The sequence below is a fragment of the Prionailurus bengalensis genome, chromosome A3 (assembly GCF_016509475.1).
Source record: "Prionailurus bengalensis isolate Pbe53 chromosome A3, Fcat_Pben_1.1_paternal_pri, whole genome shotgun sequence".
Taxonomy (NCBI): domain Eukaryota; kingdom Metazoa; phylum Chordata; class Mammalia; order Carnivora; family Felidae; genus Prionailurus; species Prionailurus bengalensis.
Window position 1 is genome coordinate 28,218,759 of NC_057354.1, and position 70,875 is coordinate 28,289,633.

A 70,875-nucleotide genomic window follows, 5' to 3' on the forward strand; every position below is an offset into this window, starting at 1 on the left:
TCTTTTTTTTTTTTTACTTTTCAACATTTTTATTCATATTTGAGAGACAGAGCAAAAGCAGAGGAAGGGCAGAGAGAGAGAGGGAGACCCAGAATCGGAAGCAGGCTCCAGGCGCCGAGCTGTCAGCACGGAGCCCGACGTGGGGCTCGAACCCACAAACCGTGAGATCATGACCTGAGCCGAAGTCGGGTGCTTAACTGACAGAGCCACCCAGGCAACCCTACAGTTCATTCATTTTTGGTGGCTGAATAACATTCTCTCGTATGGGTATAACACATTTTGTTTATCCATTTATCGGTAGATATTTGGGTTGGTTCCGCTTCGGGGTTGTTATGAGTAATACCGTTATGAATAATACTGTATATTCATATACAAGTTGTAGTGTGAATATGTCTTCAGTTCCTTTGAGTAAATACCTAGGATTGAAATTCATGCATTATATGGTATCTCTACATTTAACTTTCTGGAGAATTGCCAAATCATTCTTTTGAGGGGCCACATCCTTTTGCATTTCTACCAGCACTGTATGAGAGTTTCAATTTCTCCACATTCTTGCCAACAATTGTTATTGTCTGCTTTTTTGTTTGACCCATCCTAGTGGGTGTGATGCTCTCTCATTACGGTTTTGATTTGCACTGCCCTAATGACTAATGGATGTTGAGCATCTTTTCATGTGCTTATTGGCCATTTGTATATGTTCTGTGGAAAAATGTCTATGCCAAGTCTTTTGCCCATTTTTTTAAAGTTTATTTATTTATTTTGAGAGAGAGAGACAGACAGAGAGAGAGAGAGAATGAGCAGGGGAGGGGCAGAGGCGGGGGGGGGGGGGGCAGAGGATCCAAAGCAGTCTCTATACTGACAGTGGAGAGCCCAATGTGGGGCTCAAACTCATGAACTGTGAGATCATGACCTGAGTCAAAGTTGGATGCTTAACTGGCTGAGCCATCCAGGCACCCTGTCCTTTGCCCATTTTTAAATGGAGATGTTTGAGTTTGTTTGTTTGTTTTTATTGTTGGGTTGTAAAACTCCAGTATAGGTTCTGGATACTACAACCATATCAGATAAATGGTTTGTGAATATTGCCTCCCATTTTTGTGAGTGGTCTTTTCACTTTCTTGGTAGTGTTCTTTGAATTACAGAATTTTTTTGGTTTGGCTGCTTGTGCTTTTGGTGTCACATCTAAGAAATCAACTTACTCCTAAATATTTTTCTAAGACCTTTATAAGTGCTGGCTCTTAGAGTTAAGCCTTTGATTGGTTTTTAGTTAATTTCTGTATATGGATCAAGATAGTGACCCATCTCCGTTCTACGTGGATGCTCCCTTCCACGTGGATATCCTTTTGTCTGGGTACCATTCGTTGAAAACAACTATTTTTTCCCCTGTTGAATTATCTTGGCATCTTTGTCAAAAATCAATTGCCCATAAATATATGAATTTATTTCTGGATTCTCAATTCTCCTGCAGTGATCTATGTGCCTATCTTCATACCAGTACCGCACAGATTTTATTGCTGTAGCACTGTAATATATTTTGAAATAGGGAAGCATGGACCCTCCAATATTGTCCTTCTTTTCAAGATTATTTCCACTATTCTGGGTCCCTTGCATTTCCATATCATTTCAGGATCAGCTTATCAATATCTTCAAAATCAACAGCTAAGGGGCGCCTGGGTGGCTCAGTTGGTTAAGCCTCCGACTTCGGCTCAGGTCATGATCTCGTGGTTTATGCATTTATGGGTTCGAGCCCCACGTCGGGCTCTGTGCTGATAGCTCAGAGCCTGGAGCCTGCTTTGGATTCTGTGTCTCCCTCTCTTTCTTCCCCTCCCCCCTCACGCTCTGTCTCTCCTTCAAAAATAAATAAACATCAAAAAAAATTTTTTTTAAATCAACAGCTGAGATTTCGATAAGGATTGTAATCAATCTGTAGATCAATTGGGGGAGTAGTGACAATATTATATTTTCTAATATACGAACATAGGATGTCTTTCCATTTATTTCAATCTTTAATTTCTTTCAGTGATGTCTTTCATCTTCAGCATGCAAGTATTTCTTTTTTTAAATTTTTTTTAACATTTACTTATTTTTTAGAGACAGAGCATGAGCAGGGGAGGGGCAGAGAGAGAGGGAGACACAGAATCCGAAGCAGGATCCAGGCTCTGAGGCATCAGCACAGAGCCTGATGCGGGCCTCGAACTCACGAACCACGAGAGCATGACCTGAGCTGAAGTCGGACACTTAACCGACTGAGCCACCCAGGTGCCCCTAAACGTGCAAGTATTTCTTAAAGCACAGTTTTGCTAGCAACAAAATACCTCAAGTTTTGTTTATCTTCTCTTTCATTTTTTTTAAATGGATTTCTTTCTGAATAAGGAGATATGATTTAAAAAAATGTTTCTAATGTTTATTTATTTTTGAGAGAGAGAGCGTGCACTTGAGCGCACATGCAGGGGAGAGGCAGAGAGAGAGAGGGAGACACAGAATCCAAAACGGCTCCAGGCTCTGAGCTGTCAGCACAGAGCCAGGTGGGGGGGGGTGGGGAAGGGACGGGACTTGAACTCACTAGTTATGAGATCATGATCTGAGCTGAAGTCATACGCTTAACGGACTGAGCCACCCAGGCGCCCCTCTTCTCTTTCAATTTTTAAGGATAGTTTTGCTGGATGTTGAATGCTTGATTGACAGTCTTTTTCTTTTAGTGTTTTCAATATCTTGTCTCACTGCCTTCTGACCTCAGTGGTTCCTAAGGAGAAATCAACTGTGAGCTTGTTGAGTATCCCTTGTACCTGAAGAGTACACTGAAGAGAATCACTTCTCTCTAGCTGTTTTCAAGATTCTTGCTTTGTCTTTGACATTCAGCAGTCTCATGATGATGTGTCTAGGTGTGGATCTCTGAGTTGATCCTACTCAGACAGTTCCCATTGATTGTTTTTCTCCTGTGTAGGGACCATGGTTCCTTATTTTGTTATGCCCAGAATTCGTGATCCCCAAAGACCACCAGGGAGCTGAGTCCGATGCAAAAGCAAAGAGCCTTTATTCGAGCTAGCTCGAGCTCAATCCCCTACCTGCACCGACGCAGCGGTGAGATACGGGAGAGAGAGAGCAAGTTTCAAAAGCACAAAGGTTTTATAGGGGTCTAGGGGCAGTTGGTGAGGTAATGGCTGTGGCCTCAGCCGATTGGCTGGGGATGGGTCAGAGTCCTGTTATGCAGGCAGGTCGCCGGGCGTGTTTTGATCGGGAAGTTTGAGCGGGTGAGCGGGTGAGCGAGAGGTTACTCAAGGGTCTGAGGTTTCTGCGATTTTCCCGGAAAGGGGCATGTCAGGGACATAGTCACTCAAGGTGGAGGACACAGAACGAGATGGAGTTGGCCGGCGTAGGTCCGCCCTTTCAATTTCTTTTCACGTCTCATAATTTTCTGGTGAAAAATGGGACACTTTCCGTACTATCACGTGGTGACTCTGCAAGTCAGTTTCTCTCTATCCCCACAGTTTGTCGTTGTGACTATTTGTTGCTACTATTTGTTTTAGTGACTTTTCTGAATTAATTCTCTGAAGTCTGTATTCTTTTGCAGGCGGGACTGAAATAAATCTCTGTTCAGTTACCTCAGTGATCATCAAATGGTTAAGCAGAGATTTCCTTAAGTGCCTGGAATGGGTAAGTCTCCCAGTCTTTGTTGGGGGCAGTCTGTGCTTGTGGGGGCACGCTCCTAGCCCTCCGGCCAAGCCCTGAATAACTCCGCCTTGGCCTTCACTACCTGCTTGTGCAGGGCCTGGAGGGTAGCCAGAGGTGAGAGTTTAGGACCTTCCCAGATATTGCCTATGCATCTGCACAGCCCTGGATGCATACACATCCATGGATACACATACACACGGCATTCCAGATTCCCAGGAATATATCATATTTTCACAGCCCTCTGTGGACAGTCCATTCTCCAGTTTGTCCTTTTGGTTAGCCCACGGAAGCCTATTGTTTTCTGCCAAATGTTATTTACCACCTCAAGCTGCCCCAAGGTTAAACAATTGCCTCTGAATGGTTTTGACAAATGGCCCCAGGGGAAAAACTTTTTGCACTGGGTGAGCTCCTGGTCAGGTCAAATAAAGATAGCCTTGCAAGTGAGGTATTCCAGGGAACCACCCGACAGGCCAAATAATGACAGTTCTCTGGGAATGAGGCTTTCAAGGAGCTACAACCCTATTTGTCACCTCTGGTGGCAAATCCAGGCTGCTGGATTCTAAGTCTGTCATGGAGTTGGTGAGGGGCTGGGGGGGTGGGAAGGGGATAACTCAAGTTAAAATGCCACAAAGGTCACTATTCCGAACAAGGTTAAGCCCTGTTCTTTAAATAAATGCTCCCTCGATTGATGCACGCTTTTGATTAATTCCAAGAATTCTGAAAACATTGATTCTGACCATTTTTGCCCATTTTGTCATTGCTTTTATAGAAGAAAGAATTTTCCGGGTGCCTGAGTGGCTCAGTTGGTTAAGCATCCAACTTCAGCTCGGGTCATGACCTCACGGTTCATGGGTTCGAGCCCCACATTGGGCTTTCTGCTGACAGCTCAGAGCCTGGAACCCGCTTCCGATTCTGGGTCTCCCTCTCTCTCTGCCCCTCCCCAGCTCGCACTCTGTCTCTCTCTGTCCCTTAAAAATAAATAAGCATTAACAAGGGGCGCCTGGGTGGCGCAGTCGGTTAAGCGTCCGACTTCAGCCAGGTCACCATCTTGCACTCCGTGAGTTCGAGCCCCGCGTGAGGCTCTGGGCTGATGGCTCAGAGCCTGGAGCCTGTTTCCGATTCTGTGTCTCCCTCTCTCTCTGCCCCTCCCCCGTTCATGCTCTGTCTCTCTCTGTCCCAAAAATAAATAAACGTTGAAAAAAAAATTAAAAAAAAAGCATTAACAAAAAAAAAATTTTTTTAATGAAAACATTTTTTCAAAAGAAAAGAATTTTTAGAAGGCTGACACTACCATTTTTACTTTTCTAAACCTTTTGCAGATATCGCCTAATATATTTTTGGCCACAACTACAAGGCAGGTATTGTTACCATCATTACTATTATCTGACAGATGAGGAATCTGAGGCGCAGAGGGGTGACGTGACTTGCTCAAGGTCACAGAGCCAAAAAACTGGAGAAGCCAGGATTCGTACGTAGAGACGAACTCCAGGGCTGGCATGCCCTCTAGGCTCTTTGGTCTCCCCAGGCTTGAAAAAGGAGCACTGGAATCAGAGAGTCTGAATCCAAGTCCCAGCTTTGCTGTTATCCCATTGTGTGACCCTGGGTGCACCAGTGCCTTGCCCTCTGCCTCAGTTTCCCCATATATAAAATTGAGCAGTTGGCTGTTATCTCCTATTCCTGCTCAAGATTTTGAATTTGTTCAGAACCTGGAGTGCCCACCAGACACTCCCCCATGAAGTTATGACCCTTGGATGGGGGCCAGGTCTGGGCACCACCCCCCCCCCCCGCCCCCCATAGAGACTGTTCCCTGCACCAGAGCTCATCCCTGGTGGGTCAGCTGTCACACACAGCTCTGGCCCAGCCCAGTTGCCCGGAGGCTTTAGGTGACTCCAGAGTAGGCTTTGTCTGCTGGGGCTGTCACTGATGATAGGACCCCTTATCAGCTGTATTGTGGAGCTAGGTCACTAATTCTCCTTCTGGCTCCTAGTCTGAGCCTCCCAAGGCCAAGGAGGGCCAGGCTTGGAAGGGGTGGCCCTTGCCTCACCCCACTATTCCCCTTCTTCTCCTCCCACCTCAACCACCATCCCCACCAAAGCCTGCAGGAACCAGACTCTGAGTTTCAGGCCACAGGATAAAGAGCTTTCTTTAAAAAGATTTTTTTTTTTTTTTTTTTTTGGTCCAAGACTTTTCCTAATATTTGGTATCAGGTGACCCTTCTGACCTCAACTCTCACTTCTCCCTTCCCTTCCAAAGCTCTGGACACACACATGGTAGGCACACCCCTACCCCAGGGCCTTTGCACCCGCTGTTCCACCTGTCCGGGACTTCCACCTGGCTCTCTTCCTCACCTCCTTCAGGTCTTGGCTCAAATGGCCCTTGTCAGTGAGACCTTCCACGTCCTCCCTAGGTAAAATATGCCTGCCTCACTCCTACCACCCCTTTCTCCTCCTCATTTCACTTGTTTCCTTAGGACAGACAATTTTGTTACATAAGCCAATAAATTGCTTTCTTTGCCCAAACCGGTTTGAGTTGCGTTTTCCTTCCTTTGCATACCAAGCATCCTAAGCATTGCATCCCCTCGGGAGACTTAACGGCCAAACCCTCTGAAGCCAGGGGCCCCTCCCTTAGCTCCCCCAAAGGACTTGACACAGAGCTGGGTGCATGGGAGGCCCTGACCCAAAGAAGGGCAACCTGCCTTGAACTGCAGTGCCACAGGGATTCTCCAAGATGACGGCTGTGTGCAGGACGACAGCTAGGCCGTGGGCAAAGGGAAAATATTGATTCAGATGAGCTGGCCTGGGCCTCATCCTTCCCATTCTTGCCAACCTGGGTTTGACCCAGCAATTGGGAAACATCTTTTTTTCTTTTCTTTTTTTTTTTTCCCTTTGTTCAAGTCCAGCCAGGGCCGGCCCTTTCTACCAGGCTTGTGAGCAAGGTGGAAACTATGGTGGTTCTGGACAGGCTGAGGTTTGCGTGCTGGAGGCTGGACTCCCTGGCAGTCAGTCTCCCCAACTGCCATACCCGTGACACCTGCTCACCAGGCCACTTACCACAGTTGTTCTGGCCTGGCCGGCTGGGCAGCCACGGAGTGCCCCACAGAGCAGAGGGACCAGGAGACGGCATTCAGAAGTCGGCTGACCCAACCCACCTGGGGAGATGGGCTGATGAGGCCAGAGAGGGAAGGAGACCTGCCTAAGGTCACACAGGCATTCGACAGAATCGCTGGGCTTGTGAGACCAGACCGACCTGGGTCTTAACCCAGTTTAGGCTCCCTGGGCAAGCGCCACCACCTTTGTGAGCCTTGGTCTCTCATCGGAGGTTATAATGGTCTCTCCCTCTCCTGTATCGAGTTGTGGGGCGGATGACAGGAAGAGACATGGGGCCTGGTCCACACCGGGTGGGGGGCCCTCATCTACACACTTGACTCCACCAGCTTGTGTCGTCTTCGCAACAACCCTGGGAGGCCAGACAGTTAGTGACCCCATTTTACAGATGAGGACACTGATCCCAGGAGAGCTGAGAAGCCCTGGACTTGCCAGGATGAGAATCTGGGCCTGGAATCTCTGGAATCAACATGGGCCGTAGAGAAAAGAACACCCTTCCGCTGTCTGATTCTGGCCCTGTTCATTGTCTTTGAGCTATTCTGTACCTCTTTGGTAAGTAACTGATAGGTATGCAAACTCCATCTTTTAGAATTCCCCCCCCCAACCCCCCACCCCTGCTTTTGTGGAGAAACTAGCTTTGTCTCCGTTTTTTCCAGATGAATTTGTGCCTTTTTCACTTTTTCTTCGAACCGGTCATAACATCTGTCTGATTCCCCTGTTTAACAAGGCAAATAAAATCTTTAACACGTGTTCGCGTCTAGATTTGTAAGAGAATCATGATTTTACCTTTTTGTATGAGAATCATGATTTTGCCTTGCTCTGAAAAATGACCCCTTAACAGGGTCGTAGAAATCAATGCCAGATCCTTGTGGCAGTGGTCCTGTAACTCAGCCTCCCCATCGCCCCTTGCTTACCTCTGGTGCTCAGGACTCAGCGATTCTATGTGTATTTTCTAGATGATCTTCATACGGGATGCCACGTATCACCGTTCAGTTTACACACGAGGAAACGAGGGTTTAGAGGCCGAGCAACTTAGCCCAGGTGACACAGCTAAAGCCAGCACTGTCTTCCTCTGAAGCTGTGCGTGGATGTGTGTGTCCTGCCTCCTTGACTAGTTTGTGAATCCAGCTGCAGGTGGCGTCCAAAGAATGCATTTGGAAATGGCCTAGTGGGGGAGGGGGGTCCAGGTGGTGCTGTGGTTAACGAGCAGGTTCCAGAGGCCCCGGTAGGTTGCTCAACCTCAACAGAGTGAAGCTACATTGTTAACAGTTGGTGGTGTCTTTGACCCTTCCAAATCCTGAAGAATGATCCAGGCCTATGGAGTGGCCCGCCCATTTCCACCCCTTCCCCTATCTCCCCACCGAGAAACGTGCCCAAAGCCAAACCACTTGTAAGTGATAGAAAGGCCTTGAACTTCAGAAGGCTGACATTGCAACGCTGCGGTCTTCAACACCTGGACATAAACCCAAGTTTGTGCTTCTCAGCCGTGTGACCCTGGGCGAGTTATTTAACCCCTGTGAGCTCCTCAACCTCTCACGAAGTCGTTCAGAAAATGGAACCCGGAGAACGTAAGCCCAGTGCCAGACACATGGTAAATCCTCCGTAAATAGAAGCTGCTTTCCAAGGCCCCATTACCTCCAATAAGGAGCCACTGCTTGGGAGCCCCTGCCATGTGCCAGGTGCTGTGGGAGGCACTTGAGCGACATCATCTCCAGGAATCTTCTGGACAACCCTGCCGGACACACCATTATAATCCTTATATAACAATTTGATAAGTCACCTGCCCCAAGTTGCACAGAGACTAAGCGCTGGACGGAGACGTAAACCCAGGTTGCCTGCCTCCAAGCCCTAGACGCTTTTCCACTCTAGGCGTGTGTTCATTTTTGAAATGTTTATTTGTTTTTGAGAGAGAGTGCGACGCCCGACTGAGTCCAAGCATGGGAGAGGCAGGGAGAGAGAGAGGGAGACCCCGAATCCAAAGCAGGCTCCAGGCTCTGAGCTGTCAGCACGGGGCCTGATGTGGGGCTCGAACTCACGAACCATGTGATCATGACCTGAGCTGAAGTCAGATGCTTAACTGACTGAGCCACCCAGGTGCCCCTTGTTCATTCATTCAATAATTCAACAAGTATTTATCAGGAACCTACAATATATGCCAAGCACTGTTGTAGTAGCTAGAGGGGCAGCAATGAACCGAACAGACACAATCCCAGTGCTCACGAAGCTGATGTCCTAGTTAGGGGAGCAACAGGCAAAACTTCTGGCTTTTCAAGGTGAGGCTGGTCACCCATGCCACCTGCCAGGCCAGGTGGGGCAAGTGTCTGATGCAATTTTGGGGCCAGGGCTAGACTTGGCTGAGGTGGGGGCAGGGGAAAGGATCAGGACTAAGTCATTGAAAAGATGGGTATATGAAGATGTCTGCTGAGGGAAGCGGAGGATTCTGGGAGGAGAATGGTCTCAGAAGGGGCAGAGCAGACCCTCTGGGACCACTGGGACTGGAGTTTCCTGAGGACTGTCTCCCCTTGGGGTCAACAACACACAGAGTTACAAGCAGGTATTTCCATAAGTGATGATTCTGACTGCACTGAGGACACAGCCTGCTGTGGGGTCCCCAGTCTAGGGCTCCCCTGAACCTTCCAGTACAGGACAAGGGAGATCTGCACCTCACCCTGCACGGCTGCCCTGGGTGGGCACTTGGGCGGGCCCGGGCGCCCTCTTGTGGCTTCTCTTGTCTCTGCAGGGACCCCTTGCGTCCTTGAGTTTGGAGGGGCTTCCCATGCTTAGACCATTTCTCTGTCCCCAGCCTATACCTTAATGGGGCACCTGGGTGGCTCAGTCGGTTGGGCGGCCAAGTTTGGCTCAGGGCGTGATCCCGCGGTGCTTGAGTTCGAGCCCCGCATCGAGTTCTGCGCTGACAGCTTGGAGCCTGGAGCCTGCTTCGGATTCTGTGTCTCCCTCTCCCTCTGCCCCTTCCCCGCTCATGCTCTGTCTCTCAAAAATGAATAAACGTTAAAAAAAAATTTTAACGAGACTAAATAAGACAATACTGGACAATTTGTCTGTTAAAGCCTCTCTCCTATCCCCATCCTGCCTGCCATTTTTCAGAATGACTTGCCAGCAACATTCCGGGTTAGATGCAGCCAATGGGAGGCAGCGGAAGCACCTTATTGCTTCTCCAGTAGCAGCGGATTCAGTTTCAGTTCAGTTTTGCAGCCACCTTTGCAGATTTTTCTCTGAATACTGCCTCAGGACAAGAGGCAGCTGTGATCATTGCTGGTGCTCTCCTGCACTTCCTGCAACTTCCAGACTCTCTGAAAGCTGGAGGCAACTTTCCCTAATCTTTATATTCCAACCCATCCAGCGGGTTCCAATACTGAATATTATTAACCTGGGAGGGCTTCTTGGAGGAGGTGAGGGTGTTGGAATGATGCTAGGCCACAAAAGCAGAAGGCTTCCAGTGTTGAATAATTCCACCGCAGTGCCCATTTGGGCCCTGCCCTTCAGCTCACCTCTTCACAGTTTCCAGGGAGACAGTTTCCAGGGAGCTTGGAATCCTCATATTGATGTCACTTGGTAACCAGGAGCTGGTGGCTGCAGCCACCTCTCACGTTCTTTCCATCATCCTGGGCCCTCATCTCTGGCATGGGCTCTGCACGGCCCAGGTAGGGGAGGCCCAGCTGGGGAAGCACCTTCTCCCTGCTTCCCTTCTCAGCCAATCACAGGCCTCACAGGGACCACCGAGACTCTTGTTGATGGTGGTAAGTCCACAGAAAGTGCCAGATGGACCAGGGGCGGGGCACCCTCAACCTCCAGACCCAGAGGATCCTCCCGTTTGTTCTCATCCATGGAGTACCCTGGGGTTCAGCGTGGATGGAACATAGTCCTGGCCCGAAGGGCTCCCAGCCTAGTGCAAGAGACAGAGCGTACCTCATTGTTGCAACACGCAGATATTAGCATCTGTTACATGCTGCCGGCTGGGCCGCAGACTAGCAAAGGTGTGGCTCATCCTTGGGTGGGGAGGATAGCAGATGCCGTGGTATCCAACTCACTCCTTAGCAGTCACCTCTAAGCACCAAAGGCTACTTCCTCTAAACTCTGCAGTTCTCTACCTGAAGGCTTTTCATGCCCCCAGAAGCGGCCCTCAACCACAGGGAGTGAGTGAAAAAAAATCAACTTAATTCTCTCACCCTCCTTTGGGACAAGTCTAGGATGTGTGTCTCCCAGAGAGGCTGGACGGGACGGAGCTCAGGTGCCCAGAGGTAAAGGGCTCCAACACCTAACACCTCCTGGCCACTTCCCAGTCTCTTATCCCCACCCTTTTGCTGCTATTTCCTGGAAGCAGCTCCCAAATAAGCCATTCAAATCCCTGTCTCAGGTTGGCTTCTGAGGGAACCCAGACTGGCACAGGAAGGATGATTTATTACAGGGAAACAAAGTTCTGCGAAACTCACGTTATACCTAATCGTATGCAAAGCAGTGGCTGACCCAAGGGATGGGTAGGGGAGCTGTCTGCCCGGGTACAAGCAATGAGGGGGGCTGTTGTCTGTAAAAAAGTTAAAAGCAGTAATTTAGGGGCGCCTGGGTGGCGCAGTCGGTTAAGCGTCCGACTTCAGCCAGGTCACGATCTCGCGGTCCGTGAGTTCGAGCCCCGCGTCAGGCTCTGGGCTGATGGCTCAGAGCCTGGAGCCTGTTTCCGATTCTGTGTCTCCCTCTCTCTCTGCCCCTCCCCCGTTCATGCTCTGTCTCTCTCTGTCCCAAAAATAAATAAACGTTGAAAAAAAAATTAAAAAAAAAAAAGCAGTAATTTAGCTGACCAAAGGCCCGTCTGCTTTTTATTATCACTATAAACCGGCCATTATAATAAGCTTCAATGATAAAATTCTCCTCCCCCGTGAGACTGATGGCTCTTGCTGTCCCATGTCCCCTCCTTGGCACCCCACTGATGCCAACTGCACTGAGGACAGAGAAATTGATTGTGGGCCGAGGAGATGGGGGAAGGCCTCAGGCAGGAGGCAGCATCGATGCCCTAAGCACACAGCACTACCTGCATTTCACACCTCCACGCTTTGCATATGCCATTCCCTTTTACTGGGACACCTTTTGTGCCTCAGTTCTCTCCCAATCGTCCATTATGATGCAGTGCAGTTGGGTATCTCCTCCTCCAAGAAGCCCTCCCTGACCCCCAGCCTGAATTAGATTGCCTCCTCTGGGCTTGCACAGACCTCCAAGTGCCCCTATGTCATGGCAGTCTTCACACTGGGTTACCTTTGTGAGGTTGTTTTTTTTTTTTTTTTTTTTTTTTTTAATCACCAGACTGTGGGCTCCAAAGTGTCAGGAACTACAGCCTGTTCATCTGGGGCCTGGCTCACAGTTGACACTTAGGAATGGGTCTGCCCCTGGGGTACCTCTGTGCAGTCCGCGGTCTGCATCCCCATCCATGGCAACACAGCCTATGGAGGTTTAGTGAACGAATGAATGGGTGCATGGGTGGAATTTTCAATAACCGGGGAAGACATTTATTTTTTTTTTATTTAAAAAAAAAATTTTTTTTTTAACATTTATTTATTTTTGAGACAGAGAGAGACACAGCATGAACGGGGGAGGGGCAGAGAGAGAGAGAGAGAGACACAGAATCGGAAGCAGGCTCCAGGCTCTGAGCCATCAGCGCAGAGCCTGACGTGGGGCTCGAACTCGCGGACTGCGAGATCGTGACCTGAGCTGAAGTCGGAGGCTCAACGGACTGAGCCACCCAGGTGCCCCTTTGTCAGCATGTTTAAATTTTTTTTTTTTCAACGTTTATTTATTTTTGGGACAGAGAGAGACAGAGCATGAACGGGGGAGGGGCAGAGAGAGAGGGAGACACAGAATCGGAAGCAGGCTTCAGACTCTGAGAAGTCAGCGCAGAGCCCGACGCGGGGCTCGAACTCGCGGACCGCGAGATCGTGACCTGAGCTGAAGTCAGACGCTTAACCGACTGAGCCACCCAGGCGCCCCCCGGAGAAGACATTTAAAGCAGAAGAGACAGAGCAAGTAAAAGCAGGGAGGCTTGAAAAGTGCAGAGCTTCTCAGTGGAAGGGGTGAATGGTCTTAGGCCACAAGCAACATAGCTCAGGACTCCATCACCTTCAGCACCACCCACGGTGCGGTCAACATACCTGCAATCTACCTCAGACACTTAGCTGGAATCCCTGCCGACGGGGTTCGAGAATCTGGGTGTCCCAGAGAAATCCTGGGAACAAAAACATGTGGAGTGGCATGGGGCCAGCTAACAAAGTGAGGGGTGAACTGCAAAAAGGTGAGACCGGCCCCATTAAGTTGAGCCCACACCAATAATTCATTCACGTAGCATTCATTCATCCATTCATTCATTCAATTAGTGTGTATTGAGCCAGGAAGGCACTCAGATATACCTGTGCACAAGACAGATATGATCTCTGCTCCCTTTTTCACAGTCTAGTGGGAAGAGAGTCATGAAATTAACAAGCAAGCAAATAAATACCTGATATAAGGTCAGGTTATGATTAACGCTTTGCAGGAAAGAAAGCAGGGTAAGGAAGGGATTAAAGAACAGAAGACATGGGGTGCCTGGGTGGTTCAGTCTGTGAAGTTTCTGACTCTAGATTTTGGCTCAGGTCATGATCTCATGGTTCGTGGGATTGAGCCCTGCGTGGGGCTCGGCACGGACAATGCGCAGCCTGCTTGGGGTTCTCTGTCTCCCTCTCTCTCTGCCCCTCCCTCACTCGCACGCACACGTGCACCCTCCTGCTGTCTCTCTCAAAATAAATAAACGTAAAAAAAATATATAGAAGAGGTTATCTTGGATGTAGCGTCAGGGAAGCCAGGGAAGTGAGAGAAAGAGTCACTTAAAATGAAGGAGCAAACCACGCAGATGTTTGAGGAAAGAACATTCCGGGCAGAGAGAGCAGCACATGCAAAGACCTGGAGAACAGAACATGTGGGAGAGGAAACCTGGTTAGGTAGCTACTGCAGTAGTCCAAGTATGGGATGCTAGAAGATCAGATCGGGGTGGAGACCGTGGAGGCAGTAGGAAGTGGTCAGATTCAGAATACATTTTGAGGGTAAAGTTGACTAGCTTTGCTTTTGAATCAGATGTGGGTGTGAGAGGATGGAAGTCAACGTTATTGCAGCCAAGAGTGCAGGGGATGAGAAGAGAGTTGGAGGGGATGATGTCAGAGAGAGGTAAGGGTGTGTGTGTGTGGGGGGGGCGCAGACCATATGCAGGTTTCCAGAGATCATAGGGAGGACATGACTCTCCCTGAGTGTGTTAGGAGCCCTGGGAGAGTTTTAAGCAGAGGAGGAATGTGACTTGGCGTGTGTCCTAACAGAATCTCCAGTTGCAGAGTGTAGAACAGACTTTGGGAGACAAGAGATGAACTCGGGCAGTTCAGAGGTTGGTGCAGACATCCAAGTCAGAGGTGATGGTGGCTTGCTATAGGGTGCTGACTAGAATCGGAAAACTGAATTTACTTGAGCAAAAACAGTAAGCGGATTTCGAGGGTGATGTAGAGGTTTGGGCACAGGATCCAGCACACAATAAACATTTAATAAACTTTATCCTGGGAGCCAGACTGCTGGGTCCCGGTACCATCTCTGCCCCCTCATTGTCTGGCTGAGTCATCTCGGGTCAAAATCACCCCTCTGTAAAACGGGGCTACCGTTAACGCTAACTGTATAGGGTTGGGTCGTGACGCTTAAATTAATGAATACACGTAAGGCATTTAGAATAATGGGGCACGTAGCAAGCATTGCATAAGTGCCAACTATTATTATTAATATATTTTAGTCATATTTCATAAACTCTTCCTCCACCAGCATATGCCCACCCTATTCTGAGGATGGGAAGTCGGTGGCTCAGAACAAGGTAGCCTCTCCTCGAGGACCTAACCTAGGATCCCGCGTGTGTGGCGATCTCTCCAACTCCCTGGAGAAAGGAGATTCCTGTTTTAAAGGACCGCGCCCCGCCCCTCCCCGCCCCGCCCCGCCCCTCCCCGCCCCGCCCCGCCCCGCCCCGCCCCTCCTGCGAGCTGCGTGGCGGAACGTTTAAGCGCTGCGCTCGGGTTTCCAGTCGGCGCGCTGGCGCAACGGGTCAGGCGCTTGGAGTTACTTCCGGCGGCCGTGTTCGGCCCTCGGGCGTCTCCATTTTGGCCGCAAGTGGGGCTAGGCCAGGGCGGGCGGAGCAGCGGAGCAGAGCCCTCCGCGCTCTCAGGGCCGAGTCGGCTTACGGCACTCCCTCCCTTCCTTCCTCCCTCCGCCTGCAGAAGCCGGGGGAGCGCATGGCGGGCTTGGAGGTACTGTTCGCGTCGGCGGCGCCGGCCATCACTTGCGCGCAGGACGCTCTCGTCTGTTTCTTGCACTGGGAGGTGGTGACGCAAGGCTACTACGGCTTGGGAGTCGGCGACCAGGTACTCCAGAGAGGCAGCCCGGGGTCAGGGTGGTGGTGGTATGGTGGTGGATCCAAGGTCCGGAGTTCTGGTCCAGAGCTCCTGGCCCTCCCCCCGCCGGAGTCCGGGCCTTGGGGCTCCTGGAACCTTCGGTATAGACAGCGGGTCGAGGAGCTCCTCTGCTATCCCAGCCCAGCGCCCCTCAACACAGCTGGGACAACATGATTTTGGAACCCAAGGACCAGAAGCTCGCTTCAGCATAGCCTGGCAGCCTCCCAGGCCAGGATCGTGTGGACCTGACGCCGAGACAGGGACGTAGCTCCCCTGAGCACTCCTCACCTGCCTGAACTCCGCCAAGCTCCTTCCCTCATAGCGGCGGGGGGGGGGGGGGGGGGTGCTGTTCCTAATATTGCACTCGAACCTCCACCAGATATCTGAGTCCGAGCACGTTTATGGGGGCCCAGAGAACATACACACCCTTACCGTTTTACTGAAGGGTCCCGTGCAGTCTCCTCACCGCTGTCATCCCCAGCTCAGGTTCTGGGAAACAGTCCCCCCCCCCCCCCCACAGGTACACACCTGCACCCTGCATGTGAGGGCCAGGTAAGGTTACCTCCTCAACAGCTGCCCTACAGGGTCAGCCCCTCCTGCTCGCAGGTCCTCTGACTGCCTCTCCGAACTGGGGGCCTTGCCCTCACACCCAAAGAGCCCCGGGATTGCTAGGCCCAAGCGCCTGCATAATTCTTTGCTGGAGCCTTTGTTCATCTTCTCTGCCCCTGCTTTGTGGCTTTCACCCTCCACATCAGCTTCCTGGTGAGAACTGGGCTTGGCCCCCTTCCTGCCCCTTCAGTTCGGCAGAGAAAATATCCTCCCAGCCTCACTCCCCACATACACGTAGGATTCCAAGCCTGCCCCTTCCTGTCACCGTTCTTCTCACCCTCGGAACCTGCATCAGCTCTGGGGAGCGGGGCACCTCACCCCTTGCATCTCTTATGGTGAGATTTTTAACCTTCTTCTCATTTTTCACTGCTTCAGTTCTCAAACTCCCTAATCCTGAGTGTCTCAGGTATACACTTAGCATCTCGGGTTTTCCTGTCCTGACACAGAGCTTCAGGGATCCCTCCTTAAATGCAGTTTGCACATCCTGAGCACCGAGAGGCAGGCACTCCCTTCCACTCCCTGCTGCCCCATTCCACCGTCCTGAGCAGTGAGCCAGACCGCTGCCCCATCTCACACTTCGCACCCACCACCGGGAGTCAGATTAGAAGTACAAAAACTGTCATGGATGTCTGGCTTTTCTTATCCTCCTAGACTTCAAGTATCCCATGGGGACCCCAGATACACACTTAGCAGCTCCATCCCTGCTCCCTTCCAGGCTCACACATACTTCGTCCCTCATGTGGCATCTAGGACTGGAGGTACGGCTGGAAAAGAAGGGGCAGCCTCACACACACACACACACACACACACACACACACTTGGAAGCAGAAACCATGTTTTCCTCCCAGATAGCTCAGTTCTGGGCCTTTCGGTCCATCTTGCACTTCACTTCCCTTGCCTTTCAGCATTCAGGCCTTGGGACCGGGTAGAGATGGCGCCCCGAAGTGTCAGTCTCCCCCCTTCTGGTGCATAGCGGCCCCAGGAGAAGCTGTTGCCTCACTTGCCTCACGTCACCTTTCTGATCTTGAATGGCTCTTCCACTTGCCCAGTCATGTCACCTCAGCGTGGCCTGGGAAGTCCAGGCAGCTGCTGTACAGGATGGTGCCGAATGCAGTGGGATTGGAGAGCAGAGGGGGAGGAACACTTATTTGGTCTGGTCCTGTCCTTGGGGCTCCTCGGTGGGCCTTCTGTTTCCCTGACCCCTCGCCCTGTCCTTCAGCTCTAACAGGTCTGCCCTACTCTCTGCCCCTCCTCATGGACCTCACCTGGTTTACTTCCAGCTAGCCACTTCTGGTCTGACAGTCAGAATCTGTCCCCCCAGAACAGGAACTTGTTACAGAGGGCCTGTGTGACTCCCTTCTCCCCATTTCACAGGGACGTATCAACACAGCAGATCAGCTCCCAGCATCGTCCCTTCACACACCCGTCCACAGCTCTGAATTGCTTTGACAGCTTAGGGACATCAGTTCCTATAGGTCATTGCCTCCTTCGGCATCCTCCCCTTGCCGAATTTTCAGGTGAACTGTGCAGAAAGAATGCGATCTCATTCTAATACTGGTTTAAAGAACAGAAAAGGTCCTTCACTGATTCCTAAAGGTCCATCTAATTCCACTGTGTTCATGGTGCCACGTGTTGAGTTCATACAGGCCAGAAAAAGCTGCCAGCCCCAGATATCTTACGGAAGGCCAGGGAGGGTGGGGAGGAAGGTTTGAAAGGCACTGCCCACTGTCCATGTGTCCCCCGCCCCAGTGCTAAGGCCTGCGTGCCTTCTGGGGATGGGTGTTTGTATTGCACACTGGTGTGTCTGCTTCTGTGCCCTTTGTCACAAGTGCTGCTAAAGCTCACATTGCACTTCCCCTTCTCTAACTGCTGCTTGAGTCAGCGTCCCCTGGAGCAGAAGGCCTGTAGAGAGGCATCTTTCCTATCAGTTTATTTAAAAGAGGGTTTAATTGTCTGCCTTGAGACCAGCAGACTCAGCTGAGACCAACAGTGTTTGCCATGCCTGGAGGATGTTCATGTTGCCTCTCCAGCCACCTCCTGCTCCCCACCCTTCTAAGGGTGATAAGAGAGAGGAAGGTCCTGGAAGTATGTGCCTGATCGTTTAGCATATTGACAGTTAAATACAAAGTTGTCTGCTTTCTCTTTGGTTTTATCTCCTCTTGTTCAGGGAAATTGCACATGTAAAACTTGGTTAGAGTGAGGCCATTGGCTTCAATAAAAATTGACTGTTTGAATTTGGAGCACTTCCTCGAAGTGAGTGCCGCTCCTCCTAAGAGCTTTACAGAGGTGTCAGGTGGGTCAGGTAGCAAGGGGTTAGAGATGGCCATAGGTAGAAGTCAGAGAATCTTGTTTCCTGTTGGAGGAATCTAAAGATTTTGACCATAGAGAGAAAATGCCCAAGATGATGTTTGTGTTTCTTTGGGTGGATTTTAGCCCAGAGACCCTGGGATGAACTCATGGTCACTGAAGAATGCTTAGGATTTTGCCTAAGTGGACAACTATCTTTACTTTCTAGGGGCCAGTCTGGTGGACCTGGCTGGGAAAAATCTTCAGCCATAGACCAAGCAACCAGGAGCACTGAAGCCCAAACCCAGCTGTGCACCTGACTTACTGTGACCTTGGGCCCTTCCCAGCCCCTCTCAGCCCTTAAAAATTTCACCTGAGGGTGTTAAACTGTATAACCATATACTTTGGCTACTTTCCAGCTGCAGCTTTCTGGGGGGCCCGATACTGATGTCAGTGTCTAGAAGACAGTTGAATGCCATGTTTGGCCTGATTATCACCAGGGCCAGTCCCTCTTGGTCCCACCTGTTTTTCCCATTATCAGGGCAGTCCTTGGGCTGGTACCATCAGTTCCCCGGCAGTGAGAGACATAGGAGAGTGAGCCTAATGAATTATCTATACTCCGAGGAAGAATTCTGGTGGGTTAAACGCCGTAGGTGGTGGATATAAACATAAATTCAGAGGCCTCTGACAGAACAAAAACGAGGCATGTTGTCAAATTCTTGGCTTCCAAAGTAAACCGTAAATCCACGGCACTAAACCTATTAACAGGAAATCTACCCGGTTGGATGTGGGGGATTGTTTCTGTTCATCACTTAGTGGAGTGTTTTGATTCGTTTCACTTGCGGTTTTTGTCACTCTCGTTTCTTTGCTTCAGGCCTGTGAGTTTCCTTGTCATCCAGCCAGCTTTTAAACCATGCCAGTTGCAACATCTTAAATTGTATTGGGGACCACTTCCCCCTTTGGATTCCTGAGCAACAAGGGTGACCAAAGAGGAGAGGCCCACAATTCTCGGCCTTTGACCTCCCATTGTCCTTGGTGTGTGTAAGGGCTGCGGTGCCCATTTTTGTGTTTTGCTGTTGTTTTTCATCTTTGGTCCAGCTTCTCCCAACATACTCTCCTGAGTACAGAGCTTCCCAGTCAGTCCACTTGCTTGTGTTTAGCCACATAAATAGGTATCCATGAAAAAAGTATATAGAGTGTTTTTGTGTGTTTTAAAAATTTTTTACATGAGTGATGCCTAGCTGTAAATCACATTTTTTCTTAATTTTTAAGAAAAGTTTAAGTTGTATTTTTGACTAATATCTGTATGATGCTACAATTTGATCTAGTTTGTTTCTTGTAACTCCTATATAGTATTCCACTGTGAGCATATCTTTTCATTTCACCTCCACTTTGGTGCTCATGACAAGGTTGTGACGAAGATCCCTTGTCATGACCCCTGTGCTTTTGTGCACAGGGTTTCTTCCAGGAAGAGAGGTTTGGGGTCATAGGGTGTCAGCTTACCTAATTGCACCAAATACTGCCAGATTGCTTTCCAGAGGGGTTGTAGGAATGTAAAGGGCCACCAGCGGTGTCTGAAGGTTCACATTCTCCCCACACCCACATGAACACCCGGCAAAGAAAAAAAAAAAGAAAAATGGATAATACCTGTCTGATGGTTGTAACCTGGAATCTCGTTATTTCCACCTGTCCTTCTCTGGATGCTAGTCAAGTTTTTAACGGCCCTTTATGTACTGTTATCTGCCGTTATCTTTTGCTTGTTCATATCTTTGGCCAAATTTTCAAGTGGGTTCCTAATTTTTATTGTTCATTTTCCAGGCATTCCCTTAACGTGCTAGTTATTAATCCTTTTTCATTTGTAGCCATGGCAGAGTGGCTGCCTGTTAGTGTTGCAGTGTCTGTTGTTGAGCAGAAGCTTTAAATTTGGAACAGTCTCAAAGATAGTACTTTTTCTCATTTATGGATCTCAAGAAATCTTTCCCCACTTGTAAATCACTCTATTACTGTAGAAATAGTTTAGGGCTGTCTGAGTGGCTCAGTTTGGTTAAGTGTCTGGCTTTTGATTTTGGCTCAGGTCCTGATTTCACGGTTTCTGAGATCGAGCCCCGGGTCGGGCTCAGCGCTGACAGTATGGAGCCTGCTTGGGATTCTCCCTCAGCCCCTTCCCGCTGCTCGCCATGTGCATATATATGAGTGAGCACTCTCTTCCTCTCGAAATAAACATTTAAGGAAAAAGAAAGCTTGGGGACACCTGGGTGGTTCAGTAGGTTAGGCATCCAACTCTTGATTTCAGCTCAGGTCGTGATCTCACAACTCATGAGCTCGAGCCCCATGTTGGGCTCTGTGCTGACAGCGCGGGGCCTGCTTGGGGTTCTCTGTCTCCCTCTCTCTGTCTGCCCCTCCCCTGCTTGTGCTGTCTTTGTCTCAAAAATAAATAAACTTGAAAAAAAAGAAAAACTTGATCTTTAAAAAAATAGTGTAGAAACTGCTTCTCAAACTTTAATGTGTAAGAGGAAAGTCCTAGAGTTATTTAAAAAGAAAAAGAAGACATCACAACTCACAGTGATGCGTTTTTACACACACCAGCTTGGCAAAAATTTTTAAATTGGACAGTGACGGGGTTGCTGACCACGTGGAATACAAGAACTCCTATGTTGTTGGTGGAAGTGTGAAATCAGTACCTCTTTGGAAAACAGTTTGACTTTATGTCATAAATTAGAAGTTCTTTCCTTGTACGCACTCTGTGGAAGTTCACTACGTGCGTGCTAGGACGTGTGTACACAGATGTTCATAGCAGCCTCATTTATAACAGCCAGCCTGTACACAGTCCAAATATGCATCCCCACCGAATGCATACCTTGCGGCGTGTTCACGCAGCGCCACACTGTATGTAGCTGTGAACTTCACGGCAGCGGGGTGCTGTGTAATGGATCGTATGTGGTTAAACACTCTGCAACAGATGAATCTCAACAGTATCAAACGACCACCACAGTAGCCTGGACGAGAGTGCACTAGAATCTTTATTTTTAGGTAACGTTTTGGTGCTCCTGTTACAGATGGTCCAGGTTCTGAACTTTGAAAACTGCTGCCTTAGAATTTCATAGTATCCCTTTAGAAGATTGGCCTGATTCTTGGGGAGGGAGGTGGAGAGGACATTATTAGTAAACCCGAGGCTACGGATTCTGGACAGGTTCCAGTACTGTGTCACAAAGGCAGGCAGCTACAAGGCAGAAAGCACTAGAGCAGGAGCCCAGAGATAGATCCCAGACCTCTGACTTGGGCCTTTTGTTTCTGTTGACCTCCATGTCCTTAACCTGTGAAATGAGGGAGTGGGATTAGATTATCTGTGAAGTCCTTCCTCGCTCTGTGCTCTGAGGTCGTCATCTCCTCTCAACCCTGGTGTCTTCTCAGCCGGGTCCCAATGATAAGAAATCAGAACTGCTCCCAGCCGAATGGAACAGCAATAAAGACCTGTATGTCCTCCGGTATGAGTCGAAGGATGGGTCCAGAAAGCTCCTTGTGAAGGCTGTCACCGTGGAGAACAGCGTGATCATCAATGTGCTGGTGAGTCTCGGGGACATGTTGGTATCTGCTGGTGGGAGCACACGTTGTGATCACCTTTGTGTAGCTCATTTAACAGTACAGATCAAAGGCCTTAAATGTTTGTGAGGCCTTTATCCAAGGGATCCTACTTTTGGAACTGAGGCAAGAATCCTCAATATAAAAAAGCTTTGTGTTCAAAGATATTCACCTTCTGGTTTTATCAAGGGAGGGACTTTTCCATTACTGGGGAATGATTATGTAAATTAGGATAAATCCGTTCACTGACAACAGAGGAGGAAAATGCTTATTGTAGGCCCAGAGGACGACTATTCTTTGGATAAGCCTAGCTCTCTGCTATCCTGGAGCCCTTACGTTTCTTATTTCCAGGGATGGGAAAAACTTCCCCTCCACTGTGGGCCACCTCACCCGCACCCTCCTCTCTGCCTTTAGCCCCTGCTAACTCCCTCCCGTTTTTCACTTCCTCAAAAAGTACAGTCCTGACTACCTACTCTCACCTGCCAGAAAAATCTAAATTATGCCTCTCTACTTCATCATTTTATTTCCTTGCCTGGTACCTACCACAGTTTGTAATTAGGTATTTAGTGTTTGTATTCTGCCACTGGACTGTGCACCACAGGGGCAGTGAACTCTTGTTAAGTTTGTCCTGGTTGTCTCTGCGTGCTCATAGAAAAGTACCATGCAGTCTACATACATTCCCATGTAAAGATATACTTTATTTGTTTTAACTACGAGGTAGTCTCTAATAACCATAACGTATTTATCCCTTTCTGTTTCGATGAACATTTAGATCTTGTATCAGACAGAGTTCTTAGTAAAAAAATAACAAAATTGCCTTAGGTTAGTTTAAACAGATTGGGTTTATTAAAAGAGGTGGAATAGTTCACTGAATTATTAGAAAGGCTAGAGAAACAGGTTCAAGGCTGGGCTTTCAAGACAGTCCCTCAAAACCAGGCCGTAGAAACCACTGCTGCTGCTGCCGCTCCAGGCATTAGATGCCAGCTGATGCTACAGGCCCTCGGCACCTTCTCGTGAGCCACTGGTGTCTCTGTGCCTCCCCTCTTTAGCAAGATGTCTGCCCCTGGCTTTTCCATGTTGCTGCCTCCAAGTCAGAGACGTGCATCCATTTGGCACCTCAATTACATATCTGTGCCCAAGCTACAAAAGAGCCTGGGAAGTAGGTTTATTGGGCTCTGCCCTAGAAAGGCAATATTCCTAAATCAGAGAAGCCCCCTCTGCATTGGAAGTATTTCGCGTATTACAGACATCCCTGGTATGTTTCTTTGCTCATGTATATTTCCTTAAACTGAGTATTTAATTGTTGTTCTCCACCCACCCACCCATTAGCCCAGAAATCTCCCCAGTCTTTCGTTTTCTGTTTTCATTTTTCTAGGAATGTGGCTCACAGCAGGTATCAGATTTGACACTGAACTTGGATGATTATGTCGATTCAGAACACCTGGGTGACTTCCACAGGTACTTCTAAGTGATGGCTTTTCCCTGGGAAAAAGACGAGAGAAACAATGGAATAGGGCAGAGAAGTCGAGAGAGTCAAGAAAGGTTAATAGAATGGTCTTTGTCTCCTGGGCACAGTCACTTCTCAGTTCTCTTTTCTGTTTTTAATTTATTTTAAGAGAAGATTCACATGGGAAGTGCCACGTGAAGTAAAGTGATGTAATCAAACGTCCACAAGTGCTACAGTGGCCACAGGGGAGCGGTGGGGTCAGTCAGAAGAGGGTCCTGGAGAAAAGGTGCACCTAATTCGATCTCCGCTTCCAACTTTGTTTTGTTTTGAATGGACTTTATTTTTTAGCGCAGTTTTAGGCTCACAGTGAACGAGCGCAAAGAGTTGCCATGAACACCTCCCCCTCCAACCACCCCCACACGGCCTCCTTCACCGTCAGCGTCCTGCACCAGAGTGCTCCATTTGTTATATGGAAGAACCTCCATCAATACACATCCTCACCCGGACTCCATAGTTGACCTGCAGGTTCACTACGGGGAATGTTGGAGTATGTTTGCTTCTCTAAGAAACTGCCGTGCTCTCTTCCATGGTGGCAGTACCATTTCGCATTCCCACCAGCAACGTATGAGAATCCCTGTTGCTCCACAGCCTTGTAAGCGTTTGGTGGTGTCGGTTTTGCAGATTTGGCCATTCTTTTTTTTTTCTTTTAAAAAAAATTTTTTTTTTAACGTTTTATTTATTTTTGAGGCAGAGAGAGACAGAGCATGAACAGGGGAGGGGCAGAGAGAGAGGGAGACACAGAATCAGAAGCAGGCTCCAGGCTCTGAGCCATCAGCCCAGAGTCCGACGCGGGGCTCCAACTCACGGACCGCGAGATTGTGACCTGAGCTGAAGTCGGACGCTCAACCGACTGAGCCACCCAGGCACCCCCAGATTTGGCCATTCTGATAAGTGTATGCTGGTATCTTGTTGTAATTTACAGTTCCCAAGTGACACATGATGCCGAGCATCTTTCCATATGCTTTCTTGCCGCCTGCACATCTTCTTTGGTGAGGTGTTCATTTGGGTCTTTGGCCCATTTTTTCATTGTTCTGTTCTCTTACTATTGAGTTGTAAGAGTGCTTTGTGTATTTGGGGTACAGTCTTTTATCATATGTGAGTTTTGCAAATATCTTCTCCCGGTCTGGCTTATTTTCTCATTCTCCTAACGTTTTATTTTGAAATTTGCTACCCCACAGAAAGGATGGTTTGTAAAAATATTACAGTGAACGCTCGCATACCTGTCATCTCTATTGACCAGTTTTTAACGTGTCGCCACATTTGCTTAGTTTTGCTGTGTGCTGTTCTGTCCTTGAACCACCTGAGAATTATTTCCACACTTTGTGAACCTTCACCCCTAAGCTCAAGCAGTATCTCCGTATTCATCAAGGGCACCTCCTATATAGCCTTAACACAGTTATCACGCTCAGGAAATGAAACGTAGATATGTGACTGTCCTTTAATACACAGTCTGTTGATATTTCTGCGGTCATCCTGGCGGTATCCTTTTTAACTAGTCTTTTGGCTCTTTGGGGGTTTTTTCTTACCCAACCAGACATCACATATTGCATTTATTTTCCTGGCTTTTTAATTACTTTTAATCCAGAACAGTTTCCTAGATGTTTATTTTCCATGGTTTTGGTATTTTTGAAGACTTGAGGTCAGTTGTTGTGTAGGAGGTTCAGATTGTTTCCTCGTGATCAGGTTTATTAGGTTATTTCCTCCTCATTTGATTCCGGTTGAACATTTTTGACAAGAGCACCCCATAGGTGAGGCTGTGCTCTCAGGGTGTTTGCATCAGGCATAGACGTCTGTCTTGTTGACTTGGTTCATTTTGATGACTTGGTTAGGACAGCGTCTGCCAGCTCTTTCTATAGTGAAGGCATCTGTTTTCCTTTGTGTTTCATAAGCGATCTGCGGGATTATGCTAGCAGACCATACTGTCTCTTACCCGGTAGTTTTGGCATCTGTGGATGATTCTCGCCTGAGTCAGTTACTACAGTGATGTTTGTAAGGCAGTAATTTTCTACTCTAATCATTCTAACTACATTTATCAGCATTTTTTATAAAAAAGAGTTTTCTATTCTCCCTGTCCCTTTTATTTCTTTCAAATACCAGTGTAGACAATGGATTCTTTTTTATTCTAAGTTATGGTCCATTTCTATCATTCTTTGGATGCTTCACTTGTTCCAGAGTTGACCAGTGGGAACCCTTTCAAGCTGCCTCTTTGTCCTTTTGACATGTCCCCATCACTCTTAGAGCGTTGCACACTTTCTGGCACAATAAAATATTCCCGCCTTCCCTTGTAATTTCCTTGTCCCTGCCTTGTAATCAGCCAGTTTTCTAGGGAGCCATGATTTCTGTTAGTGGGGAATCGTATTTAACAACCAAAATCTGGGCCCTGAATGTGCTCATTAATACAAGGATACTATTGCTTCCAGGCCCTGTAGATTAGAATAGAGCTTGAAAGCTTTTTCCTTAAAGTCTTATCTTAAATTTTAAACTGATGCTTTCGTTTTTAATCTAACACCAAGGGATTCTTAACTCTCTTATTCCGTACTTGTATCTCCTTCTGTGGTGTGGACCCTGATTTCAACAGCATCAGCATATTTACTCATTTGTTTGATCCTGAAGTACACACATAGTTTCTGAACTGCGACATCAGTGCCAACGAAGAACAAATCAACCAAGTAAAGTTCCAAGTATAATTTCTTTCCAATTCTTTTGTCCTTCAACTATGTCCCACTGAGGATGTTATAGTCAGAGTATTGTGTTCAAAATGTACTTAGATTAATGCTGCTTTCTCCTTAAGTGTAATGACATTGTCTGTTACATAGTCAGGCCCAGTTATTTCCACTTTATTCCATTTTAGGGACTTTGTTGCCATCCTGATCAGCCTCCTTGGTTAGAGGAAGCCTGGCATCACCGTAAATTCACAGTCATCAGAACTGCCTAGAAACCCTGTTGTGTTTTTTTTTTTTTAGTGTTTATTTTTGAGACACACACACACACACACACACACACACACACTGACCGGGGGAGGGGCAGAGAGACAGAGGGAGACACAGAATCAGAAGCAGGCTCCAGGCCCTGAGCTGTCAGCACAGAGCCCAACACGAGCTGTCACGAACTGTGAGATCATGACCTGAGCCGAAGTCGGACGCTTAACCAAGCCACCCAGGCACTCCTGTGTTGTATTTTATTATATCTAACCCCCTCCACTCCTCTCAGACTTCCAAATCACCTGCCTCCATCATTGTCTCTGCCCCCTTCCATGTGGCCCTTACGTGAGGAGATGCCTACTTCTGTTCCTGCTTACCACCTTTCAGTCGATTTCCCACCCAGTAGTCGGACCAGCCTTTTAAAACAGATAATAAGATTGTGGCTAAAACGCTTGCTTGAAATCCTTCAGTGGTACCATTTCACTCATGTTAGGACGGCTACTGTCAAAAAACAAAACAAAACAAAACAAAACAAAAAACAGAACCCAAGTGTTGGCCAGGATGTGGAGCAATTCGAATGCTTGTGCACCATTGGTGGAAACATAAAATGGTGCAGCCACTATGGAAAACAGTGTTGTGGTTCCTCACAAAATTAAGTTACCATGGGGTCCAGCAATTCTACTTCTGGGTATAACCAGTAAGATTGAAAGCAGGGTCCAGAATAGATACTTGCACACACATGTTCATAGAAGCATTTTTCATACCAGCAGAAGTTGGAAGCCATGTAGGTATCCGTAAATACCTAGAACAGATGCATGGATAAACAAAATGTAGCATATACATACAATGTGGTCGGTGACTACATTTGTTCAGCTTTAAGAAGGAAGGAGAAGCTGACACATGCTGCAACGTGGAATAACCTCGAGGGCCTTATGTGGAGCAAAATAAGCCACCCACAGGCAGACGGACACTTGGTATGATTCCGCTGAGATGAGGTGCCTATAGTAGTCACATTCATAGAGACAGAAAGTCAAATCGTGGCTGCCACGGGCTGGGAACGTGGAGAATGGGGAGTTACTGTTTAATGGGGACAGAGTTTCAGTTTTGCAAGATTTCTGAAGACGGACAGTGGAGGCGATTGCACAATAACCTGAATACACCACTGAACTGTATGCTTAAAGATGGTTACGAGGGTAAATTTTGTATGTATTTTCTCACAGTTAAAAATTCTTGTTAATCTGAAAGATACCTGAAACCCTTCAGCGAATGTCGGTTGCTCTTAGAATAAAGAACAAACTCCTTGAGGAGGCCTAAAGCGTAACCCCGTCCTGGACCACTTCGCCCCTAGTTCCTGTGTCTCAGCCTCCATGCCCTGCTTCCTCTCCCTTCTGCAGAGCTCTTCCCTGTGCCTAGAATACTCTCCCCAGCTCCCCATGCAGCCAACTCCTGTTCTCCCTTCAGTTCCCATTGAAGAGTTCTTCAGAGAAGCCTCTCCTGCTCCCCACCACATTTGAGCTTTCGAAACACCCTTTTCAGCATTTACTAAGTGGGTGTTCTATGATCAGGGTCACTCTCCCCCACCGGCTGTGATCCCCTTGAGGGCAGGGCCCGGGTCTGTTTCGCGTATAGTGGAGTGTGGCGTGGAAGAGAGAGGCGAGGCCAGCCCAGAGCTGCTGTTGTGGGCGCTGCCCGCTCCGTGACCCCCACGCTCCTAACGTGGGTAAGGGAAGGACTGGGAGTCTTCCTCTTGATTCTTCAATCTGGAATTCTGTCGTGGGAGAAGGTGGAAGAACCCAGGTACCGTACGAGGCTGCGCATGCTCATTGCAGCTTTTAGCCCTGAGCGGTGCTGAGAGAAAAAGTGACCGTGTCTCCATTTCTTTTTTGTGAATACGTTTTTGTTGTTGGGGCTTTGTGTTGGGGGAGTATTTTGTTTTTTGTTTACCGTGAAATGAGGGACCAACAGTACTACCTCGCGGCGTCGTGAGAACAAAACAAGATGTCAGCACAGAGTGTTCGGTGCTGGGTGCAGCAGCTCTTAGACATGCAAAGGGGAAAAATCTGATCACTGGGAATCATCTCCATGGAAACTGAGGCTCTGTGAGCTGGCGTGTGGATCTGCCTCTTAATCATAAGGCTCTCTCCCTCTCTGCTCTGTCTTATTGCCAGCGACACTGAAGTGCCTGCTTCTAGTCAACTTCCCCCACCGGGCCCTCCTCTTTCGGTCTTCATGGCATGTCTTGTCCACTCTGGGTGGGGACTTGTGCCCCTTGGTGAGCAATCTCTGATTTGCTAAGGGGTCCGAACCTGTTCCTTACTTCCAAGCCTCTTCTCTTCCCACTCCTTCAGGATGACAGGCCACAGGCTGTCTTTTGCTGCTACCAAAATGGCAGTGCTACTAAGGCTTAGAAATTGTGCAGAACTTCTTCAGTACTTGGCAGTTTTTAAATCAGACCTGAGCTCTACAGGTAAACACACACCCTCCAGAGGGAGATCGTAGGCCTTCCGGCTGGCCGTATCACACACAACCTCATCTGATTGAAAGGAAAGGGGACTTAGATTTATCCCTTCCACCCAGCTTGCTCAGGGAAGCAGCAAGGTCCCCATAATTCTAGGTTTTGAGCAAAACCCTGATCTTTATAGGGATGTAGAGACCACAGGCCCACAGATCTCCCAAGGCCTTGTAGGTGTTAAGACTTTTGAGCCACGGAACTCTTCTTCGAGCACAGTGTTCTTTAGGATTGACATATTAAACTAGTTAAAGTAAAATTGCTCCGATGGAAAGGGTAGGGGCAGGAAATGAAGATCCCTGGGTCCCATCCACTTGGCTTTCTGTCTTGCTCTCCTTGGGCCCCCTTCTGTGCGAGAGAAAACTCGAAATTGCTGGTCTAGTTTAATATTCTCTGTTCTTCTTATGGTTATAAATATTAATTAAACCTTTTATTTTGAGATAATTATAGTCTTGTAAGAAATAATACAGACATTTTTTCGTATCCTTTGTACGTTTTACCTCAGTGATAACATTGTACAAAACCTTACTGGATACTACAGCCAGGATGTTGACATTGATATAATGATACAAAGCCTTTCTATCACCGTAATGGTCCCTTTTGATGCCCTATGTGGCCACCCCACTCCCTCCCCATCCCTAACTCCCTGGCAACTGCCATTTATTCTCTGTTTCTAAAATTTTCTCATTTTCAAAAATGTCCTATACATGGAATCATACAGTATGTAAGCTTATGGGATTGGCTGTTCTCAGCGTAGTGCTCTTGTCATCCCTCTGAGTTGTTGCATGCATTGATAGCGTGTTCCTGTGTAAAGCTGAGTGGCACTTCGCCGCATGGGCATGCAACAGTTTGTGTAACTACTCACTCCTTGAAGGATATCTCATTGTTTCCATTGTTGCACTATTACAAATGAAGGTACTAAGGATGTTCCCGTGCAGGCTTCTGTGTGGACGTGATTCTCCCTTCCCTGTGATAAATGCTCAAGAGCACGATAGTAGTTGCATGTTTAGTTTTTTAAGAAACTGCCGAATGATTTTCTACGGTGTCTGTACCATTTTATGTGTCCACTGCCGGTGTGTGAGTAATAAGGTTTCCCCGCACCTTCACCAGCATCCGGTGTGGTCACTCTTTCATTTTAGTTATTCTGACACGTAGTGATATCTCATCGTGGTTTTACTTTATATTTCCCTAATGGTTAACAATGAGCATCTTTCCATGTGTATCTGCCGTCTGTGTGTCTTTTTTGGCAAAATGTCTGTTCGTGTCTTTTGCCCATTTTGTTTGGATTGGTTGGGTGGGTTTTTTTTGTTTTGGTTTTTTTAATTGTTGCTCATTTGAGAGTTTTTATTTATTTTTTTTTTTAATTTTTTTTTCAACGTTTATTTATTTTTGGGACAGAGAGAGACAGAGCATGAACGGGGGAGGGGCAGAGAGAGAGGGAGACACAGAATCGGAAACAGGCTCCAGGCTCTGAGCCATCAGCCCAGAGCCTGACGCGGGGCTCGAACTCACAGACCGCGAGATCGTGACCTGGCTGAAGTCGGACGCTTAACCGACTGCGCCACCCAGGCGCCCCGAGAGTTTGTATATTTTTTAGATGCAAGTCCTTTCCGAGATAGTAGCTTATAAATGTTTTCTACCAGCCTGTAGTTTGTTTCTTCATTCTCTTAACAGGGCCTTTCATAAAGCGGACCTTTTTAATTTTGATAATACTTATTTTATCAATTTTATGGGTCGTGTTTTTGGTGTCGAGAACACTTTGCAAACTACCTCTAGCTCCCCAAGATTTTCTGTGTTGTTTTTTTTTTAATGATTTTATAATAACATCTTTGATTTGTTTTTTTAATTTTTTTTTCATGGTTTTTTTTTTTTTTTTTTTTTTTTTTTGAGAGACAGAAGGAGGCAGATCGTGAGTCAGGGAGAAGCAGAGAGAGAGAGGGAGACACAGAATCCGAAGCAGGCTCCAGGCTCTGAGCGGTCAGCACAGAACCCGACGCGGGGCTCAAACTCTCGGACCATGAGATCATGACCTGAGCCGAAGTCGGACGCTCAACTGACTGAGCCACCCAGGCATCCCTCCTATGTTTTTTTCTAAACATTTTATAGTTTCATGTTTTAGAATTAAGTCTGCGGTCGGTTTTAAGTTAATTTTTGTATAAGGTATGAAGTTCAGACGGGGGCTCATTTTCTTGCCTGTGGATGTCCAGTTACTCCAGCACCATTTGTTCTTCCTTCACTGGATTTGCTTTTACAGCTTTTTTCGAGAAGCGATCGTCTCTGTTTATGTGGGTCTATTTTGGGGTTTTCTATTTTTTCCCATTGATCTTTGTGTGTGTCCCTCTGCCAGTATCAAACAGTTTTGATTAATGTAGCTACATAGTAGACCTTAACATTGAGTAGAAATGATTTCTCTCACCGACTTTTTCTTGTCAAGATAAGGTCTTAGCTATTCTGGGGTCTGTGCCTTTCTGTACAGATTTTAGAATAAGCTTGTTTATGTCTATGGAAACCTTGCTGGGATTTTGATAGGGGTGGCATTAAACCTATAATGAGGAAAATCGACATTTTTACCATGAACATGGTGTATCTCCATTATTTAGGTCCTACTTGATTTCTTTCATCATCATTTTGTAATTTTCAGCAGATCTTATTAAACATGCTTTTGCTATTTCTTCTCTGCAGGAGAGGAGTGATTGTAAATGGCGTTCTGCTCTTAGTTTGATTTTCAAATATTTGTTATTGGTGTATAGAAATGCAGTTTATTTTTGTAGATCATTTATATGCAGTCACCTTGGTGAACTCAGTGTTCTTGGAGTTTTTTTGAGGATTTCTTGGTAACGTCAAGATAGACTATCATGTCATGTGCAAATAGGGGCAGTTTTATTCTTTGCTTTATTCTGTGCTTTTTCTTTCCTTTTTCTTATTTATTTATTGCCTTATTGCAATATGTTATTTAAGAGTGGTGAGAGAGAACATCCTTGCCATAGTCCCAGTCTCGGAGGCAAAGTGTTCAGTCTTTCATTATTATTATTATTATTTTTTTTAATTCTACCTTTATTTACTAGATCTGTAATAAATACTTCTGAAAACTCATGTAGTTAATGTATATAAAGGACTTAGAACAGTACCTGCCACATAGTAAATAATCGGTAAATATTAGTTGTTACATCATTATTACTCCACTCATATGACCAGCCTTCTTCCAAAACTCAGTATTTAAGGTCCAGAGAACATACTGCCTAGGGATATATACCTATAGGCGTATATCCATATAGGAATGGAATCCATATCTGCCTATTCAGTGGCTTCCCAGTAAAAGAGAAACTTAATTTGTAAGACTTTTTTTTTTTTTTTTACCTCTATTCCCATTCCAGTAAGCCAAAAGGGGATAGAAAGCCATAGTGTAGCTTTTCTTCCCTCCTTCCCTAAGTCTCTCCCTCCCACTTAGCTTCAGAAATACCCTCCAATCAACTCAAGTCTAGTATGTTGTTAACTGTAGGTTTTCGTAGGTATTTAAAAAAAATTTTTTTTAATGTTTATTTATTTTTGAGAGAGAGAGCGTGAGCAGGGAAGATGCAGAGAGAGAGACAAAATGTGAGGGGGGTGGGTAGAGAGAGAGAGGGAGACACAGAAACCAATGCAGGCTCCCGGCTGTGAGCTGTCAGCACAGTGCCCAGCGTGGGGCTTGAACTCACGAACCATGACATCAAGACCTGAGCCAAAGTCGGATGCTTAACCGACTGAGCCACCCAGGCGCCCTGTAGGTATTTTTTATGAAGCTCAAGAGGTTCCTCTCTTTTCCTAGTTTGTTGAAAGTTTTTCTCATGAGTGGATTTACATGTTGGATTTTGTCTGATGCATTTTCTGCTTCAATTGATAGGATCGTGCGATTTGTCTTAGCTTACTGATATGGTAGGGATTCGTGAATACTGAACCATCCTTGCATACCAACAGTAAATCCTTGGCATATGATTCTTTTTATATATTTTTAATTCAACTTGTTAGTGTTTTCTTGAGCATTTGTGCACCCCAGTTCATGGGAAATACAGGTCTGTAGTTTTTGTTTTTTGTACTCTCTTTGGTTTTGATATGAGGCAATACTGGCCTCATAAAATGAGTTGGGAAATATTTCTTCATCTTATGTTTTCTGGAAATAACTGTAAATTGGTGTTAATTCTTCTTTAAACGTTTGGTGGCATTCTCCACTGAAATCATCTGGGTCTGGAGATTTGTTTTGGGTGCTTAGGTATGAATTTTGTTACTAGAATAGAACTATTTAGATTATCTATTTTATTTTGGCGGAGTGGTTAGATTGTGGTTTTTGATGACTTGGTCTGCTCTGAGTTGTTGAAGTAAGTTGTTTTTAGTTCTCTTATGACCCTTTCAGTGGCAACAGATGTGTTTTAATAGCCCATGTCGCTCTCGATATTGGTGATTTGTGTCTTCTCTCTTTTTGTGTTTGCCAATTTTGCTAGAAGTTTGTCAATTTTATTCATTCTTTGGATGAACTAGTTTTTTTATTGATTTTTCTCTATTATTTTCCTGTTTTCTCTTTCATTGATTTTTATTCTTTATTATTTCCTTACTTCGGCTTGCTTCAGGCCTAATTTGCTCTTTTTCTGTGTTCTTGAGGTCAGAATTGTGATTATCGATTTCTTTCCTCTTTTCCAGTGTTTTTAGTGCTAAGAAGTTTTTTTTTTAATTTTTTGTTAATGTTTATTTACTTTTTGAGACACACACACACACACACACACACAGCGTGAGCAGGGGAGGGGCAGAGAGAGAGAGACACACACACAGAATCTGAAGCAGGCTCCAGGCTCCAAGCTGGGACTCAAATTCACAAACCGCGAGCTCGTGACCTGAGCCGAAGTTGGATGCTTAACCGACTGAGCCGCCCAGGCGTCCCCTTTTTTTTTTTTTTAAGTTTTTTTATTTTGAGAGAGAGCAAGAACACACGTGAGCAGAAGAGGGTCAGAGAGAGAGGGGAAGAGAGAAAATCCCTAGCAGCCTCTACGCTGTCAGTGTGGAGCCCAACATGAGGGGCTCGATCTCACGAACCCTGAGTTCATGACCAGAGCAAAATCAAGAGTAGGACACTTAACCACCCAACTGCCCCTAATAGGTTGTACTTTTATTTTTATTAAGTGCTTTATAGTTTTTTTTCATGTCTTCCTCTTTGATCTGTGGATTATCTAGAATCATATTGCTTAATTTCCATGTATTACAGGTTTCTTTCCGTTTTGATGTTTAGTGTGAATCTGTATGGTCAGAGAACATACTCTTTATGACTTTAGTTTTTTAAAGTTTATAAGATTTGTTTTTTTGATCCAGGATATGGCTCATTTTAAAACATCGAATTTTTAGAAACTCTGGAGCACTGCCCACTCGTCACTACCTCTGTCTGCCTCAGCACCTCAGCTACAACTTACAATTCTTGTCTGTCACAGGCAGAGAAAAGAGACCCAGAGCAGCCTTCCAAGAACCCCTGAGTTAATGACAGGACTGGACCTTGAGCCCTCAGAGCCCTCCCTACCTGGACCAGGAGCCTGGTTCATACTCCCCGAGGAGGCTTGGTCGTCCGTGACCCTTCCCATGACACATGATGAACACACAATGAGGCTGAGGGTGGGGTTGGGCAGGTAAAGAGGAGTAGCCAGTCCAGGCCCTGCGCCCGTACACCCTCACCTTTCTAATGGGGTGGTAAACGAGGAGGGGCAACTCAGATGCCTGAGAAGCTTAGGCCCAAACCTCGGAAACAACACCGGGCTGTTGCCCCCCTCACACAGGTCCGCCGGGCGGCCCGTTCCCACCCTTATAAACAGCCCAAGCGCAAAGCTAAGAGCCGTCGGGGCCGCCATTGCCGCCGACGTCGCCGCTGCCAGAATAGTGTGTGTGGGGTTGCCGGCCAGGTGCAAGCAGCTGATAGCTCGTCTCCTTCCTGCAGGACCTACAAGAACAGCGAGGAACTTCGGTCTCGCATCGTGTCTGGGATCATCACACCTATCCATGAGCACTGGGACAAGGCTAGTGTGAGCAGTCCCCACCGGGAGTTTCCCCCTGCCACTGCCAGAGAGGTGGACCCCCTTCGGATTCACCCACAGCACCCTCACACGAGCCGGCAGCCTCCCTGGTAAGTACAGAGCCCCCATCGGGCAGCCCATGCTTCTGCAGGGCTCTGGCCATTAACCCTCCTGCCACCTGACTCCCTCTCTGACCTCCATGCATCTTCAATAAATTGTCAGAGTCTTGGCAGATGGAGAAAGAAAGTGGAGACGTCAGTGGAGCGGTGACTTCTTGTACTGCTCCTAGTCACCCTAACTCCTCAGGTTCTCCAGGCTGCAGTGACCTGGGCCAGGCGTTTCAGGGAATGTAGGGATGCAGAAGTACTTGCCCAGAGGGGATGTAAGCCCAGTGTCTTGCTTGTTTCATTTCATCCATTGTAGTTGCCTAAACCTCTTTGACAACTTCAGAAGTTTTCCAAAATGCCATGGGGTATGAGCATGTCACATCCAAGATCTTAGCAGGTTACGATGGCAGCATTTAGGACAGGAGACTTGTTGGGCACCTGGGTGACTCGGTTAAGTGTCCAACTTCAGCTCAGGTCATGATCTCGCGGTTCATGGGTTTGGGCCCCTTGTCAGGCTCTGTGCTGACAGCTCGAAGCCTGGAGCCTGGTTTGGATTCTGTGTCTCCCTCTCTCTCTGCCCCTCCCCTGCTCACAGTCTGCCTCAAGATACCTCTCTCTCTCTCTCTCTCTCTCTCTCTCTCTCTCTCAAAAATAAATAAACTTAAAAAAAAAAAAGACAGGAGACTTGTGCTCTGAGGTAGGAGACAGGAACCAGGAGGAGACCTTAGTCTCTGGCTGAGACAGCACTTGCCAATTTAGGCTCCACAGTGTGGTAGTAATGGGGGGTTGGGGAGTTCACTGTGGAGACAATAGTAAGCACTCAGTAAGTGTTAACTGCCATTGATATTTTATCCTATTTTGCAGTTCTGTATCTTTCATTAATTAAAAAATGGGAAAGTGAATCGTTAGGATAAGTAATAATTGGTACATCCCTTAGGCACTCTTCAGAAATCCTGGGGAAGTGTGAATAATAAAAAGTAGTGGAAGGGTTTGGCAGCTTGTCTGATCTAACCTCCTTATTTTATAGATAGGAACAGAGATAAGATGGCCTGCCTAAGGTCACCAGCCACTAATAAAGAGGCAGGGCCAGGGCTATGGCTCAGATATCATCCCAGTGCAGTGCTCTGTGTGTGATGCTCCCAGAAAACAGTGACAAGATTTCAGAACAAGCCCCGGACAACAATCAAGGGCAGAGAGGGCAGGAATTTTTACAACTTAAGTAGGTAGTAATTCTCAGCTCTCTCAGACTCACTGCCCATTTCAAACAAATATTCTGTGAAATCTCCTTTACTTCTCTTGAACTGAAATTCATAGGTAAAAATGGCGCCTGGGCAGCTCAGTCGGTTAAGCATCTGACTCTTACTCTCGGCTCAGGTCATGATCTCACGGTTTGTGGGTTTGAGCTCCATGTTGAGCTCTGCCCTGACATCGTGGAGCCTGCTTGGGATTCTGTTTCTCCTCTCTGCCACTCCCCTGCTCGCTCTCTCTCTCTCTCTCCCTCTCTCTCAAAATAAATAAACTTTAAAAAAAAAAAAAAAAAGATTCTTGGGGCATGTGGTTAAGCATCCGACTCTTGCTTTCAGTTCAGGTCATGATCTCTTAGTTCGTGAGTTCAAGCCCTGCATTGGGCTCTGTGCTGACAGTGCAGAGCCTACTTGGGGTTCTCTCTCCCTCTCTGCCCCTTCCCTGCTCATGAGTGCACGCTCTCTCTCTCTCTCTCTCTCTTTCAAAAGTAAATAAATCTAAAAAAAAGATTCTAAAATAAAAAAATTCATAGCTAATCTAACTGAATGCATACTTCAAAAGGAATCAGTATAAAGTTCTAACTGTAATGTAAATGAGAAGCAAAAAGAAAGTAATTAATAATAAGGTAATGTATATTTGATCATGTAGATGCCTGAACACCATTACAGTGGAAAATGTAGTCAGACATTTGCACTTGTGTGTGGAGTTATCTTGAATTTGACAGTAACAGAAGCTGACATATACAGATGCATTGTAGCAAAACTCAGACTGTATTGCTGTATTGCTATTACAGACTATTGCTGTTACATGATTTTTCTGAAATGCTGCACAGCTCTTAGGAGAATGGCAAACAGAATAGTAGATGGACAGTGTCTCCTATATAAAATGGTCTCAGACTCCGGTGATTTGTAACAAGACTTTCAAAAGTTGTGTGGGATGCAGGTGATTCTTACAATGTAGAATTCGTTATGTAGAACGCGCAGTCTGCCTTAAGTACCATAAGGCCCCTCCAACCACTATGGCAAACAGAAATTCTCCCAAGGCTTCCGCAACAGCACCTGGAGGCTCCCCCACCCTAACTGGGAGTCAGACCTCGAATTTATAATTGGGAAGATAAAATTTCCTAGCCTTGGAAGAACTGAAGGAATCCAAAATCACCATGTTGCAACTTCTCCTGAAATAATGTACGTAGGCACAAATGGTCAATGTTTGCTAAAACCCTCAGTAAAAGGTAGATGGGGAACTTTACAATGAATAGATCAGGCTGGGGGCACCTGAGCCCGTAGATGAGTCTTAGCACTAAAAGTGGGATAGCCAGACATGAAGTGTCTTCTAATGTGATGCAGTAGTAAGTGCATCGCAGCCTGTACCCGGATCTGACTCCCAGTTTAATTGAAGCCTGATGGATAGAAGAACAAGTTAAACAGGCCAGACACATGAGGATACGTGTGTCGCAGCCCAAACTGGAACATGAAAATTTTTTACAGGATAAAAAATTGTCAAATAAATGAATAGCATGGAAAAGGGAGAGTGAGGCTGTTACTAAAAGAGCTATATCAACTAAATACAGTGTTGGACTTTGTTTGGATCTTGATTCAGACAAACTAATTCTGTGAGGCCCTGATACCAAAACCAAAGACCACAAGAAAACTACAAACCAGTATCCCTTTTGAATATAGATTTTAAAATCCTCCACAAAATACTAGCAAAACAAATCTAGCAACATAAAAGGAGGATTATATACCGTGACCAAATGAAATTTATCCCAGAAATGGTTGGTTTAACATATGAAAAAAGTTCGTGTAATATACCATATTAATAGAACAAAGGCTAAAAACCACATGTTCATCTCAATAGGCAGAAAAAAGCATTTGACAAAATCCAACACCCTTTCATGATAAAAGCATTGAGCAATTGAAGGAGTTTCTTAACTCAATAAATGGCATCTGCAAAAAGCCCACGGCTAACATATTACTTAATGGAGAAAGATTGTTTGCTTTCCCCCTAAGATTAGGAACAAGACAAGAATGTCTACTCTTGTTACTTTTATACCCTTGTTACTTTTATATAACATCATATTTGAGATTCTAGCCAGGAGAGTCACTCAATAAAAAGAAAAAGTATCTAGATTAAAAAGGAAGAAGTGAAGCAAACTTTGTTTGCCAATGACATGAGATCTCATATATAGAAAATTCTAAGGAATTGTCTAAAAAAACTTTTTTTTGAGAGAAAGTGTGTACAAGCGAGTGGGGGAGGGGCATAGGGGGGAGAGAGAATCCTAAGCAGTCTCCATGCCTAGCACAGAGCTTGCTCTCAGGACTGTGAGATCGTGACCTGAGCTGAAATCAAGAGTTGGATGCTTAACCGACTGAGCCACCCAGGCACCCCTAAAAACACTTTTAAAATAAGCAGGTTCAGCAGTGTGACAGGATACACAGTCAAAAAACAAAATCAGTTGTATTTCTGTATATTAGCAATGAACAATCTGAAAATTAAGGAAATCCCATTTATAATGACCCCCAAAAGAAAAAATACTTAATAAATTTAACGGGGGCGCTTGGGTGGCTCCATCAGTTAAGCGTCCAACTTTGGCTCAGGTCATGATCTCATGGTCTGTGGGTCGGAGCCCCGCGTTGGGCTCTGTGCTGACAGCTCAGAACTTGGAGCCTGCTTCAGATTCTGTGCCTCCCTCTCTCTCTGCTCCTCCCCTGCTCGTGCTCTGTCTCTCTCTGTCTCAAAAACAAATGAATGAATGAATGAGAGAATGAATGAATGAATGAACAAATAAATAAAATAAGATAAAATATAAAATAAAATAAAAAATAAAATCAGCTGCCAAGTGCTTTCCCCCTTAGAAACAAGGCAAAGAGACCCTGTCTCACCACTCTTACTCAGCATAGTACTGAAAGTTTTGCCACCACATTAAGAATTAAAAGGGATGCAGATAAGACAGGAAGAAATAAAACAGTTTATATTTGCGATGACATACTAGTCTACATGGAAAAATCCTACAGAATCTACCTAATCATAATAATAATAATAATAGTGTTCAGCAAGGATACCAGCTCAGGGCTCAGAATGAATGTGAGCTGGTAATTCCAATTGGATCACAGATTTAAATGTGAAGCTTAATACTACAACACTTTTAGAAGAACTCACAGGAGAAAATCTTTAGGATCTGGGGCTTGTTGAAGAGTTCTTAGGGCACTAAAAGCATAGTCTGTAACAGAAAAAAATTGACAAATTGGACTTCATCAACATTAAAAACTTTTGCTCTGGGAAAGACCCTGTTAAGAGAATGAGAACGTAAACTACAGCTTAGGGGAAAATGTTTGCAAACCACACATGTGACAGAGCAGTCCTATCTCTAAGGATCCAGAACACTCAAGACTCGACCGGTTAAAAAACCATCCAATTAGAAAATGGGACGAGGATATGAAAACATACCACACTGAGAAGGATAAACAGATAGATGGCAGATAGCACATGAAAAGGTGTTCGCCATCATTAGCCATTAGGGAAATGCAAATTAAACAACATGATCCTTCACACCTAGAATAGCTAAAATTAGAAATAGCAGTGATACCAAATGCTGGAGAGGGTGCAGAGAAACTGAATCTCTTCTGCATTGCTGGTGGGAATGTAAAATGGTACGGCCACTCGAGAACATTGTTTGGCCGTTTCTTTAAGAACTAAACAAACACTAGTAAGATCTAGGAATTGCATTCCTGGGTGTTTATCTTAGAGGACCGAAAATTATGCCCACGCAAAAGCCTGTACGCAGATGTTCATAGCAGCTTTGTTTGTAATAGCCAAAAACAGAAACAGCCCAAATGTCCCTCACTTGGTGAGTGGTTAAGCACCCTGTGGCACTGCTTGTGGAATACTATCTGCAATATAAAGGAGCGAACTGTTGATGCACATAATATTTAGGATGGAGCTCAGGGTCATTGTGCTGGGTGAAAAAAAAAATTCCAAAAGGTCACACACTGCATGATTCCATTTATAGAACATTTTTGAAATGATAGTATTCTAGACATTCTAAACAGATTAGTGGTTGCCAGAGATTAGGAATGGGGGCTGAGGCAGGCTGTTGGGTATGATTAGAAAGGCAGGGGAGGTAGCATGAGGGAGCTTTGTGGTGGTATAACTTGGAGAAAACCGGGTGAAGGTACTCGGGATTCCTCCGCACTATTTTTCCAACTTCCTGTGACTCTTTAATTATTTAAAGATAAAAAGTATTTAAAAATTTACAGCGTGCCTAGGTGGCTCAGTTAGTTAAGCATCTGACTTTGGCTCAGGTCATGATCTTGCAGCTCGCGTGTTCGAGCCCTGCATTGGGCTCTGTGCTCACAGCTCAGAGCCTGGAGCTGGCTTCGGATTCTCCATCTCTCTGCCCCTCCCCTGCTTACGTTCTGTCTGTCTTTCTCTCTCTTTCAAAAACTAAACATTTAAAACAAATTTGTAAAATTTTTACCTTTAGGGGTGCCTGGGTGGCTCAGTCAGTTAAGCATCTGATTTTGGCTCAGGTCATGATTTCATGGTTCGTGGGTTCGAGCCCTGCGTCAGACTCTGTGCTGACAGCTCAGAGCCTAGAGCTTGCTCCAGATTCTGTGTCTCCCTCTCTCTGCCCCTCCCCTGCTCATGCTCTGTCTCAAATAAATAAATGTTTAAAAAAATGTTTTTAATTAAGAAGTATTTAAAACTTTAGATGCTGAGGAGCCACTTAGGTTCTTAAATCCCGGTATTTCTTGAGCTCACTAGGTGGGAAGCTCTGGATCTAGCCCCAGGTGCTTCATGAAGACCAGTGATGCCATCTGCGCCTGCTGTCATCACGGGGAGGGACAGGGTGCTAGGGAGCACATAGGTAGAGGAGCCGGAACCACACTTGGTGTTAAGGGAAGGCTTCCCCTAAGGCGGGTTCCTAAAGAATGAGGAGGGTAGGAAGGTGTTCCAGCATGAAGGCTTGTCCTGTGCAGAGCCCTGGAAGGATCGGAAGTGATTAGAGACAGGTGCGATGGGGGTGGAGGTGACAGGGCAGAAGGCTGACCCTCATTGTTCCTGCATACCACTCTTAGCGCCTGCCACTGGGTCCCCTCTTTTCCACCCCCCCCCCACCCCCCATATCAAGGAGAGAGTATTAGATGGCAGGCAGGAGCAGAGGCCTTGGAGGTGGGTCTAACTCTGCTTCTGCTTTCCCCACTACACCCTTTGGTTTCAGTGCGTGTAATCAGTTTGTACCAATTCAGTGTAGTCAGCGCACCCTGAGTATGGAGGAAAACCCATCGCCTTGCCCTCCCTCCATTAGGTCTTTCTCAAGCAAACCTGTCTCCCAGGACTAGCACACTGAACTGGTTGAGATGGTTGGAGAGGAGGTGGAGTGTTTAGGGAGGCTTTTTGCCGGCCACTCACCCCCCTCTACCCCCGCTCCTCACCAGCCCCCTTCCTCTATCAGCACAGATGTCTGTAATGACACCGATTCCTTCGTTGAGCCCCCTTCGACTCCAGGTTGCCGGGCAACCAGCACTCACACTTTCACCTTTTTGTTTTTCCCTCAGATGCTGGATTTGGGGGTGGGGCCTTAGGGCAGGAAGGCCTGAAAGGGCCCCGGAGCCTCCCATCTGGCTGCTGCGGGGTGTTAATTAGCCCATCAGTGAACAGCGCGGCTCCTGCTCTGAGCAGGAAATGGCAGCCTCTGCCCCCTTCCCACAGGACACAGTCCTGTGTCTCACTGCTTGCCTTCCACACCCCCATCTAAGTCTGTCCCATCCCTGGAAACTTCTAAACCAAACCAAAATAGGGTGTCTGTCCTAGCGTGGAAGGAGATTTGAGTGTGTGGGGACGTGTAGCTAGCGCTTGTCAAAGGATGCTGAGTCTGCCAGTTTGGTGCTGGCTGCTTCTAGGCCAGGGATGTACGTGGCGAGGACATTCCCTTGTGATGGAGACTCAATAGCAGAAAGTAGGTCTGTCCTACTCCTGACATCTCTAGGGAAGAGTTACTGAGAACAGCCCATCTGTAAGGGAAGGGTTTTGTGTGTGTGTGTGTGTGTGTGTGTGTGTGTGTGTTTATCTAAGCCTAACTTTTGTTGTTGTTGTCTTACAATTCTAACCCATTTCCCTTTGCCCCATCTGTCCTCAGTCAGACCGTATGCCCCAAATCCTACTCGCTGTTTTGAAAAACGAGTTTTTCCTATGCTTATCTGGCTTCACTGAAAATAAATCCTCAGATCTAAAGCTCTTGTCTTTCAAAATTCATTTTCAGTCCCAGTCTGTGTCTTTGCATATTTTTAATGTTTCTGATATTTTGTGTCGTGCATTTCCTTTTTAAAGTTTCATAATCTGTTTACTAAAGTGCCAAACATCTCTTTTTTAGTATCTGATATTATATTTTGCGGATATGCTGTAGTCTTGCCTAACCTCCATGGAGTATTTTAAGCATGTTCAGTTTTTCATCTTAAATAGTAAAGTTCTGTGCATCTGCATAGAGTTTTTTCCTTTTACTTCGTTGAGTTATATTTTCCATGCTGGCAGAGCTCAACATTTTTTAGTCTCAGAAACCCTCTTGAACTCTGAATTATTGAGAAAGAATTATTAAATTCTGAATTATTAAAGAGTTCTTATTTATCAATCAATATTTACCATATTAGAAATTAAAACTGAAATTTTACAAATACATATTTATTCATTCACTTAAAAAATAACAATGGACGCCTAGGTGGCTCAGTCAGTTGAGCATCCAACTTCGGCTTGGGTCATGATCTCGTGGGTTCGAGCCCCACGTCGGGCTCTGTGCTGACTGACATCTCAGAGCCTGGAGCCTGCTTTGGATTCTGTCTCTCTCTCTCTCTCTCTCTCTCTCTCTCTCTCTTAAATATAAAAAAATTAAAAGTTTTTAAAAAACAATAATAAACCCATTATATATTAACACAAATAACACATTTTTACAAAAATACTATTTTCCCCCAAACACAGAAATTGCACGAGAAGAATGATTTGTTTCACTTTGCTGCAGACCTATTTATCGTTAGGTATGGAAGATAAGTAGGTTCTCATTTCTGCTTCTGCATTTAGTCTGCAGGCAGTAATGTTTTTGTTGAGCCTTACCCTAATAGTTATAAGAAAAGAGAAGACTGGCTTAATAATGTTTTCAAATAATTGTGGATATTCTTATTTGCATTACACCAAAACTTGACATGTGATAGTTTCTTGAAGGGTTAATTGTAGTGTGGAATCTGAATACCTAACAGTGAAGGTACGTTCTTGTACATTATTACGTTAAAATCCACTGGTCTGTCATGTCCTTTGGGTGGATCTTTTACCCGTGTATGATATTGGAAGATCATGTATCGATCATTTGGAAAATATTGGTTCACTGAGTTAATGCAGATCCGCTAAATGCTGACTCATTATCCAGTATCAAAAAAGTCACATTCATCAATATTACTATTCTCGTCACCATCAGGACTGGGAAGCCATCAAGCTACTGATGAATACAAATTTTCAAATCGTTAATTTTCACCCAAAAGCTTCAATTTTATCATTGGCAACAGTGTCAGTTGTTTGTCTTGTAGTAACAGGCCCACATTGTTTTGAGAAAATGTCTACTAGGTAGCCCAAGTCTGAATAATCATGGTTTGTCTGTCAGTCATTCTTTCAAGTTAAAATGGTTTTCCGTGAAAAAATGGCTAGTTGAGCTAGCAACTTAACTGTGAAAGTATTGGTAAGTGCCATTGTACTTCTTTATGTAGAAGTGCTCTATGCCTGTTTCCCATTTCATCACAGAGAATACCAAGAAGAGGTGTATTCAAAGATGGGAATTTTAGAACACTGGGTAATTTTTTACTGCTTCATCAAGGACATTCTAAAGTGACTCGAGAGTTATGCAGCAGGTGACTGGTGAGGGAGGGTACACCCGACTGCTAGTTTAGTGTCCCTGCTTTGATTCATACTAAGGAATCAGTGATTTCTCTCACCGCTGCTTTTGTACCGTCAGTGCAAATGTCAACACGGTGAAGAAAGCAAATAGCTTCTAAGATGAAATAGCTTTGATCTCATGGACCCCCTGAAATGAAAGAGTTTCAGGGACCCCTAGAGTTCTGTGGAGAACATTTTGAATCCTTTCTTTTTCTTTTTTTAAAATGTTTACAAGCCCTTTTAGATATTCCCTTTTGTTGAAGAGTCTTTCAGATCTCTTACCCATTTTTATATTCGGTTGTCTTATCTTTTTATGATTTGTAGGCATTGTTTGTGTATTCTGGATTTAAGTCCTTGGTCAGATACATGTATTGCAAATATTTTCCCTCTGTGGTTTGCCTTTGCACTCTATCAGCGGTGTTTTTTAAATTAAAGTATTCTTAATTTTTATGTAATCTAGCTTATCAATGCTTTCCCTTTATGTTTGATGTTCTTTTTGATGTTTGAGAAATCTTTGCCCTACCCCACAGTCATGGAAGATTTCTCATATATTTTTTCTAGGAGCTCTGTTGTTTTACCTTTTATATTTAGATCTATAACCCATTTGAAATTAATTTTATGCATGGTACAAGATAGATTGATGTCTTACTATATTGAATCCAGTTGGTACAGCACCATATTCCAAAAAGATTTATCCTCTACCTATGTCACCTTAATAATTAAATTTTCAATTTTTATTAGTCATGAAACTATTTCCTTTTTTTTTTTTTTTTTTTTTTTTAGTGTACGTATTTAGTTTGAGAGAGAGAGAGCACAAGCAGGAGAGGGGCAGAGAAAGAGGGAGAGAGAATCCCAATGCAGGGCTCAAACTCACCAACTATGAGATCATGACCGGAGCTGAAATCAAGAGTCAGATGCTTAATCGACTGAGCCACCCAGGCGGCGCCCCTGTTATTCCGTATTCTTAAAATTTGCCCTCTTGGTCTTTCCTCTTAGAGGCAAATAATCTTGATCTCTTTGGTTTTTCTCGTGTATGGCAAAGCTAGTTCAATAATAATTATTCAGTCACTGCTTGTTGAGTGCCAATTCTTGTAAGCCACAAGCTAGGCGGTTCATCCATATGCGCCTATTTTATTCTCTCAACCCCATGAGATGGGCAAGGGCTCTCCTCATTTTACAAGTAAGGAAACTGAGGTTCATGTATAAGTAATTTGATCACAACCAGTAAAAAGCAGTTGTGATACAATAATAGAATATTGGCTACCACTTCTTGAACTTTTTATTATGTACCAGGTGTTACACTCTTGTAAACATCCTCGTGTGACACCTACAACAACCTCGAGAAATACTGTTGTCGTACTTTACAGGAGAGAAAGCTAAGGTGTAGGGATTTCATGACCTACCCCAAGTCACACAGCCATTAGATGGTGAAGCCAGAATTTGAACGTGGGTCTAACTCTAAAGCCTTTGCTTTTGCCTTCTTACAATCTCTCGTTCCCAAGTAAGTCTGTTTAAGTGTTGCTTATGTGTCAAGCACTGTACTGGGCACTGGGAACACATGGTGAGGTGTGGACCCAGCCTTGAAGGAGTTCACAGTTGATCCCCCGCTGATTGCCCTGTTCATTCCAGATCATAAGTCCTTTAAAAACAATGACAAGTATTTTCTGAGGTCTGCTAAAGCACAGAGAAGGGTGATTATTCTGAATAATATTCTGTAGGATTGAGTGGTACAAGATAGAAGGAAAGGCTTCACAGAGATAATGCCTGATGAGCTAAATTCTGTAGGACTAATCAAAATTCTGTGATATTGAAAGTAATTGGCATGTATGGCTGAGGGGACAGTGGGTTTAAATGAGGCTCTGAAATCACCTCATGCGTGTGTATGTTGGGGCAAGGGAGGGAGTGAGGGCATTATATTTGCACTGGCATGTGAAAGGAGAGTAGGTGAATGTGAGGACCACATCACAAGGGGCCCCATGTGCTAAGGAGCTAGATTTGATCCTGGGTAATGGGAACCATCAAAACATTTGGGACAGAAAGCAGTCTGCTTGGGACCCCATGAACCACTGACTTTTTTCTGTGGAGGAATCCCGGTTAGGTTCTGACAACTAACGTGGTTAATATTTAGCAAGTCTTTACTGTGTGCCAAGCAGTTACATTTAAGTGTAAAATACAGTCTCTGAATCCTAACGAGACTGAGATAGATGCTTCTATTCCCATTTTATAGAAAAGAAAACTGATGCACAGAGAGGTTAATTAACTTAGCCAAACCAACATAGCTCATAAACATTGGAGCAAGATTCAGCCCTTAGTATTTCCTCCTTTTTTTTTTTTTAATGTTTTTTAATGTTTATTCATTATTGAGAGATAGAGACTGAGCATGAGCAGGGGAGGGACAGAGAGGGGGGAGACACAGAATCCAAAGCAGGCCGAGCCGTCAGCACAGAGCCCGACACGGGGCTCGAACTCACAGACCGTGAGATCATGACCCAAGCCGAAGTTGGATGCCCAGCTGACTGAGCCACCCAGGCGCCCCTAGTATTTCCTCCTTGTAACACATGTATCAGCAATCGTTTCAAAAGAAATGATCGTTTTGGATTGTTCTGAGAATAAAGAGAAAGTGGTGTGGTTGGAATTCAGTAAACTTGGGGGTGGAGAATAGATCGGTGATGACACTGTGGGGGTGAGCAAAGGCCAGGGCATGAGGAGTCTTGGGGGCAAGATCAAAAGCAGTAGGGATCCCTGGGAGGGACTTCATACTGTTTATGTTTTATTTTCGAATCACTCTGGCTCCTTTGTGGAGAATGGAGTATAAAGGTCCAAGAGCAGAAACAGGAAGATGGCGCCAGGAGCTGACACGGGCACCCAGGGAACAAACAACGGTGGTGGGGGGGTGAATGGTAGCAGAGACGAGGCAGATGATCTGGGGTATGTTTGGAAGTATACCTGATAGGACTTGCTGATGGGTTGGTTTAATGAAGGAGAGACAGATCCAGGATAATGCCAGGCTTTTGTGTTTCTTAGCCTAAGTCATCCCTAACTTGGGGCTACCATAGCTAACACCTCAGTGAACATACTTTGAAACTTAGAGCACATCTCTGAATGTTTCCTTAGCATCTGTCGCTGGAAGGAGAACCAAACAATTGTATTCGTTGGCATTCCCACCGTATTTTGATGCTGTTTCCCTATCCTTGCCATGTTGCTGGAGTTGGTCTCCTTTTTCTTTTAAATTGTTTAGAAAAGCATCACCCCCGTAACATTTGTGAGCTAACTGAACCCAAATTTAGTTCCTTGTTTTTGTAGGACTTGAGCTCCCCATTCCTCATTGGCTGTTGGCTGAGGGCCTCTCAGCTCCTTAAGATTCCCTACGTCTCTTCTCACACGGCCCCCTCCGTCTTCAAAGCCAGCGATAGTATGTCAAGTCCTTCTCATGTTTTGACTCTCCCCTTCCACCTTCTCTTCTGCTGCCAGCTAGAGAAAGTTTTCTGCTTTTTAGGGCCCATGTAAGTAGATTAGCCCATTCATATAATCTCCCCTTTTTGAAGTCAACTGTGCAGTATTACCTAAAACAATCGCAGGAGTGATTTGTCATCACATCACAGGTTCTGGGGATTAGATGGTGTGGAATATTGAGAGGGGGCCATTTCTAGAAATGTTACCTACCATAGTCTACCGTCTGGCCTCCCAAATGCAAAATATATTTCCCCTCCCCTCCCCATCGCCTTCGGGGTAACGTGTACCCATTACTACATCAGCTGAGTGTAAAATCTTACCTGAATTTCATCAGCTTGCAGAACTCCAATCTCACCTTCTGAATCCTCCAAGTCAGGTGCAGTTCAGGCTTCTGAGCACAACTCCTGTCTGTTGATCAGAGAAGCAGGTTGTCCCCATCATACAGTGGTGGGACAGGCAGAGGGTAACATTTACCGATTTCTTTCTTTTTTTTAAGTTTATTATTTTTTGAGAGAGCACATGCAGGAGTGGGGGAGGGGCAGAGAGAGAGGGAAAGAGAGAATCCCAAGCAGGCTCCGCGCTGTTAGTGAACCGTGAGCTCACGACCTGAACGGAAATCAAGAGTAGAATGCTTAACCAAGTGAGCCCCCGGGCGCCCCCCCAGTGAACTGATTTCTGACAGAAAAAAAACATGTGCACAAAAGTCACCAATTACACCATCATTTATAGTTACACCTACCAGAAGCAATACCAATACATACAGTAGAAGGTCAAGTAAATTTTAAAAATTTGCTTCACTTGAGTGATTATTACTTGGTCATTAAAAATGTCAATAGCAAAGACAGACAACTTGGGAAATACAGGACATAAGTGGAGGAAAACAGTGGGATCTAAAATGATAGCATTATAATTTTATAAAAGCGTGCTTATGAAAATAGACTAGAAAAGAATAGCAAAAAGAATCATGTTAGATTATGGTGACATCTTTCTTACAATTTTTAAATTTATGCATATCTGTTTCTTTTTTTCTTCTAAAAATATTTGTTATCGCCCAGGTGCGATACTTCCCACCCACCCTCCATTCCCAGTTCACCTTTGAACTCACAGGATATCCTCAGCAGGGGGAAAAGAGAAGGTTTAGTGCTCTGCTTGCTCAGAGCACTGTAACTGCTGCCATACGTGTATATGCACACACACTCTTGTCTACTGTCCTCAGCATCTCCATGTGCCCAGTCCTAAATTTCTACGCTTAGCAGAACAGAGTAAATAATCCTAGGCTACCAGAATTTCCCAGCTGAACTTGTACCCTGGCAGTCTTAGTCATTGGTGTTCCCCAGACTAGCAAAGTCCAGTCACGTTTCACTCAGCTTGTGAAACATACAGAATCTCAAGTCCCACTCGTGATCTTCTGGATTAAAACCTGCCCTTTTCTTGCACTGCTGGTGGGAATGCAAGCTGGTGCAGCCACTCCAGAAAACAGTGTGGAGGTTCCTCAAAAAATTAAAAATAGAACTGCTCTACGACCCAGTAATAGCACTACTAGGAATTCATCCCAAAGGTACAGGAGTGCTGATTCATAGGGGCACATGTACCCCAGTGTTTATAGCAGCACTTTCAACAATAGCCAAATTTTGGAAAGAGCCTAAATGCCCACCCACTGATGAATGATAAAGATGTGTTTATATATACTACTTGACAATGAGAAAGAATGAAATCTTGCCATTTGCAACAACGTGGATGGAACTGGAGAGTATTATGCTGAGTGAAATAAGTCAGTCAGAGAAAGACAGATATCGTATGTTTTCACTCATATGTGGAATTTGAGAAACTTAACAGAAGACCATGGGGGAAGGGAACGGAAAAAATAGTTTCAAACAGAGATGGAGGCAAACCATAAGATGCTCTTAAATACAGAGAACAAACTGAGGGTTGATGGGGGGGCACGAGAGAGGGGAAAATGGGTGATGGGCATTGAGGAGGGCACTTGCTGGGATGAACATTTGTTATTGTATGTCAGTGATGAATCACGGGAATCTACTCCCGAAACCAAGAGTACACTGTATATGCTGTATGTTAGCTAACTTGACAATAAAGTATATTTAAAAAAAAAAAAAAAAAAAAAGAAACCTGCCCTTAGCCAGATCCCCCACTGATGCATCTGCGCATCACAGTTTGAGTAGAACTGGGTGGTCCAAACAATGCTTGGCAGCACATACGTGGTACAGCACTGGACAGCACTTGCAAAGGCTTTGAAAACAACTGACATTGAAACCAGAACTTGGATCCTGAAGCCAGCTATGTTGATTGCCTGCTAAAACAGAAATATCAGGATTCTTCAGAGCCTCCAGGATACAATTCTAAATTACTGGGCATACAAAGCACCAAGAAAACGTCAACTCACACAACTCACAAAAAGGTAACAGGTGCCAGCACCGAGATGACACAGATGTTGGGATTATCTTGACAAAAACAGAAAGCAGCTATTATAAAAATGCTGCAAGAAGTGAGGGCAGACTGTCTTGAACTGAACAGAACAGCAGGTCTCAGCAAAGAAATAGCAGGTATGAAGAAGAACCAAATGGAAGTTTTAGAATTGAAAAGTAAAATAATCAAAACAAGCTCACTGGATGAAGGCATATCAGAATGGAAATAACAGAAGAAAGAGTAAACTTGAAGACCGAGCAATAGAAATTATCTTGTCTGAACACAGATTGAAAAATTAAGTTTCAGGGATTTGTGGGACAATTATAAAAGGTCTAACATAGGGGCAATCAGAGTCTTAAGAGAGGAGAAAGAAGACAGTACAGAAAAATTATTCGAAGAAAATAAGGGCTGAAAACTCCCCAGATTTGGCAAAAGACATTTTGGGCAAAAAACCCACAAATTCAAAAAGCTCAGCAAACCCTAAATGGGTAAACCCAAGAAAGTCCATGTGCAGACATATAATCAAACTGCCAAGCACTAAAAATGAAGAAAAAAAAAAAAATCATGAAAGCAGCTAGGGAAAAACAATGACTTGCCTATAGAAGAATAAGAACGTGAACAATTGTGGATTTCTCATTAGAAATCATGGAGACCAGGAAGAGGTGGACAGATGTTCTCAAAGTATGAAGAAAAAAGAATTGTCAACCCAGAATTCTGTATCCAGCAAATATTTCACTTTATTTCTGAAGGATATTAAGAGTTCTTAGTGAAAGGAAACTAAGAATTCATAGTCAACAGCTCTTCTCAAAAGGAATTGCTAAAGGAAGTTCTTCAGACAGAAGGGAAATGATACCAGATGGAAACTTGGAACATCAGGAATGAAGGAAGAGCAATAGAAATGGTAAATGTCTAGGTAAATAGAACTGTTCTCTTGAATTCTCTAAAATGTGTTTTACAGTTGAAAGCAAAAATGACACGTTTCACTTTATGTCAGTATAATAGGGAGCAACTGTAACATAGAGGAGAATGAATGGACCTGTATATGCCTTCTACTGTCTCTGCCTTCTACTTGAAATGGTAAAATACTGTTTCAAATTTGACTGAAGAGGTTCAGTCTGTATATTTGATCCCTCAAGCAACCACTTGGAAAAAACTCTAAGAAGAGATCGAGTAAAAAACACTAAAATTGAATAAAAAGAAAGAGGAAACAGAGGAATGAAAAACAGAGGGAACATTTGGAAAACGAATAATAAATGGTAGTAGCTATAAATCTAAACCTATCACATAAAATCACATTAAATGTAAATGGTCTCAACACATCAGTTTGAGCATGGATGGGTTTTGATGTTGGGCAGACCCAGGATGAATACTGTATTGGCCACTTACCACCTATGTGGCTTTGTTTAAGAAACCTTGCTTCTGAGCCTGTTTCCTCATCTGTAAAATAAGAATAAAAATCATACGTACTCAGAGGGCTGCTGCAAAGGTGAAATATGATAATGTATATAAGGCGCTCAGTGCATCCACCTGTTAAAAAAGGAGAGATACGTATTTGCTGTCTATGCATAGTATTTTTGGAAGGACATACAAGAAGCTGGTATCTTAGTTGTCTGTAGGAAGACCTGGTAGGCTGGGGAACAAGGGTGAAAGGGAGAATTTTTGCTTTTGTGGGCCCACAATCTTTTATGTACAATTCTGATATCAAGGGAGCTCTGAGGGGCACCTGGGTGGCTCAGTCCGTTGAGCGTCCAGCTCTTGATTTCGGCTCAGATCATGATCCCAGGGATCGAGTGGGATTGAGTCCCATGTTGGACTCTGCGCTGAGCATGGACCTTGAGATATATTCTCTCTCCCTCTGTCTCTGTCTCTCTCTCTGTCTCTCTCCCTCTCTCTCCGTCCTTCCCTCCCTCCCTCCCTCTCCCTTCCTCTCCCCCTTCCTCTCCCTTCCTCTCCCCCTTCCTCTCCCTTCCTCTCCCCTCCTCTCCCCCTTCCTCTCCATAAGATTGGTGTCAAACCCTGTCCTGAAGTGGCATGAAGCTCCTCATACATTCATTTATCCCACTTACATGTGAATAGGCATTCGTTTTGCAGAAACATGAGGGTATTTGTTATAGCCCGGGTGCTGCTTGGGAGTGTTACACGATGGAAGTTAGGTACACCCATCTGACCTTTCTAAATCTGAAGAATTCTGAGTTCCAGGACACATCTAGCCTAAGATGATGGACTTGTGGGTCTTTTATCAGTCTTGAATTTTGAAACGGGTAGATGCATTACCTGTTGAGGAGATTACATTTTCAAAATTAGTTTTTTTAAAACTAAATTAGTACAGGGCAGGCTCTTGGTAAATAGCAGCAGTGGCTGTTACCCACTTCTTCCAGGCCTTGCCTGGCAGCATGTCTGTCTGTGCCCGCTGCGGCTGTGTCATCGTCAACAGGCCCTGTGAGTGTTACTTCTTAGACTCCAGTCTTCTTAAAAGACTGAGGTGCAGAGGTTTGTGACAGACCCCTGCCAACCACCTAGATCATCCTCCACCCAGAGCACAGGGCCCGTCTTCTGCCCTCCAGTCCCGAGGCCTTTCCACGTCGCCAGACCGTGTAGCTGTTAGAGTGGTGTCAGCGGGATTTGTGTGCCCAAGAGAGGAGTGGGTGTCGGTTTTATCTAAGAGGAGAGGGGAGCACAGAAGGAGGAAATCGTGTGTGTTCGGGATCACCTTCAAATCCCTTCGGGGGGGCCCTGTTGGAGCCTGGATCATATGGTCATGTGGGCCCAGCCAGGCACTTTGGCCTACAACGTTAGTGTATAACACTCTACTTCAGCTGATTATCAGTTGAAGGAGGGGCTTGATTTCAGAGACCTTATACAAAAATCAGCTTTATTTTAATCCCTGTAGCCTCATTCAACATATTCTGGACTGAGACTTTTTTTTTTTTTTTTTTTGAGGCATTCCCCTCAAAAGAACGGTCAACAAGAAATTACAGCCAGGGGGACTTGCTGGACTGAGACTAATTTTTTTTTTTTTTTTTTTTTTAATGTTTAAGAGAGAGAAAGAGTGCAAGCAGAGGAGGGGCAGAGAGAGGGGGAGAGAACATCTTAAGCAGGCTCCACGCCTAGCATGGAGCCCAACATACGGCTCGATCCCACAACCCTGGGATCATGACCTCAGCTGAAATCAAGAGTCAGTCACTTAACCAACTGAGCCACCCAGGGGACCCAGGACTGAGACTATTTTAAAATGGGTTCTGAGCATGTGCATAATAAATTCACAGAAGTGTGCGTGCGTGTGTTGCAGCAAGATTGTGGTAAGTGTTGAGTCAAGGGATAGGCTGTGACAATTTCAAGTACACAAATGGTTGCCACGGGCCTGGCAGCTGCCTTTTCCAGTTTCTCTTCTCTGTTCCTTCTCCCTGCCCCGTCCCGTGCTCTGTGGCCCAGGAGAGAAAAGGAGAAAAGGCTATGTGTTGCAGGAGCTATAAGGTGCTGTTCTCCTAGGCATTTTTATAGCCATTAGAAGCCCCTTCTGTTTGCTGACCTGTAGTGGACCATTTCATGGAGATACACTCGGTGCTCTCCAGCACCCCTGTCCATCCACAGTGTGGCATGATGTTAACAGAGGCCACCAGCAAATTTGAACTAGGACTCGGGAACAGTCATCTACATCAGGAAAAATTCCTTCCCTTGGAAACCTAGCCACATCCACTTAAATCACAGTATCCTTTCCAGCATGATAGGTAGAACTGACTGAAGAAGCATCTCCTTTTGGATTTTTTCCCAGTTCTTTAATTAATGGCTTCTTACCTGTAAGTGTATATTAGCTGCTATTTACAAGGCTCTCCTGAGGTCTGGCAGGAACCCCCACCCCCTCCAGAACTGCAAGGTTTGTATTGCTTGCTAGGTCTCCAAGCAGGTTCCAAAGCACACTTTTGCAAATTTTAAGTATTTTTTGTTTTGTAGGAAAAAACCAGAAAAGCATAAAGAAAATCATCCCAGGAGTAACTGTCACTCTGTGCTTCTTTCAATTTTTATTTATACATACATGCCCCCGCACACATTTTTCACAGTTGATTCCCTGGGCTATTCCTAGGCTATCTCTTCCCCCCACCCCCACAGTTAGCACTAGAGCATAAGCATTTTTTCACATCATTTTATTTTATTTTATTTTATTTTATTTTATTTTATTTTATTTTATTTTTTTATTTTATTTTATTTTATTTTATTTTTAAACGTTTGTTTATTTTTGAGGGAGAGAGAGCAGAGAGAGAGGGGGACAGAGGATCCAAAGCGGGCTCTGCGCTGACAGCTTGCAAGCCTGATGAGGGGCTCAAACCCATAAACCGTGAGACATGACCTGAGCTGAAGTCAGACACTTAACTGACTGAGCCACCCAAGGCTCCCCTTTTCATATCATTTTGAAACCTCTGAGAACATTGTCTCCACAATTGCATTTAGGGATCCACCATAAAGTGCCTAACTGGTCCCTACTTAGGCCAATTCCAGTTCCCTTGATTAAAGTCTTTATGGTGATATTTTAATTTGAATTATGTATTGTTTAAGATAAATGCCTAGATAAGGAACTATTGGATCAAAGAGTATAAAGATACGTTAAGACTTTTGAAAGACACAGGTGTTTTGTATATATTAGACAGTACAGAATTGCTTTCCAGAAAGGATGCTCTCATTTATGCTCCTAGCTCATGCATTCCCAGTGAGAACAAAAGTGGGTTCTTGGTGTAGAGGTGAAAAAAATCTTAGAGGTTACAGTGGTTTGTGGCCCTCCAGTGGGCAGCGCATAAACAGATACACGGTGTCTGTGGGATCGAAATGTCATGGAGAGGCCATAATGTTCTGGCTGTGTGCTCACCCATCTTATTCCATCCCTGGAAGCTTTTAAGTCTTAGTCTTGGAGTTGGGTTTTGTTTTTAGGATATTTTCTAATCTGAAAGTTCTTGGTTCGTGATACAAAGTTTAGAAACTTGAGAAAAGTGTAAATAAAATAAAATTTATCTTGAGGTTACTAACCACTGTCAGTACGTTTATTTTCTACAGTATTGAGGTCTCCTTGTTTTTAGCTTTGTGTTCAACTCTTTTCAATATTGCCTTTGTAATATATTAGTCTGTGCCAAAGACCACTTTGAAATATCCCTCGTGTTATGGTCTCATGCGGGGATTTCCCCTGTCCTCCATACCTGGGAGTGCATTTGTGACCCCACGGGCATTGGGTTCAATCCCTCGGGAGCCCAGGCACCTGGCTGCTATGGGACTTGTGGTAATTGTCCCTTGTTTGTTTCAGGTGTGATCCCCTGGGCCCGTTTGCTGTCGGGGGAGAGGATCTGGACCCCTTTGGGTGAGTCCTGCCAAGGAGGGGGCAGCAACACAACTTACTCTTGTGACTTTTCAGCCTCAGCTCACCTTCTAATCTTAGAGCTTTTCGTCAGCCTTGCTTTGGGGTGAAGGAGGCTGCTGGGGCTGAGCGGCTGAGAAGTCCCCGCCGCTGTTCCGCTCTGCCGTGCCTGCAGCAGTGAGGGAGAGCTCTGCTGGCGGGGTGGGGGAGGCGCCGAGCAAGCCAGCAGACAACTCCCCTGTCATTAGCTGACCCCGCTGGCCCTGGCGGAGGACAGCAGCCTCCCTTGGATGGAAGGGTTTCTCAGGTGCAGGCTGAGGAGCACGTGGTGGGCGACAGACTGAAGGGCAGTTCAGGGCTCCTCAGCAGTCACCTCACTTGCTCAGGGGAGTCTCTGATCCCCAGTAGACTGTGTGTGTGGCTTCTGTCGTGCACCCAACAAAGTCACTACAGCCTAGCCAGGCCCTGTCTTCTCTGAATGCTTCCGGGTAGATTTCAACCTGTGTTGCAAAGCGACCCCAACTTGAGCACCTCATTTTTAGACAGTGGGAAATCGCATGAGCCTGCAGTTGAGCTTGCACAGTGGCCGCAAAGTTTGGGGAACATCAGCTCACACATCCTGCTTTGAGCACAGGAGGTCAGGTGCATCTAACTCCATGAGGGACAGATGCTGTCAGGAGCCAGATTTGGGCAGTCCACGTGCAGTCCTAGATCACCCTGAGGCGCTCTCAGGAAACTGCAAGAAAGCCATCATCCGGAATTGTCCCAATCCCATTACTAGTCCTTAGACCTAAAATAGTGCCCTCCAGAACCTTATGATGGTTCTCCGTTGACCTTGGCAAGTTCTGGCACCTGTTCTTGATCAAGTTGTCCCCCTTGGATGTAGAACATGGCAGGGATCTCAGTTTTGTGGGTTCAGGCAGCCTGGAAAGCTGAAAGGGCAGGCCGTACATGCCGGGAAAGGTGTGCTCTTGGTGTTCCTGTTCTTGCCCACTTCCTGCTGACTCTCGGGCAGCCGTCCATCAGTGTCTGCTTGAGCTCTCCAGAGTACACATCCCAGGCATTTTTAGTCCACTCACCTCCTTCGCCTCTCCTCCAGCAGCTCCTTGCCCCACCTGCTTACCCACCTTTTCTTCTTGCCTCAGGTGTCGGAGAGGTGGCATGATCGTGGATCCCCTGAGATCTGGCTTCCCGAGAGCACTCATTGACCCATCCTCGGGCCTCCCAAACCGTCTTCCTCCAGGCGCTGTGCCCCCAGGAGCACGCTTTGACCCCTTTGGACCCATTGGGACCAGCCCGTCTGGGTAGGTACTCACTCAGGCCCGCTGAGAAATAGGGCCTGATGGCAGCTCAGCTCAGCTCAGTGTTGCGGGAGCAAGCAGTCTGACTCTAGGTGCGGAGTCACCACTGGCTGCATCATCCCCCACTGCCGAGGGAGTGGAGCCTCCTCCGGGCCCCGTGCTTGATGCCTCCCCAGAGCTCCCCAGCCCTCAGTGCCTCCCTTCCTCCAGCCCCCTCAGGGAGCACTCAGAGGAGGAGCTGCTCATACTCACTGAAGTTTAAGTCCGTGTCAGGACGCTGGATTCTAATAGCAACACTTAGGGGTACATATTACTGTCCATATTGCATAGATGCAGAAATCAAGACCCTGGAAGATGAATTAACTTACCCAGGGTGGGAGAGTCAGGATCATGGCTGTAGAGCGTGTGCGTTTCAACCCCACAGAGCACCACGTCGTTCTGGAGGGCAGGCTCCCTCTGCTGAGGCCCCGTCTGCCTGTGCGCCCCTGGCCCCGCCATCACTCCCAACTCACCAGCCCCTCTTTCCGTTCCAGACCTAACCCAGACCATCTCCCCCCGCCGGGCTACGATGATATGTACCTGTGAAGGCCTCAAGAATGTAACATCCCAGCCTTCCCTCCACTCTCCTGGAGCTGCCGCCGCTGGCCCCGTCAGCAGCCGTGTTCTTGCGGTCTGGGGGCGAGGGACTCTGCCCATGTGTTTGCAGGCTGGCTGGGATTGCCTCCCCACCCCCTGTCAGAGCCAAGGCACCTGCTGCAGCTCTCCACCCGGCTGCGTATAGGTCCCAAAGAGCAGTCTGTGTGTCTCTGTCACCACCAGCTCCCGCACACTTCTCAAGGGACACTCCGGCAACATACACTCTCGGCCCGATGCAGTCGCAGCTGCAGCGCTATAAGAACAGAACGCATTTTGGATGTTATTATAAGAACCAAATGTCAATACAAAAATCATGTTGCCAGGCTCCCACTCTTCTTTTCTGCGCAGCTCCTTCCATTTCTGAGACTTTAGAGTTGAAATCTTTCTGGGGCCAAATGACTCTTTTCCTACCCAGGGCCTGTTCTTGCTTCTCAGACACCTTCCCTTCATAAATTGCTTTTGCAATGTGGCTACACAGACGAAAATGAGAGACTAGAAAGCCCCATAGGCCACAAGGAAGACTTTCACAGGGGCAGGCACGTTGCAGAGAGACCGCGTCATGCGGAGAAGGGCAGAATCCTCCAGTTCTGCTTGCCCGCACAGACCTGAAGGCTGATCTCATTTTTGCCACTAACTTACCGAGTTGACCCTAAGCAGGGCTCTCCCTTCCCAGGGCTTTCCTGCTGCCCTGGGAGGTGCCCTTCCTACTCTACAACATTCTGATGCCTGCCTCTGTGTGTGGCCACCTCTCGGAACTGGGCAAAGGAAAAGAATGAATTTTTGACGCTTTGTGTGGTGCTTACCTACAGGGTAACTCCGTGCCCCTTGGGGCCCATGCAAGAAAAGCACAGGAGCACGGGCTCCATCTGAGTGTGGTTTTGAACCCCCGTGGGAGCAGGGAGCCCAGCCTCTGGAAGCCAGTGGCTGGGGTGGATGGAGGAGCTAGTGAAGCAGGAAACAAGCCAGGAGGGCCTTTCACCCCCAGGGAGCCCCAGCCTCCAGAAGCCTGTGTCCTCTGTCCAGGCCCACCTGACCTCTGGTGTTCTCCGGATTCTTTTCAGCCCGAGGCCTGACAGACACGGTCAGTGATGAGCCCCCCCTGTGCTGGAGTGGAGAGAGCACCATAGAGCACCAGGCCCAGAGGCAAGAAATCAAGGCACTAGGCACTTTCCCTCCACAGCTAGCATTGCATCCATGGATGGGCCTTTCTGCTTCTCAGATCCTTGGGTTCTTTCTCCTAAATGAGGACACATTATTTATCTGTGGGCACAGGGTAGGCTACCAGAGCCTTCCTGAGGTGTCTGCTAATATGCTGTAGCCTGGAACTGCCTGAGAGGGGGTTAAGGGTACCCTCAGCTGGGGCTTGGGTGGGGAGGCCAGCATGAGCAGGCGCCCTGGCCATTTCTGGGAGACCCCATCTCAAGCACTGCTTTAGTGAAGACCACCTTGAAGCCTTTAGCCTTCTTCCTTAAGGGCCTACAAATGGGTGGAGTGTTTTTGTTTTAGAATTGGGTCATGCTGGCTACGGAAAGGACTTGGGGCAGTTTGGTCACATAAGCATCCTTCATTATAAAAGGAAGCATTGAAGGAACATCACACTAGAAACCATCAGACGAGCAGGGAAGCAGATCACTTTTAGATCTGTGATTTAAGGAAAAGAGGATTCAAACAATAAATTTGGCACTTGGTTTTTCTAGTAGCAAAAGTTGAAAGGATAGTCCTGTACATAATTGTTTTCTGAAAACAGAAACTTCAGTGATTCTCGTCTGCAGAATCAGCCATCTTTTGCGTGGGTCTCCTTGTATCAAGGACACTGAGGAACATCGTGTCTTAGTTCTGTGGGGGGAAGTGAATGGGGCCTTCAGGAACTTCCACGTCACGCTGTCAGTGTTTGTTGTAGTCTAGGCCACTTCCTCCTTCCAGCCAGGAGTAATCACCAGGCCGACCGGGAACGGTTCCAGGGTATGCCTTGTGGAAAGGTGGGATCCTTAACAATAAATATCAGCACTTAATAACCTGTTCCTTTTTTTTAAATTAAAAAAAAAAACAAACAAAAAAACAGCTTTATTGAGATATACCCACATGTACCCATGAAGTTTACCTTTTTCTTTTTTTTAATCTTTATTTTTGAGAGAGAGAGAGAGACAGAGCATGAGCAGGGGAGGGGCAGGGAGAGAGGGAGACACAGAATCCGAAGCAGGCTCCAGGCTCTGAGCTGTCAGCACAGAAACGTGGGGCTCAAACCCACGAACCGTGAGATCGTGACCTGAGCCGAAGTCGGCTGCTTAACCGACAGAGCCACCCGGGTGCCCCACAGTTTACCTTTTAAAAGTGTGCAATTCAGTGGTTTTTACTATATTCACAGTGTTGTGCATCCATCACCACATCTAACTCCTGAACATTTTCGCCACCTCAAAAAAAAAAAAAAAAAGGAACCCTGTACCTATTAACAGTCCCTCCCATTGCCCCGCTCCTGGCCTCAGGCAACCACTAGTCTGTTTTCTCTCTAAAGATTTGCCTGTTCTGGACACTTCTCACAGGGACAGTCACACGGCACGTGGCCTTTTGTGTCTGCCTTCTTTTCACTGACATCTTCAAGGTTCCTCCATGTTGTAGCGTGTGTCACTGCTGCATTCCTTTTTCTGGCTGAAGAATGCCGCTGTGTGGACAGAAACCCCCGTTCTCTTTTTTTCTTTCTTTTTTTTTAAATATAGTTTATTGTCAAGTTCACGCACATACGGTGCGTGAAGTGTGCTCTAGTTTTGGGGGTTCATCGCTCCCATACAACACCCAGTGTGTATCCCAACAAGTGCCCTCCTCACTGCCCATCACCCGTTTTCCCCCCTCCCCCCATCAACCCTCGGCTTGTGCTCTATTGAAGAGTCTCTTACGTATATCCCTCTTTCCGTATCCACTTCTCAGTTAACGGACAGATGTTGGTTTGTTGCCACTTTTTGTGCTGCCGTGGACGTTTGTGTACAGGTCTTTGCGTAGACCTAGGGTTTCATTCCTCCTGGGTATATGCCTAGGAGTGGGATTGCTGGATCGCATCATAATCGTGTAACTTTTTGAAGAACTGCTAGACTTTTCCAAACTGGCCGCACCACTTTACGTTCCCACCAGCAGGGTGCGAAGCTTCTCGTTTTTTCCACATCCTCGCCAGTGGCTGTCAGTCTTCCTGCATGTAGCCATCCTAGTAGGTGTGAGGTGTTTTTGGCTTAGCTGTAAGAAAAAGAACTTGACCTGGGCTGAGCGAGAGAGACCAGAACCAGTCACCTCAGGGGAGCAGACGAGGGCTTTGGTCATCGCCACCTTGGGGTGACCATGGCTGGTGAGCCACAAAGGGATTGGGTTTGAGTTGGGAAGTTCTGGTCAGGATGCGGTACAGGATGGGTCCGGCCTAGAGGGGAGTTTCCAAGTCTGGTGCAGTTCATGGCACCACTCTTGCTTGGTTTGAAATTTCTGTGTTTGCCCGGTGGCTTACAAGGAGAATAAAAGTTGGATTCCAAATCCTCATCTTCTGGTCGCAGGCCATTGACCACTTGTACTGTCTTTCGCAACCCCCACAGCCCCATCTTCTCTTCCTTGCCTTGTTTCCTTCCCAGTTCCTGTAGCTGGCTGTGATTCCCTTTGCTTCTGTCTACTCCGTGTCTTGTGTCTGCGTTGTTGGCCAAGGTACAGAGGAGTATCACAGCCACCCTTCCCCAGCTTGCTCGAGCCTCGCGGTCTCCTGAGGCGCTTGCTCAAAGTACACAGTATGTCCTGGCCCCAACCCACACCTTTATCCAGATCTCCAGGGTCGGGCTTTTAAATCTGTTGGTCATGGGTTCCTCAGATTCGTATGATCACGTAAGTTTGAGAACTCTCCAGGAGGGAAGACTAGATCCTTGCTACTCAAACCAGCTGCACCAGCAGCATCACGTGGGAACTTGCAAGAAATGCAGAGTCCCGGGCCCTACCCCAGACTTGGTAAATGAGGATCTGCATTTTAACAAATTCACCGGGTGATTCATGTGCACGTTAAACGTTTGAGACACTCTTTGTACGCTCTTTGTGTCTTTTCCTTTTACCTGGCCGTCAGGTGCAAAGAATTCAGCCAGTCTTCTTGGTTCGTGACACACTATGACTAAGGCACGCAAGAATTCCCTCGTTTTGTTTGTCAGGTTTTACCCCCGATACCCACTCCGTTCCCTTGCTCCCATGGGTCACTCACATGTGTTTCACATATGTTTCTAAAACTGCATGTACCCTTGTAAAATGGCATATATCTTCAAGTCATAATAACCACAATAAGGTAGTATCCTCATTGTCTAGGGCAGAAAAAGAGGGTTTGGAAAGGTCCAGTAAGCTTGGCGTCCTCAAAGCTAAGCAGGAGTCTAAGAATCAGGCTGGCATGGATGTGAGTCACAGACTTCCCTCTGCCTGTGCGTGGCTTTATCTGCAAGATGCACATTACCTGTACCTCCAGGACTGTTACAAGGTCCGACCAAATAGTGTGTCTTAACAAACACACAGTTGGAGCTCAGGAGGCCATATGGATAGATAAGGCCTCATGAGGGCTCAAGGATGGGGCTGTCCTCCAGTGCACGCAACAAGCACTTATCCGGTGCCCATGGCGTGCTTGGCTTTTCCTAGCCACCACTCTAGCCACCCCCAAGGTAAACACTGTTGGCACTGGTTGAGGTGCTAGGCTTGCCCCTCTAGGGATGGCAGAACCATGATGGGAACCTGGGTCGGCCTGGTTCTAAAGCCAGTGCTCTTCTCGTAGAACTGCCTTCCCCAGGTCCCCATGCCCTCTCCAGGGAAAGAGCATGGGTCTCTGTGCAAAACCCATTCCTGAAGCTGGAAAATCAAGTCAGGACTTGTATGAGAAAGGAACAATGCAGCACAATCCCGGGGATGTTCTAAGACTCCCAAGTCTGCGATGTGTATCTCGTGTTCCTGAGCACGTCCACCTACAGGCCACAGAGCCCAGAGCGCCCAGGTTAGGAGCGTCAGAAGTTACCCAAACCGACCCCCATTTCAGAGGAAGAAACAAGCCTGTGAAGCCCCTCTGTGAGCGTGAGCTCCTAAGAGGCCTCGCCAGGCCCCAGAGATGGGCTTGGAGTCTGCACAGGGCTGTCCCCTGGCCCTAAGTGATGCTCACCTCTACCTTCCAAGTTGAGTAGGATAGAAGCTACTCTCCTCATTAAGCGGTTGAAAAAGCAGGTCTGGAGCAGTTGAGTGACTTCCCCAAGGCCTCACAGGCCACAGAAATCGTAGCGCCACTAAAAACTGCCCCAAACAATCATGTTGGTCCCCGAGACAAAAGATGAATCTCCTTCCCTTTCACCCTCTCCCCTCAGCTGGTCTGAGCAATGGAGGAAGGTACGGTCCAGGTTCAGCACCCTGGTCAGCACCAACCTTCTCTGCCGCTGCCTTTGGGCCAGGGTAGCCCGCATCGTGTCTGCTGCTCTCCAATCCAGGATGGCCCACTCTTGGGGCAGGCAGGCAGGCATCCCTAAGAGAAAAGGACCTGGACTTGGGTGTCCTGCCTCCAAGACACAGCCCCGCCCTGCCCCTCTTCTTCAGTTAGAATCACAGGACCGCAGTTTCATCCTGTAGGCTGCTTGGTTCCCAGGACAGAAATTCAAGTGAGAAGCCTATGCCTATGAAGAAGAGAAAGACAAGCAGGGGCCCTGAGCCATGATGATCCTGGGCAAGTCCTACCCCCCTATGGCTTTCCCCACCTGTAAAATGGGGCTAAAGGTGGAGCTATCTCCAAGATCTTGTCCAGCTGTGAGATTCCATGATTCTAAGTGGGCCATGGGCCTGGCCGAGTTCAGTACTCCCCCACCTGCCCTCTGCCTCCTCCCCACAGAGCTCCCCAACACATTTAAACCACAGGCCTCGAAGTGGCAGCCCACGGCCCAGATCTGCCCCCACACAAGCTCTGGCCTGCATGTTATTAAACTTAATACGAGGCATGATGGCATACTACTAAATCTGAGTCTTGACTCTGCTGTGTACCAGCCTGTGTGGCAGCGGACAAGTCACTTAACCTCAGCTTCCCCATCTGTAAAACGGAAGTAATGATAGCACCTACTTTGCAAGGTGTCGTGAGGTTTAAATGAGCTACTAGTTGTAAATGCTTAGAAGAGCACCTGGCAGAGAGACCATCATGAGATGTCACTTACAAACAGAATGACCCGTGTGTGTAATGCGTAAGTGGTTCATTGACATGTACAGACACAAAGAGTTTTCTCTCATTCAGCTGGCCTCTGTCAGTGCCCCCTTTCTCATCTGTGCGTCATGGCCCAAGCAAGAACTCATCCCTTTGATTCTCCAGCTTGGTCCAGTCCCAGCTAGAACTTTCCAACTCACATCCAGTTCCAGGAGGTCTCCACTGACCTCTCTTGGACCTTTTCCTGCTCCTCTGTGGCAGGGCAAAGGAGAAGGAAAACAGCAAATTTATCTCTTCGCTGGCAGTGATGGGGATGGGGTGGGGGGAGGTAGTCTTGCTCTGATTCACACTGGCTGGCTTGGGCGGGCTTTTTGATGCCGGGGTCCCCAGTAGACAGCAGGTGTAATTTTGTGGGGTGCCAGGAGCTTTGTCCTGGACCCTCAGAGAGAGTGGGGGCTTATCTAGTCCACCAGAGGCTCACAGCCCAGTTGCTTCTTGAGTTACCGTTCGGGCCGCACAGCCACCTGTGCCCCAGCAGCTCCAGCCTCCTCTCACTTCCGTGCACAAACACTTGGGGCCCCTCGAGCCACGGGGTCCTCCATGTGCCTAGAGTTCAGGGCCTCAGAACGTCAGGAGGGAAGGCAGCACTGCCCTTCATCCTCCCTGATCCCCAGCACCGCTGTCCCTTCAAGCCAGCACAGGCCACGTCTGTGGCCTCCCACATCAGAAATTCTCCAGTCAGAAACAGACCTCATCCCCTTGTTCACAAATACCCCAGAGTTCCAGGGGACGCATTTCGAGCCCTCTCTAGAGTACTCTCCTTAGGTTTTTCATCTATTCGGTGCCGTATCTCCAAACCCTAGCAGAGAATTGGGGCGCAAATCTGTTGAAAGACTGAACGAAGGATCCTCGGGTGGCCAACGCTCAGGTGGTCTGCAGGCCTTGCCCTTCAAACCTCCAGCCAAGAGGCAGAGGTCTGTCCACTTCTGGAAGACGCAGCCATCTGAGTGACTGGGCAGGGGCGAGGGGCGGATATCTGGGCCCCGCAGTCGGCATCTTACCAGACACTTCCGTGGCCTCAGTTTTGGCCTGCGACAGAAATGTGACATTTCCCAGGCCGTGGGATAATCCCCATCAGCATCCTTTTACCCACAATGTCCAGATGTCCAGCTGCTCGTGGAAAATCAGGAGCTCTGGCGAGCGTGAGCCCCTCCACCACAGGGCACTGGGCAGCCAGAGCTGAAGCAAGCACCCCTTTAATCCTGCCCTGGCTGTCCACAGCCACCTGCTTCCCTCGTGAATGTGACCCGCTGAGCCCTGCAGGCATGTGCACCGGGCCCTGCGTTCATTTTTGGTGGGAGAGGGTGGGGACTCTCAGGAGGAAGATCAGATGGCTAACAGGTGAGTTTGGAATAGTGACAACTCGCCTGTGGGCCCCTAACCCCCAGGAGTGGCTTCACTGAAAGGAGATGTGGACACAGAGAAAGGAGTCAAAGAGGAGAACAGGGAGGTTGGAGGAAGAGAAGAGCTGGGAGTGGGAAGGACATGGCCCTTCCTGAATGCCCTTGACACTGAGTCAGTATTGGCCTCCAGGGAAGAGGTTGGCATGGCAGCCCCTCCTTCCCCTACCCTCCCTGCTCCCCCCGGGGCCGGCTTTCCTACCAGAAGATCCTTCTACTCCTGAACCTCCCCTTAGGCCCAGGAGAGCAGCAGCCTCCACCTCGAGGTCATGTCCTCTGGCTACGGCTGGAGACCACAGTCCCACGGACTGGCCTCCCCAGTGCCAGTGTTGTCCCTATAATACATCTGCCATCAGAAGAGTCTTCCTGCCACACACATCTGACGGTTGGCAGTGAGCTCTCACCATGTCCCGGACCCCGTGCTATGCCCTATACCAGTGTGAACCCAGAGTCCTCTTAACGACCTTGTGAGTGGAGGACTGCGGTCATCCCCACGAAGACACACCTGCCCGCCAGCGTGCCTCGTCTCAACACCCCAGCGTAGACCCTACAGACCCTCCCCCCACACCCCCCTCCCCGCTAAACCCTGGGCTTTCTATGCCACTGAGCCCCTGATCACGCTGTTCCCCTGCCCAGTATACCCTTCCTGCTCCCCGCATCAGATAACTGTCCTCATGTCAGACGCTGCCTCACTGTTTACGATTCCTACTAGTCATCATCAAAAGGCTTCCAGGAAGGCCTTTCCTGACCCCCAACTCAGTCAGATACTTTCTCTGCACACTCACACGCATAGCCTGATGTGCACTGTCCTGTTGCCCCAGGCATTCTGTGACTAACTTAGGGGCAGGGGCTGTGTGTTCCTGCAGTGCCTTGCCCAGGGAAGAGTGCTGATTAGATGTGAGTGAATGAATGAATGAATGAATGGGAATAGCTAATAGTATTGAGTAATTATGGAGTGCCAGGCACCGGGCTAAGTGCTTTACAGGTATCTCATTCACTGCTGACCATGCCTTCCCGGGGAAGGTGCTGTTATTAGCATCCCTGGTCTACAGATGAGGAAACAGAGACTCAGGGACATTAGGCATCTACCAGGCATCCAGGCAGTCAGACTCCAAAGCCAGTTCCCATTTACTCTTACCTGATGGACCATCCTCAGTCGGCCCCCTCCAAGAGCCACCCCCCCCCCCCCCGCCGTCTCAGACCTCTGAAATTTGAGTAGGGACAAAGCTCAGAAGTGCTTGGCCTCCTGGGAGAAGGAGGGCAGTAATCCTGCCACCTGGGGCACCATTCAGATATCCTGGGGCTTCTCATTTGCTCGTGGATGACCTGACCCAGGAAGAGGAATGACCTGGGGAAGAGGGTCTTTGGGCCAAAGACCAGAAGATACAGAGGGCCAGGCTCTGGCGATTGGGACATTGGCTCTCCTTAAAGAATGGGGGTTGGAAGCTGGGGGAGTCTCTTGATTCAATCCTACCCAACTCTACTATGCTCCATCCCTAACGATACCCAACAACCTGACCAGTAACCTAACATACCTTCCCTAACAAGGAGCTCCCTACCACTCCAACCGGGACAAGGTCTCAGCAAGCGTCTCCTCCCCTCAGGTGAAACTTAACCTCCTTGGGGACATCAAGGGGAGTCTACTCTCTCCCAGAGAAACCAACAGGCCCCGATGGAAGGCATCTCGGCTTTACCAGTGCCGCCAACACCCTACTTTTCTCCCAGACAGAACGCCAGCTCCTGGGGCTTCTTCATAATGCCTCCCTTCTTCCTCCCTCCTCCTGCCCCTCCAAAGCTCTCCAGACATAGGGTAACATGCTCTTAACTTCAGAATGCCCTCCGCTCGTGTTTCCTGATCTCCCGAGTCACCAGACAAGGCAGAGTGGAAAGGTTTCCAATTTCATTCTGGAGGACCAGAGGGGTGGAGCGATATGCCCATGGCCCATAGGGAAGGGGTGACTTCAGGACCTTGGCTCACCTGGTTCCCAGCCAGGACCACACAGTCCCCTCCCAAAATGCCAGGTGGAAACACCGTGTGGACATCTCTCCTCCTCCACCCAAGCAGGAGAGGGAGCAGGAAGGATAGAGATACCAGCATAACCTGGAGAGGGAGAACCTGACTGTGGCTATGAGGTTAGCTTCCTGGGAACGGCAAGGCCTGTGTGGCTTCTGGAGAAAGAGAAAACATTATCAATAATCCAGTGGTTGCTTTGGCTTGGAGCTGCTTCAAAAGAGTAGGTGTCCTTGGCTTCTGAGTGAGGTCAGACAAGAGAAAGGTGTGTGTGTGTGTGTGTGTGTGTGTGTGTGTGTGTGTGATGTCCCTGCCTAGGTATGTGCCCCTGTACATGCGCATGTGTATGTGTGGGTGTGTACATATAATGAGGAGGGCATTTTGAAAAAGAGTCCCAGAGAAGGTGATGCTTATTCTCAAGGAAGAGAGGTAGATAATGGTGGAACCTCCCAGCAGCAAGCACTTTCAGCCTGGGGTCATCCCAGGGGTCAGTGAACAGTTGTGATGATAGGCACGGGGGGCTTCAGAGGTCCAGGCCCGGCCACTCAAGGTTCTTGAGTAAGAGAGAATCAGGCTGGTGTATCACAGGCTCCTAAATACCCAGCATATGCCCCCCCCGCCCCACCAAGACTAGCTGGAATCTGTCTCCAACAAGACTGGGGGGGGAAGAAGGGTCTTCCTCCATCAGAGAAACCCCTCCCCCTCCCCCACATAAAGCAGTAAGTACCAAGGCCCTGAGAGCAGAAGGCAAACGGATTCCCAAGCTCCAATGTCAGGTCCCAGAGACAAAACACACTCCACACTTCCAGCCCTGGGATCTTCTGCATGACTGTTGCCCACTCCTAGAGGGGGCTCCGGGAGGTGAGGCAGGGGCTAGGGGGTCTCCAGGACCCTGCACTGTTCGTCCAACAGTGAACACCTACTTTGTGTCACGCACAGTTCTAGCCCAGGGCCTACAAAATGCCAGCCCTCGTGTTGCTTGTGAGGGGGGAAGAGAGACGATAAGTATAAAACATGGCCTGCTGAGTGGTGATTAGCTCTGGAGAAAAAGCAGGAAAGGAAGAAAGAGAATGAGGTTGAGGTGGGGGAAGGGTGCAATTCAAAAAAAATTTTTTTAATGTTTTTATTTATTTTTGAGACAGAGAGAGACAGAGCATGAGCAGGGGAGGGGCAGAGAGAGAGGGAGACACAGGATCAGAAGCAGGCTCCAGGCTCTGAGCCGTCAGCACGGAGCCCGGCGCGGGGCTCGAACTCAGACTGTGAGATCATGACCTGAGCTGAAGTCGGACAGTTAACCGACTGAGCCACCCAGGCGTCCCTGAAAGGGTGCGATTTTACATCAGCATCAGCAAAGGACTCGCTGACAAGGGGGTATTTGAATAAAGCCCCTAAGGAGGCAAGCAAGTGGGCCTTGCATGTATTAAGGTGAAATGCCTTCCTGGTAGAAGAAGCAGCAAGTGCAAAGGCCCTGAGGTGGGAGTGTGCCTTTCAGGCTTGAGGAACAGCACAAGGAGGCGAGTGTGGCTGGAGTGAGCAAAGAGGCAAGGTGTGAGAAATAAGGCCAGAGAGGCACAGGGGCCAGACTGCGATAGGATTTCATGGGCCACTGTGGGGAAGGGACACACATCTGGGGAGACCTGAATCTATGCAATTTCAGGGGCCATCCTTTAAAAAAAAATTACATATAAAACGTTGACTCTGGGCCTCGGAAGGTGCCTGGGGCAAGTGAGGGGCCTGGACAGTACACCTGACCAGGGGGAGACTTTTGGCTTTTGCCCAGAATGAGAGGGAAGCATAGGAGAGCTCTGAGCCGACGAATGACCTGACCCAATTAAATCTGTCTGGCCGCAGTGTGGAAGATGAACTGGGGGCAGAGGGCGGGCAGGAGAGAAATCGGAATACCGATGAGCAATGTGGACCAGGTAATTGCGGCCAAGGGGCGGGCACGGGCAGATTCCAAACACAGAACCAACCAGATGTGCTCATGGGTAGGATGAGAGGTGTGAGAGGCAGCGGGGAAAAGGGCAGCCCCAAGGTCTTAGGCCTAATCTACTTACCCCCAACTGAGGTGGGGAAGGAGTGATCTTAGTGACTGGACCTCCTACCTCTCCCCCTTCACAGATAACACAATACTCAGAGACGTGGAGTGGCTGGCCCAAGGTCACACAGCCAGTGAATGGCAGAGCCTGGATTCAGACCCAGGGCTTCCCAACTCCAAAGTGGATAACCAACACACTAGGGAAGCAAGGTTTGGGGGCCCTGGTGGCATGTCAGGTGGGAAAGGCAGTTCCTAGAAGTGAGGCACATCCCAGGGACCACGGGGTTCCCTGGGACCGCTTCACAGCCACCCCCCAACAAAGCCTGCAAAGAAGGTTCTCGGCACCCTGCGCCACGTGCCTCCCCGATTCCTTCCTAAACCTGTTTCTGACCCACCGGCTGGCAGATCTGAGCCGCACTCTTGGGGAAATGTTTTTGGCTCTCCGGTTTTCTTAATTCACTGACAAGGTAATGACGGCCTCGATCCATTTATACACATTTTCTAAAGGAGTTTCTGCATTAGGATGCAAAGCAGGCTTCTCTGGCTTGGAGAAAATCTGAGATTCCCAGGATATGATCTTCCAACAGATTTAGCCCCTAAATCAATTCACTGCATTTACACTGATAGGAACTGAGGGTCCCAGATGCCTCCACTCAACAGGTGAGACTCAAATGAGCCCCCCACTGTCCCAGTAATCTATACGGCTTGGACCAGTATTTTTATTATTATCACTATGGATTTGAAAGGCCTTAACCCATCCTTTGGGATGTCCAACTTGACTGTAGTTTACAGAGAGCATTCACTTCTTCCTTGGAACGAGGTGGGGCGGCGGGGTGGGGGGGTGGGGGGGGAGTGGAAATTGACACATCAGGGAAGCCCTGACTTGTGAATCTTTCACCAGCTAGAGGCTTTGTTCTTTTCAAACCACACCCCTTCGACACCAGGAACAGAGCCCAGCGGGCCAAGCTGAACAGCCCTTGTCCCCTCCAGTCCTCCCCCAGCCCTCTGCTCCTGGCAAAACCTGCCAGCAGGAGCAGATATTTGATCTGTCGTAGAAGCTGTGCTGTTACATTTCCCAGATGTTCGGCTCCCGGGACTGAAGGCTCAGGTTACGGCTAATCAGGGCTGCTCTAGCCTACAGACCCCATTCCCACCACACCCTCCCACCCCCAAGAGACAGTTGGGATCCAGGGCCCACGTGGCCAACTGAGATGGAGTGGGTAGGACCTGCCTGGGGTCAGGGGGCTCATGGAAATGACCCCTTTAGAGTCTTCACGTCAATGACCTAGAAGGTGTGTCCTCTCAAAGCCCTCTAGGGCCGGTCACACTGGGTGATGCCTCCCCCACCCCCGGGCCTCAAGCACCTGTATCTCCCCGCCCCCTAGAGCTCACTTCCTTTCCTCGTCAGTAGTTTAGAGTCTGGAGGGACTCTGCAGACACCCCACGAGAAAAACGGAACAAACAGTGGTCACTGCAGCTAGAGCTAGGCCACCAGAACATGCCTGATTTCTCCCCCAATACATTGGGGCTCACTTTACCGCTAAGGGGAAGAAGGGAGGTTACAAATTCAGCACTAAAAAAAAATTTTTTTTTTCTGCTCCCAGGATAAGGTCCGGGGCCAGAGACGTAACATTGAGAAGTGGGAGGTGACAGAAGCCCACATCCTGTCCACGGAAATACAACAAAGGACTCTCACCCTTTCTTGTATGAAAGACCGCTCTTGTCCAGGCGTGCGCTGGACTTTGTAAAATGTGTGCGACGATCTGGTCGCTGCAGGTAATTCGATCCCCAGACCAAAATCGGGCTGTAGCAAACTTTGGACTTCAACCCAGCCTAACCAGGGGATTCGGGACCACGCGAGCGGCTAGATGTCGGACAGCGGCGGCCACCCAAGCCGGGCCAGAAAATGGCGGAGATTGGTGAGCAGCAGCCAGACACCCTCCTTTCCTGTATCTACTGGGCTCCCATTCTGAGGGCAGAACTGGAGGGGCCCCAGGGATCATGCAGCCCAACCCTCTCAATTCACAGTCAGGGGGACTGAGGCCTGGAGAGGGGATGGTCGCCTCGGTGTTGATTTCTCCTCTCCTCGGGAAGCCAGCTCCCAACAGATGGTCAGGGCTGAAAG

At 47.2% G+C, this 70,875-nt stretch overlaps 2 protein-coding genes across 4 annotated transcripts in view; one reads left to right on the forward strand and one right to left on the reverse strand.

Annotated features, from left to right (window-relative positions):
* The first annotated feature begins 10,389 nt into the window (after positions 1-10,389).
* PSMF1 (proteasome inhibitor subunit 1) lies at positions 10,390-57,403 on the forward strand. Of its 2 annotated transcripts, none has more exons than XM_043602697.1 (8): positions 10,390-10,531; positions 15,053-15,196; positions 21,533-21,685; positions 23,076-23,158; positions 34,585-34,770; positions 55,091-55,144; positions 56,287-56,445; positions 56,976-57,403. In XM_043602697.1, the coding sequence occupies exons 1-8, from the start codon at positions 10,526-10,528 to the stop codon at positions 57,025-57,027; spliced, it is 837 nt and encodes a 278-aa protein (XP_043458632.1). In that variant the 5' UTR covers positions 10,390-10,525; the 3' UTR covers positions 57,028-57,403. The 2 variants fall into 2 exon arrangements, with proteins under 2 accessions (XP_043458632.1, XP_043458633.1); XM_043602698.1 differs by lacking the exon at positions 10,390-10,531 and adding an exon at positions 14,863-14,945.
* Positions 57,404-69,455: 12,052 nt separating this feature from the next.
* TMEM74B (transmembrane protein 74B) overlaps positions 69,456-70,875 on the reverse strand; it is a 6,567-nt gene continuing 5,147 nt past the window's right edge. For both annotated transcript variants that reach the window (XM_043602699.1, XM_043602700.1), the window contains exon 2: positions 69,456-70,875. This exon is cut by the window's right edge and continues 1,162 nt beyond it. The gene's annotated coding sequence lies outside the window, so the exon portion shown is untranslated.

Excerpts from the sequence above, each read along its gene's own strand:
- PSMF1 (XM_043602697.1), top strand. Across the intron at positions 15,197-21,532 it reads GCTTGGGAGTCGGCGACCAG|CCGGGTCCCAATGATAAGAA; the intron begins GTACTCCAGAGA and ends GTGTCTTCTCAG. Across the intron at positions 23,159-34,584 it reads CACCTGGGTGACTTCCACAG|GACCTACAAGAACAGCGAGG; the intron begins GTACTTCTAAGT and ends TCCTTCCTGCAG.